The sequence below is a fragment of the Dama dama genome, chromosome 14 (genome assembly GCF_033118175.1).
Source record: "Dama dama isolate Ldn47 chromosome 14, ASM3311817v1, whole genome shotgun sequence".
Lineage (NCBI taxonomy): Eukaryota > Metazoa > Chordata > Mammalia > Artiodactyla > Cervidae > Dama > Dama dama.
Genome location: NC_083694.1, coordinates 3,905,865 through 3,977,206, shown reverse-complemented (window position 1 = coordinate 3,977,206; position 71,342 = coordinate 3,905,865). Strand labels below are relative to the sequence as shown.

At 52.4% G+C, this 71,342-nt stretch overlaps 1 protein-coding gene across 1 annotated transcript; it reads right to left on the bottom strand.

Annotated features, from left to right (window-relative positions):
• Positions 1 to 21,778: 21,778 nt before the first annotated feature.
• Positions 21,779 to 68,955, bottom strand: MAPKAPK2 (MAPK activated protein kinase 2). The gene is made up of 11 exons (XM_061161165.1): positions 68,811 to 68,955; positions 67,443 to 68,086; positions 26,967 to 27,106; positions 26,713 to 26,777; positions 26,376 to 26,455; positions 25,786 to 25,912; positions 25,090 to 25,165; positions 24,605 to 24,729; positions 24,044 to 24,129; positions 23,864 to 23,944; positions 21,779 to 23,334 (listed from the first exon to the last, which is right to left on the bottom strand). Exons 1-11 carry the CDS (start codon positions 68,953 to 68,955, stop codon positions 23,191 to 23,193), a joined length of 1,713 nt encoding a protein of 570 aa, XP_061017148.1. The 3' UTR covers positions 21,779 to 23,190.
• Positions 68,956 to 71,342: the final 2,387 nt, after the last annotated feature.

Sequence of the window (71,342 nt, the reverse complement as noted above, 5' to 3'; positions counted from 1 at the left end):
TTGCTGCACACAAGAAAATAATACAAAACTGTAAATCAACTACACTTCACTTAAGAAAAAATACACATATTATAGTTAGACTAGCCTGGTTTCAAATCCCTACTCTGCACCTACCGTTGACTTGTGTGAATTGGCTAATCTCAATTCCTTATCTGAAGGTAGGGGAAATAGCCCTTGATTTGCATACTGAGATGTGCACCACATGAAACACTGTGCTCCGGGTCTGGCACAGTACCAGGCCCACAGTAAGGACTGTGAGCTGCCTTAAAAACCATGGGGTTGAGCCCACAACTCATTGCTCCAATGAGAATCACAGGACCGCAGCAACACGTCAACCACAGGCCCTGACAAGGCCGCAGCTCAGGCCAGCCAGGTCATCTCTCCACCAAACCTAAAGAACTCAGCATCGTACCTAGGAAGAAAATGTGGCAGCTGCCAGTGGCTGCCATTCTCCTCTTCTCTCATGAGAAAGAACCCTGATTTCATTCCGCTGTCAGGCTTCCCTGTAATTCAGGGGAGCTGGGCCCCTCCCATTGTAACTTCATTCCCCCTGTCCAGTGACTGATTTAGACAGAAGGACTACTGAGAAGTGAGTTTCTTACTCTCCAGAGCAAAAAAAGCTAGACCTTTTTATCCCTCTGGTTGTTGTCCACATTTCCTGAGACCAAGAGGGAACTCAGCCTGAGAAGATAAATCAACGAGCAGAAAATAGCACACAGAACAATGGAAAGAATTAGGACCTGGGTGACTTTGTAAAACCCACGAATTAACCAATCAATCAATTAACCAATCAAATTCTGAGAATTTTCAATATGTGAGATAATAATTTTCCTTTTGACTAACTGTTATTTGAGTTTGCGGTTACAGCCAAAATCTGCGTGAAAAATATGCGTGACCTCTCGGGCTATTAGCAGTCCAGTCTCCTCCATCTCGAGGCTCCCCGTATCCCTTCCTCTTTCTGAGTGGCTGAGTCACCTCTGACTCATCCACTGAACCCCCAGCATTTGAGGGAGTTCAGGACAGGGAAGGAGTTCATTCCCTTTCACCACAAGACAGGAATCCTCCCTTTCAGCCAAGTCTTAGGCCGGCCCATGTCCCACCTTCTGATTGCCTTCATCTAAAGAAACCAGAGCTCTGCAGGGCTAAGTCCACAGCCTGATGCCAGCAACGAAGTGTGTGAGGAGCCCCAGCTGCACTATCTTGCCTACATCTGCATGATCTTCCCCGCATCTGCATTTCTCACAGAGCTCTACCATCTCACCCCGTATCTTATGAGGTGGAACCACTTTACAGCTCTTTCCCTTCTCAGGGCCTTTTCAGATGATTTCTCTTCTACCACAATGGAAGACAGCATTCTTATCTCCTCTCATTGACCACAGCTCTGTGTCACACATTTAGACAATCGATGATAATCTGAAAGGCTTCATCTTCTAATTATTTCCTAAGCTTGACATTGTTTCTGAAACCTGACTGTGAAACTGTCTTAATGGGTTTTTTTAGTTTTTTAATTTAAGCATAACTTCTTTGCAATGAGGTGTCCGTTTCTGCTGAACACCACCACGAATCAGCTCCGTGCATACGTATATTCCCTCCTTCCTGAACGTCCCTCCCGCCCACCGCCGCCCACCCTCCCGGGTCGTCACAGAGCCATGATCTGAGCTCTCATTGCCGTTACAGCACCTTCCCACCAGCTGTCTTCCCACAGTAACGTGTTTATGTCAGTGCTGCTCTCAGCTCACCCCACTCTCTCCTTCCCCACTGTGTCCAACGGTGAGCCTTTGAGTGCGGGATCTTGGCAGTCCTATATCCCCAACAGTGTCAAGCTCGGAAAAAGCATTAAATAAATGCTTGAGCTGAATGAAAGAGAAAGCTTTCTCTATAGTCATTAAATCACAAACATTTTGAGTTACACCTTCAGAGGCTCTCTTGTTCAGCTGCCCAACTGCCAGCCACAACCATCCTAACAGACGGACCTCAGGCTCACACGTCAATGTTTGCGATAAAGCAGAACTTACCACTTTCTGTGCCACATACTCCATTTCTGGAGCACCTCCACTATTGGAAAGCTATTTGAATGTTATTATCAGGACCAAGTTTGCTTCCCTGTAGCTTGCCTTCAATTGTTTCATTTACATTTTCTGGGATAAAATAGAATAAATGTATTTCATCTCCACACAGATTAGCCCTTCAAATACGGAAGGCAGCTGTTCTACCTATTCTAGTCTTAATCTGTTCACGCTAACTACCCATAGGTTCTTTAAATTTTTCTGTAAAAGGTATAGTTTCCTTTCCCAGGGACAGAGGAGCCTGATGGACTGTCGTCTGTTGGGTCACACCGGGTCGGAAACGACTGAAGCGGCTTAGTACATAGTTTCCAGGATCTTTTCCATTCCCACACTTTTTTTTTTTTTTCTTGTATGCACTCATTAAGAGAGTCATTTCTCTCTCATGCCTCATTTACTCACTTCACGAGTGTTGACTGATCTCCTCCTGCGTGCCAAGAGTATAGCCGAGGATCGGAGGTGGAACCTGCAATCCCAGGAGGAGAACCGAATGGACAATGACAGTGAGGAAACACGTTATGTGTGCCGGGTCACTGCGTTGCACAACGTCCGGGCAGCATTCACACACAACACAACACACATTTCACCCTTCGGAGTTGTGCAATGTGGTAGACCAGTCATTGATGGGACCAAGCCATGGATCAGGAAGGGCCTCTGCACAAGAAGAACGTTTAAACTGAGCCCTGAAATGTATCAGTTAATTAGGCAAAGAGAGAAAGGAACAATGTGCATGCTAACAGAAAGCAGGTACAAAGACGTGGACGGTAAAGCAAAGGAGGGGGAGGGGGAGGAGGCAACAGAGAGGAGTGAGTCTGGAGACGTAAGCAGTGATCAGGCCACACTGTTTCTATGTGACCACGGTAGGGAGGTTGACTCATATCCTAAAGAAGTTGGGAGTCTATTGAAGGGTTTTAAGCAGGGAAATAACATGATTGTATTTGCATTCTGGCTGCTGTGTGGAAAGCAAATTAGCTGAGAATAAGATCAGAGTCTGGGAGACCAATTCAAAACCTGTTACAGTTATCCAAAACAAAAGCAAAAAAAAATCAGTGACTTGAACCAAGGTAATAGCAGTGAAATAAAAAGGAAATTACAGAGACATACTTGTGCAATAGTTCAGATGTAGCATCAATTAGACTTGATGTCTGGTTGGATGTGGGCAAAGAATAACAGGGGGAGATCAAGGATCTCACCAGAGACAAAAGGTGATGCCGCAGACTGAGGCTGGAAACGCTGGAGGAGGCCCAGGCTTTAAAGAAGGAGAAGCTGCGAAGCCCAGGTTGGGATGTATTCAGGTGAGGTACTTTATGATATCTAGATGGAGACATCTAATTTGATTTCAGGAGACACTGGCACAGATTTTGGAGTCAACACGGAAACTGTGGGAGGTCAGCTCACTCATAAAAAGTACATAGCGTGAGAATCTAAGAGTTGTTTAATGGGTGGACTGAGGAAGAGGTATCAGAAATGGGGACCAAGGAGGAACAGAAACATGCACATTACCTTATGTAAAATTAGACAGCCAGTGGAAATCTGCCGTGCGACACAGGGAGCTCAGATCCGATGCTACGTGACAACCTCGAGCGGCGGGATGGGGTGGCAGGTGGGAATGAGGTTCAAGAGGGAGGGGACATATGCGTCCCGATGGCTGATTCACATTGATATGTGGCAGAAACCAACACAGTCAGTTCAGTTCAGTCGCTCAGTCGTGTCCAACTCTTTGCGACCCCATGAATCTCAGCATGCCAGGCCTCCCTGTCTATCACCAACTCCCAGAGTTCACCCAAACTTCTGTCCATTGAGTCGGTGATGCCATCCAACCATCTCATCCTCTGTCGTCCCCTTCTCCTCCTGCCCTCAATCTTTTCCCGCATCAGGGTCTTTTCTAATGAGTCTGTTCTTCCATCAGGTGGCCAGAGTATTGGAGTTTCAGCTTCAGTCCTTCTGTGTCCAAAGGACATCAGTCCTTCCAATGAACACCCAGGACTGATTTCCTTTAGGATGGACTGGTTGGATCTCCTTGCAGTTCAAGGGACTCTCAAGAGTCTTCTCCAACACCATAGTTCAAAAGCATCAATTCTTTGGTGCTCAGCTTTCTTTATAGTCCAACTCTCACAACCATACATGACTACTAGAAAAACCATAGCCTAGACTAGATGGACCTGACAAAGTAATGTCTCTGCTTTTTCATATGCTGTCTAGGTTGGTCATAACTTTCCTTCCAAGGAGTAAGCATCTTTTAATTTCATGGCTGCAGTCACCATCTGCAGTGATTTTGGAGTCCCAAAAATAAAGTCAGCCACTGTTTCCACTGTTTCCCCATCTATTTGCCATGAAGTGATGGGAGACCATGATCTTAGTTTTCTGAATGTTAAGCTTTAAGCCAACTTTTTCACTCTCCTCTTTCACTTTCATCAAGAGGCTCTTTAGTTCTTCACTTTCTGCCATAAGGGTGGTGTCATCTGAATATCTCAGGTTGTTGATATTTCTCCCAGCAATCTTGATCCCAGCTTGTGCTTCCTCCAGCCCAGCGTTTCTCATGATGTACTCTGCATAGAAGTTAAATAAGCAGGGTGACAATGAGTTTCAATGAGTATAGCCCTTGATGACTCCTTAATTTTGGACTTCTAGCCTCCAGAATTGTGATAGGATACATTCTGTTGTTTTAAGACACCCAGCTTGTGGCCACTTTTTACAGAAGCCCTAGGGACTAATACCCTGGAGTCAGTTAAAAATCCCATCTTTTACATTTGAACTATGACCAAGTCACTTCATCCTCATTCTGTGTTGTACACAGAAGATTTTTACATTAAATCCATGGTGTGTGCTCATCCGTGTCTCCTCTACTCTCAAATATTTGGGACAATTGACCTAGCTTTTGATAAATGTGGCTTCTCTATCTTTTCCCAAGTTGATATAACATTAAGCATGGTGTGTCAAGGCCACAGCACGTCAGATATCAGTCAAGGTCCTTCTGCCAGCTAGAAATAAGAGACAGCTGGAACTCATCCAGAAACGGACCATGTCAGACTTTCTCAGATGCCTTGATGAAATCCACGAGGTCAAGTCTGCATCCTGGAAGTCCATATCTACGGGTCCAGTGACCTTGTGAAACAAGGAGCTTGTTTAGAGCAGAAAGACCTCGAATCTGCCCCGTCCACACTAGACGGCTGCCGTGTAACAGCGTCTGCTCGTTTTGGTGAGTGAGCCTGAATTTCTCTGACCCACAGTCTTGCCCCGGCCTGCATATCAGAGATACTTTTTCTCCTCGGCATGGGTTTGGGGCTCCTCTAAAATCTGACTCTGCACTCACATCTGCAGACTCTTTTGGTCTCAGATGTCTCCCGGAGCCGCATCACAACACAAACGGCATCACAGCCTTACAGGTGAAACCTCGGTGAAACTGACTGAGTCCCGGTGACGGCTGCTTTCTCCTCTGCTTGCTCACACACCACCGTTTCATAACCCGGGGCTCCTCTCCCCTCGGAGGGTGGAGGCAGGCAGTGGGGACAGCGCTTCCACACAGAATCTGGGAGTGGGAGACAGAGAGAGGAAAGATGCTGACGTATCAAGAAAAACACATCACAGAGCTGAAATTTGCTCAGTAGGAGAGGGGATGAATGTAAGTCCATGTTTTCTTCGAGAAACCACCGTTTTGGGTGAAATCTTGAATTGGAGGAGGGAGGGGAGGGAAGTTCCTGACCTGCAGCTTTCTTGGGCTGTGGAGACTGCCTGAGTGGACTGCTAACTGGAGGGTTGATTCTGCTGCTCTGGATTCTTTCTTTCCTTGCCTTCTCCTACTGCTTTATAACACATGATAACCTCCTCCCTCCCTTCTTATTTCCATGGGGAAATACTATGAATGAGTAAAGTCATATTAATACGAATAAATAATTCATCATTTCCGAATCACAGCATCTTTATTCCTAAGTCCTGGATCAAATGGCTTTACTATCCACAATCTCTTTGCTAGATAAGGAGTCAGCACCTTCTCTCAAGCCAGAAAGGAAGACATCCAGTGATTCCCCCCACCCCCCAGTTTCCCAGAAGCTTCTTACGATGTGAGGATTAATTTGACAGACGTGACTAGAACGAGAGTCACCTCTGTCATTGCCTGTGGTAGTTACGGTAATACTAGCTTGCTGTGACAGGTAAACCCTGCGGTCTCAGTAACCTAACACGATAGAAATGTATTTGTCACTCCCGGAAAGGACGTGTGTGGAGGGGTCAGCACCAAGAGGGTTGCGGAGAGATACAGACAAGAATCCTGCTTCACACGTCATCCGTGGTGATGGAGGTTCTGTGCCAGAGTCACCCCGCAGAGACGGGGTGGACCCCAAACACACCTACATGTGGCTCACACTGATAATCACACACACACACACACACACACACACACACACAGTTCAAGAGGATATGGAAAGGTTTACTGCTCACATAACACGGCTCTCTGTGGGGAACAGGGCAGCCTCTCAGACTTCCTCATTGCTGGGCAACAGGCCCAGGAATGGTTTGGGAGACAGCAGGGGCTGGGGGCTGGTGATATTTAGGTGAGGGGACTTGCTAAGGGCTCTGAGGCTCGGGCTGACCCACATGGTTTGCGCCTCCTTTGGCTAATGCCAAAGGCCGGGGCAAGTTTCCTGGAGACGGAAGAGGCGAGGGGAGGGCTAAGCTCCAAGGATGTCCCAGTCAAACATCAAAAACAAGTCAGACTCTTCATTCACTTAGATTCAGCAACACACAGCTTTCATAGTTGCTTTGAGTGTCGACACCAAGGCCAGAAGTGAAGGTAGAAAGGAAAACGGAAGATTGATGGGAGGTTTTTAACAGGTAAAGCAGGGAATGCGGGTATTTCCTTTCTGCCCACTTTGCACCGATTAGAACTCAGTCGCTGAGGAAAATGCAGTCGCGAGTTGGGCAGCTGTGGAAGGGGTAGGAACCCGTGGCTCGGGTCAGCCTTCCCTGCCATGGCGGATTGCAAGCAGCAAGCAATCTAGGCTTTGTGGGGCCCAAAGCCTGAGTAATGTAGAAGCTGTCTTTAAGAAAAAATAAAGGGAACAGGTCCCAAATTAGAAAAGGGCCTGTGCCAGTCAGGGCTCTGAACTGAAGCTCCGTTGGCTTCCCTGTAAAGGTCTCACAGGACGATTGTAAGTCGGCCACCTCTTGCTCCTTTTCAGGGTCACCGAGGAAGAACCAAGAGGAAAGGGGCGTGGGTTCTGACACGGCTACAGAAACTCCTTCCTGGGGCGTGGGGGTAAACTCCGATGTTGGTGACAAGCTATAAAGTTCACAGAACTCCAGCCCAGATCCTGTGAAAACAAAGGCAGATGTGCTGTAAGAACTGGCAGAAATATTGCTACACATTTTCTGTTGGTGAAACATAAAATGTTACCTCTTTGAGACCATATCCCTAAAGGAATGACTTTCCTTTGCTTTTGCTCTGTACATAGCTATTCAGTGACTTAGGGCAGGGACACTTTTTAAGTAACAGGTTTAAAGCCTGAAGTGTGAACAGTATTATTTGATGTTGCACGATTTTAGAAACTTTGGGAAGCAGCAATATCCCTCTGCAGGCCTCCAACCCTGAGATTCTCTGATTCAAGGATGTTCTTAGAATGTCCATCACCCAACCTGCTCTCTGATGTACCAGAGAGGGAAGCAGCTGGCTTTTTTTCTTTTTTGCTTCCCAGGCTAAAGAATCTGTCTGCCAATGCAGAAGATGTGAGTTCGATCCCTGGATTGGGATGATTCCCTGGAGAAGGAAATGGCAACCCACTCCAGTATTCTTTCCTGGAGAATCCATGGGCCCATGGACAGAGAACCCTGGCAGGCTACAGTCCATGAGGTCGCAAAGAGTCGGACACAACTGAGCCCTAACCTAGGAGAATAAGGATGTACTCAATTCTTTTCCTTTTAATTTCCAAAACAAACTTCAAGTCTCCCATGTGTGGACACTGAGCTGGATGACCCATGAATACCAGCAGGAACAGGCTTAATCTCTTGGGACCTCTCCCGGGACCTCAGGGCATGGTGAGTGGAAGAGATGCTCTAACATAGGAGTTCCTAAACTGGCAGGAGAATGGGGAAAAGTCACATCTTATCTTTTCACTAACCTCTAGTCAAGATGTTACCTCTTGTTTTTATTAAGAGGATAGGAAACAAATACAGACCACTGTAGCATTAACAGTGCCTATGACCTTGTTGCTGACAGAAATCACAGATATTCTGTGTCCCATTATGGCTGGCTGTTTTAGATATCTCAACACTCATCACCACTTAGAAATGTCAACAATTTGTTGGCCCACCGCTAGATCTTGTTAATTAATGCATTAGTAAAGAAGCACATTTATTATGTAACACCACTGCCATTTCCACATTTTGATAGCTGTATATTAATAAAAGTGGGCTTTCCAGGTGGTGCTGGTGGTAAAGAACCTGCCTGCCAATGCAGGAGATGTAAAAGACTCGGGTTTGATCCCTGGGTTGGGAAAATCCCCTGGGGGAGGGCATGGCAACACACTCTGGTACTCTTGTGTGGAGAATCTCAGGGACAGAGGAGCCTGGCGGGCTACAGTCCATGGGGTTGCAGAAGAGTCAGACACAACTTAGTGACTAAACAACAATGGGATCCCATAAGAATTGTGATGCTCCACCCTCTTATAGACAACAGCAAGGCTTTAAATGTCTGGGCTTCAGCGTGACCCAGTCCTGCTGTGGCCCAGAGCTTCTGGGGATGTACTTACTGTCCCACTTTTCTTTTTTCCTTGATTTTTATTTATTTCTATTCAGCTCTATTATACCATAGTGAATACGGTTTTGGAAGCTTCTATTTGGAAAAAAGTGATATAAAAATAGAACACTAAATTGTTGTTGTTTAGTTGCTCAGTCATGTCTGACTATTTGCGACCGCATGGACTGCAGCACGCCAGGCCTCCCTGTCCTTCACCATCTCCCGGAGTTTGCTCAAACTTATGTCCATTTGAGTCGGTGATGCCATCCAACCATCTCATCCTCTGTTGTCCCCTTCTCCTGCCTTCAATCTTTCCCAGCATCAGGGTCTTTTCCAATGAGTCAGCTCTTCGCCTCAGGTGACCAAAGCACTGGAGCTTCAGCTCCAGCATCAGTCCTTCCAATGAACACCCAGGACTGATCTCCCTTAGGATGGACTGGTTAGATCTCCTTGCAGTCCAAGGGACTCTCAAGAGTCTTCTCCAACAACTCAGTTCAAAAGCATCAATTCTTCAGTGTTCAGCCTTTGCTATGGTCCAACTCTCACATCCATACATGACTACTGGAAAAACCATAGCTTTGACTATACAGACCTTTATTGGCAAGGTAATGTCTCTGCTTTTTAATATGCTGTCTAGGTTGGTCATAGCTTTTCTTCCAAGAAGCAATCATCTTTTAACTTCATGGCTGCAGTCACCATCTGAAGTGATTTTGATGGAGAAGGAAATGGCAACCCACTCCAGTAGTCTTGCCTGGAAAAGCCCATGAACAGAGGAGCCTGGCGGGCTGCAGTCCATGGGGTTACATGACTGAGCATGTGTGCATGAGGGTGGAGGGAGATGGGTTGGTAGCAATAAACTGGTAGAACTAAAAAAAAAAAAAAAAAAAAAAAAAATGAAGTGATTTTAGAAACCAAGAAAATAAAGTCTGTCACTATTTCCATTGTTTCCCCATCTATTTGCCATGAAGTGATGGGACCGGATGCCACGATCTTAGTTTTCTGAATGTTGAGCTTTAAGCCAACTTTTTCACTCTCCTCTTTCACTTTCATCAAGAGGCTCTTTAGTTCCTCTTCACTTTCTGCCATAAGGGTGGTGTCATCTGCATATCTGAGGTTATTGATATTTCTTCCAGCAATCTTGATTTCAGTTTCTGCTTCATCCAGCCTGGCATTTCGCATGATATAATCTGCATAGACGTTAAACAAGCAGGGTGACAATCTCCAGCCTTGACATACTGCTTTCCCAATTTGGAACCAGTTTGTTGTTTCATGTCTGGTTCTAACGCTTGCTTCTTGACCTGCATACAGATTTCTCAAAAGGCAGGTAAGGTGGTCTGGAACTCCCATCGTTGAAGAATTTTCCACAGTTTGTTGTGATCCACACAGTCAAAGGCTTTAGTGTAGTCAATGAAGCAGAAGGTGATGTTTTTCTGGAACTCTCTTGCTTTTTCTATGATCCAATGGATGTTGGCAATTTGATCCCTGATTCAAAATACTAAATACAAATAAATAATAGAGTGAAATGACCAAAAACTTGTCTAAATAATGTAGCTGCTGAAATCTAGACAGATGCTAGGTTATTAAAAGGAATTTTCAGGGCTCCCCTGGTGTTTAGATTGTAAAGAATCTGCCTGCAATTCAGGAGACCCGGGTTCGATCCCTGGGTCAGGAGGATCCCTTGGAGAAGGGAATGACAACCCACTCCAGTGTTCTTGCCTGGAGAATCCCATAGACAGAGGGCCTGGCAAGCTACAGTCCATGGGGTCTCAGAAAGTCAGATGCAATGAGCAACTAACACTTTCACTTTCAAAAATGGGCAATTTCAAGACATAGATCAAGTATTAAAAGAAAGCCTTTAAAAAATGGAATTCTCAGGACATCTTTTAAGCCTCAGCAGCATCATCGGCTCACACGGTATTTACATCAGCTTCCCGACAGGAATCAGGGACGGTGACTCCAGGACTTCGCCCCACTCCAGGGGCACATTTTCCCACGTGCCCCTTGTAGGCCACACAGGTCTGTGGCTGCTCTGTGGCAGCCCCTGGCAGGCCTGCGGGGAGGTCAGGCTAAGGAGTGCGCTCGGGGGGCATGGTTACTGCGGTTGCTGCCGCAGGACCCACTGAGGGCGGAACAGGAGGAAACGGGCGAAGCGTCAGCGGCGTGGGGTACGGGGGTCTGCCAGGGAGCAGGCTGCCCTCCGGGGATGGAGGCGCCGGCTCGGCCGGCAGGAGGGCGGGCAGGGTCGGGTGCCCACCGCCCCTTCCGCGGGGAGGCTCCCGCGGCCGCACGTGCCGCGGTCTCTGCCACACCCTTTGGCGCTGAGTCATAGGCACCCCCTCGAAACTGTCAGGGAGGCAGGGCCTCTCTGCCTTGTGCTCGATACCAGGACTTCCCAGGTTCCCGCCAACAATCACCGAACAGGGCCAGGCGCGGGGGAGGCATCGTGAATAAGGCAGACGCAACGCCTGCCCTCGTGGAGCTCACCTTCCAGTCATTATAAGTAAGTGATGCAGCTTGCATGAAGGTGATCAGATCTATGGGGGAGGGCAGTGTCTAAGTGGGGTGATTGTTTTGCATGCACATCATACTTCAATAATAACGATGTTTAAAAATAAAGTCACGGAAAGGAACCTAGCACCCAGAGAGAGGGGTGGGGGGCGGGGAGGAAGCGGCTGTTTGAAGAAGAGCGATCAGGGTAGACGTCATTGAAAAAGTGACACAGGAACAGAACGTAAAGGAAACACATCGCAGACATCTGAAGGAGGAGCGTTCCACCCTGGGGGCCTGGGGGAGGAGGGGGAGCCTGGGGGGGGGGGGCGGGGGGAGCCTGGGGGGGCCGGGGGGTGCGGCACCTTCCAGTGCTCTGGGCCATGAGTGCTGCGGTCCTCCAGGATGAGCAACATGAGCCTCTCTGAGCCTCAGCTGACATCACTGCCTGCTCTTGGCCTTTGGGCAGACATTCCAAGAAAGCAGCAAACCCCTGCAGATCACGTCAGGGTCCTGAACTACAAAGCGTTCTTTTCCAGGTACTCAATCAAGTTGAGCCTCCACTTACAAATCCATGAAATGGGGATGATAATACCACTATCTCACAGGGCTGTTGGAGGTCAAAATCCCCAAGAGCAGAGAAGTCACAAAGGGGGATGGGATCTCTGAGCTGGGCTGGGTGTGTTCTTTCATTCAGGGTGTGACAGGAACTTGGCCCAGCATTTACAGCGGTTAGCTATTTAATTCTCACAAAACAGCATGACAAAGATGCGCTTTCCATCACTGTTTCACTGATGGGAAAGGGAGGCTTCTCACAGAGGCTGAAAGCTTTGAGCTGGTAAGCGGGAGAGCCGGAACGTGACCCGGGGCTGTGGGAGTCCCGGTTGTGGTCCACGCCACACCGCAACCCCCCTGCCGCTCAATCCCTCAAGCCACACTGTATTTGCTGGCGTGAGCACAAAGAACCGGGTTCTGAAACCCAACCTAGACACGGCTTCTCTCACACTTCCTTTCCATCAGCCCCAGTCTCAGTGGCCTCCTCTGCTGGGATATAACCCGGTGGTTCTCACCCTCGAAGTCAGGGGCCTGATTAATTTTGTCAGATGTGGGAGGGGAGGGAAGGAGACGCGTTCTTAGAACTGGGGCTGAGGCTGGGGCTGGCGGGCTCCACTTTCAGCTCATGCTAGATACCACGGGCATGAGGGTTTTGAGAGAAACCCCGTGACTCACCCTCACCTCTCACGGGCCCTGTTTCACTCAAAGGTACACCATCTTCCCATCAGCCTCCCTCGGCCCCCAGCTCTGCCTGGCTGCCAACACCCTCCCCCCGAAACCCCCCGCCCCGCCGGCTACTCAGGCTGCCCCCCCTGCAAGTCACATCCTCGTGTGGGCAGGGGTCCTCTCTGCAGGGCTGGAGAGCCGCAGAGTCCGTGGGTCTGAACATCCCCGCTGCAGACCCTGCAGTCGCCTTGCTCAACCAAAGCCACACAGCGTTCATCATCTTTCCCCAGGCAGAGGGCGACAGGGGCCAGCCCAGGACACCACAGAGACAGCTGCCACCACTGTGAAAGGGCGCGGGGTGGCAGGGGGAGAGCGCGGGAGATGGGGAGAGCAGTAGGGAGGGGGAGGCAGGCACGTTTCCAGACCCCCAGCCCCAAACTCTCCTTTTGAGTTAAGTCGACCTGCTCGCACTGATACAGTAATAAGATGACCTCCTATGATGCTTGGTAGCAAGTGCTGTGTGCCAGGCATTATGCTTGAGATTTTACATTATTTTTGTAGTTTTCACTTCTCACAACAACCGAATGAGGTCAGTGGTATTATTGTGTCAGTCTGAGTCCTCCGAGAAGCAGACAACAAAAAGGGCTTAAACATGCAAGCGGTTTACTGAGGGGAAATGCCTTTACAAGAGAAAATAGGGTGGGACCCAGGCCAGGCAGAGAGAGCCTCAGACCCCTCCTGATGCCATCGAGGAGCGAGGGGGAAATGGTTGGGCACAGGTGTCCTGGAGGTTCCACAGAGTCGCCAGGGAGCCTCCAGTCAAAGCCACTGGAGCTCGGGCTCCCCCAGAAACCCAGGTGCCTCAGCATCCCTGCTGGGCCCAGCCACTGGCGGGGGAGGATGGCCTCTGGGCAGAGCCAGCAGGGGCTTCAGACCAAGCGGCTGGGGCCCGTGGATGGTCAGGCTGGGAAAAGAGGCCTGTGAGGCACAGTCTCACAATTAATAATTGTTATAAATATAGATATCTAATTAATAGTTGTAGGGCGCCACAATTATTATCCCCATTGTTGGTAAATTGAGGCCCAGAGAGGTCAAGTTACCTGTCCATAGTTGGAATCAAATTGAGCACAACTACAGAGACTTCTGTGCAGTGTGCATCTGAGCTATTGACCACCGCGTCACATGCCAGATCTCAGACTCAGTAATCAGCAGAGGGCTGAGCATACAAACTGCATCCCAAAAAGGGTTTTCAGGGGAAATGAGGCTGAGCTCCTGAATAGTAAGGAAAACATCCTTTCATATCTCCTGAGTCCTCCATAATACCGGGTATCCTGAGTTAGAGCCATCTCTGCCGTCATAAGCCTTTCTTCCCCCAATCTCCCTAGTCGGAGGGACCCTCCCTCCTCGGTAACCCCACATGGGGCTCTTGCAGCGCACGCCAGTCTTTCTTGTATCAAAGTCACTGGCACACTATCATCTACTTGGTGTTCCCACCAGGGGCACTTGCTTAGCCTCCGGAGTGGGTCAGGTAACCTGTCTGAACACCAGTAGGTTGAACTAAGGCTGAACCTCAGAATTGTCTTTGAGCCATTCTGCCTACACATCCAAAACCTATGCAAATAATCGTAATTGAGTGAGCAGAGCTGCTGATGCAGGACGAGGTTTTAGGAATCCCCTTGCCCCTTCCAGATTTGATTTTTCCAGTCGCCCACAATGCAAGGTGGTATGCATCTGTTTTTTGGAGAAGTGCTTCGAACACTCTCTTATCAGCTGACTTACTCTAGCCCCAGATTGCTCCACTGCTGACAGCTAATTCTTTCATGGACTTCTCTTTCAGAAAGCAATGTGCCAAGTGCATTCATTCATAAATTGATACTGTCTGTTTGGCAGTGCTACCAAAACCTAAAGTGTGAATACCCACTGATGTAACTATTCCACTTCTAGGAATCTAGCCTATGGAACCTCTTACCATGTGCATGTAGATATTGTACAAGATGTTTGCATCATTAATACTAACAGTTTTTTTTAAAATAAGTTTTTTTTTAATCCATCAATAGCAGATAAATTATGGTACATCCAACATTATGGAATAATCTCAGCTGTTAAAAATGAATATAATTGTTCTGAGTTCAGTCACAGGCACCCACTAAGAGATGCTAAATTTAAAAAGCAAGTTGCATGATTAACGGGTATGAAAAAGTTCTGGAGATGGGTTGCATAACAATGTGAATATACTTAACATTATTGAACTCTACACTTAAAGATGGTGGAGGCAGTAAATTTTATGTTATGTGTAGTGTATTGTACCACAATTTTTTTTTTTTTTGGCGGCACTATGCGGCTTGTGGGATCTTAGTTCCCTGACCAAGGATCAAACTCGGGCCCCGCAGTGAAAGTGCTGAATCCTCACCACTGGACCACCAGGGAATTCCCTCACCGCAATTTTTTTTAAAAGGCAAATTGCTGAACAATATGCCTAGTGATTCCATTTTTAATTGCTATAGGCTTCATAGAAGTTTCTCACCTGTGTTTCTAAGCATATATATATGTAGACAAATAGACAAATCAAAATAAAATCAAGCCGTGGAAAGTAGCTACTTCAGGACTTCCCTGGTGGTCCCGTAGTTAAGACTCGGCGCTTCTACTGTGGTTCTATCCCTGGTCGGGGAAACTTTACACACTATGTGGTGCAGCCAAAAAAAAGGTAGAAAAAATAATTATTTCTGAAGAGGGAGTTGGCATAGTTAGGTGAGACTATAAAGAGAAAACTTTCACATTTCACTCTGTATGTGCATGTAATTACATGTGTATATAATTTCTTTGGGCTTCCCAGGTGGTGCTAGTGATAAAGAACCCTCCTGCCAATGCAGGAGCTGTAAGAGATGTGGGTTCAATCTCGCTGGGTCAGGAAGTTCCCCTGGAGGAGGAAATGACAACCCACTCCAGTATTCTTGCCTGGAGAATGCCATGGACAGAGGAGCCTGGCAGGCTACAGTCCACACAGTTGCAAAGAGTTGGACACGACTAAAGCGACTTAGCACACATAATTTATTTGAATGACTGGACTTATATTAATTGTTCTTTAGATGCACTCATCTAGCCAGCAAGGATCACACACCTGCACTGGGTGAGCTGCCATCCTCAGAACCTGGAATAAGAGGAAGAAACTGGATTCCTCGTCTTCCTCTTCCTTGCAGACTCAGAAAATGGCCTGCCCTCGTCCGGCTGGCTGTGGCTGGGTGGGTGGAGTGAGAGGTCGTGTTAGAATCTCACTATGAGGACCGTTTCCGTAAAAGAGGTTTCTGATCGGAAGAAGAGACAGCTGAGTGCCAGAAAACGCTCGGCCGCTCTGGGTCTTACTACAGAAACCAGACCTCCTGCAGCACAGGCTCCAGTCACAACTAACCAAGGTCTGGTCTCAGAGTCAGATGAGATTGTGATTTCTTTGAAAAGTAAGCCTCTGCCTGGCGAATTCAGAACCACAGGCCTCCAAATCAGAGGCTAAGGGCTGGGAGAACTCAGCTCTTTCTGAACCTTAAGGCCTCACGGCCTCAGGAGGCTCTAACTATTTGAGGAACAAGAGACTAGCAGCTGCCGAAACTGAGGAAGGACCAGGATCACGTTTCACATGGTCCCAGACACCAGGGGCCTGAGCCAGCAACTTGGCCTGCGCTTGGGCCAGAGCCACCCAGTCTGATGGCTCATTTGCATGGCCTTCGCAGTACTTTGCATCTCAGGGCCCGGGAACACTCCTCCCCTAGGATCAGAGAGGTCAAGACACACAGGACCTGGGGGACAGAAACTAAACTGGGGTGGGGGAGGACTCATGAAGGAAGGGGGAAAGCCAGTCCCAGTATTTCACTTGCAAATCCTGGCAGGGGTGCTGGATAGGGTAGGAAACTTCACTGTCCCTTAGAGCAAGAAAGTTATGCAAATGAATGCATTTGCATGGCAGCCTGCCCCCTAAAAATGACTTATCACATGCAGGTTCCCTGTTCTCAGGAGCAGTCACTCCCCGCAGAGTCCCACCTGAGATCCTGCGGGAAGAACAGACAAGACTTCCTGATTACTGGCTCTGACTTCCCTTCAGAGCAATCATTATTCCCTCCAAGAGGTGGATGGACATAAGGTAGACCCAGGCTTGAGATGCTGGTGTGTGCAAAATAAGAAGTATGGAAGCTTAGGTACATTAAACTGTGTATTTGTTACAAGGAAGCTCCTAAGGGCTTCAGGTTTAACATATCTGAAGCCCATGATGTAGGGACCATGGTAAACAGGGATCAGAAAGACCTGCAAAGAACTCTAGATTTTCAGGGACACTCAGAGAGGCTTCCCAGGTGGCACTCGTGGGTAAAGACCCACCTGCCAGTGGGTCATAAGTGGGAAGACACAAGAGACATGTGTTCGATCCCTGGGTCAGAAAGATTCCCTGGAGAAGGAAATGGCTACCCACTCCAGTATTCTTGCCTGGAGAATCCCATGGACTGAGGAGCCTGGTGGGCTACAACCCACAGGGTTGCACAGAGCCGGACGCAACTGAAGTGACTTCGCATGCAGCAGAGGGGAAAGAGCAGCGAAGCCCTTGAAAACCATTCACCCCAATTCTCCAGGGCCCCCCAATCTCCTGTAACATTACCCTTTTCCATAATGATGTGTAGAATGCACAACTAAAAATGACCTAAGTTTAAGGTATAACCATGTAAGGATTATTGAAAAATTAAGGAACTTAAGAACAGGTGAGGTAGACTTCCCTGGTGGTCCAAGCTTTCACTGTGGGGCGGGGGGCACAAGTTCAATCCCTGGGAACTAAGATCCCGTGGAACTAAGATCCCGCACGAGGAACGGTGCAGCCAAACAAGAAAAGATAAGGGCCTGGGTGGGGGTGAAGAGGGGGAAGGGCGTGGGGCAAGGTGGGGGATTAAGAGACACCAACTACGAAGTGTAAAATAAATCAGCGATATACTGTGCTGATAGAATAGAGCCGGAATTAGTCGGAACAGAGCCAACATTACATAACTTAGATGGAGCATAACATTTAACACACACTGCACATCACTGTACTATACGCCTGAAACATGGTACTGTAAACCACCTACATCACAATTGCTTAAAAAATATGTGGGGAAATCCCTGTCAGGCTATGTTTCCAAATTTGAGTTTGGGGGAAACAAATATGGTGAAGGAGGGGAATCCAAGTTGAAGGGGCTGAAACAAGAAAGCAGACAGAACACACGGAGGACGCCCCACTGTCGGGGCTAAGTCAGGTCTTCTGGGGCCACAGGTCCAGCTGAAGTGATGAGCAGACCAAAAGCCAGAGGGGTGAGCCCAGACTCAGGGAGAGGAAGAGCGGACTCTGACGATCAGGAGCCGAAACCCGACGGGAACACCTCCACCGCGCCAGTGAAACCCGCCAGCTCCAGCGCTCCCGAGTCTGCAAGCGAGGCGCTCCCCCCTCCACCATGGCCAGGACCCTGACCCTCCCTGACCGGCGCATGTTCACCCTCCCCTCCTCCAGGCCGAGCCAGGCTGGACGCACCACCCCCCCCCCCAGGTCAGCTGTGTCTCCCCAGGGCCCCAAGCACTGGGAGAGCCATGGGGCAGGGGACGGCTGCAAGACAAGGCTGCATCAGAATGTGGCCTTGCTGCTCCTGGAGGGAGTCTTCTCAGAGACTGGCTCCGAGCCTCTGAAGGGCAGCCCGGCCGGGGAGGGGTCACCCCTGCAGCTGGTCAGCACTCCCCCACTCTTGAAGTCCGGGCTTGGCCACACTGCGTGCTCACGTGTCTAGGTCGGGGAGGACCAACACTGTTCCCCACCCCCAGCAAGGCACACAGGGAGAACTTCACCCAACAGAGGCTGAGGGTCCAGGCTCTTCCTTCTGACCTCACCCATCCCGCCAGCCTCAAAACCTCAAGGGCCCGCAGAGACCACTTGGGCTTGGGCTGCACCCCCTCACTGGGGCAGTCTTGACTGAACCGATTCAGACCACAAAGTTTGTGTGTCCGGGACTCCAGACGCAGAGAAAGGAAAGACAAGGTCTCTGAGGGTCACACGCAGATTTTGTATCTCAAGGACTAGCAATCGGGCAGACACTGGGTCTTACACTTGGTTTTTGCACTAAAGCATAGTGCAGGCAGGAAGCGCCTGGGCATTCATTTGGTGGCTTAGCATGAAGACAAAGTCACTGAGAAGGCCCCGCTGGAGCCTGGGGCCCCTTCCAAAGAACGACTACTCCCAACGCGGCCAGGCTCCCTCTGGGGGGTGGGGGGTGGGGGGTGGGCGCTGCATGTGGTCTTCCAGAGACAGAGCCTGGGAGGGGCTGTGCCCACAGGGCTGAGGGCACAGCGCGCCGTGTGTGCGCACGCTCGGTCATGTCCGACTCTTGGCGACCCTATGGGCTGCAGTCTGCCGGGGTCCTCGGTCCATGGGATTCTCCAGGCGAGAATACTGGAGTGGGTGGCCGTTTCTTCCTCCAAGGTATCTTCTTGCCCCAGGGATCGAACCTGTGTCTCCAGCATTACAGGCGGACTCTTGACCTCTGAGTCACTAGGGAAGTCTGAGGGTTACAGAAGCCGCCCACCTAGGCTGCCTCCCGCCGCCTAGAGAAGGCCCAGCAGGTTTGCGGACATTCAGCTGGCTGGGGAGACAGCCACTTTCCCCGACCTCACCAGCTCCACCCTCGTCCCTTGAATAGCTATTTCCTCCACACCCTGAGCAGCCCGGGACCTGCTCAGCCCACCAGCTCTACCCACCCGTCGCTCACAGACCTCCGCGTTTCCTGTCTCCAACCCCTCAGAGGAAAACCCCACATTTTCTGTTATTGTTTACCAACCCAGCGGCCTCAAGCCGAGCAGGAACGTGGTCTCAGCCTAGACCACAGTCTCCGCTTCAAACCTGGGCTTTCCCAAGCCCTTCCGGCAGGGCAGCCCACCAGAGGGCGGAACACAGACCTGAGGAGAGCTGCCCGGCCGGATGAGACGTCCAAGTCCACCGTCTCATGGCACTCAATGCCCCCAAGGCTGAGGAGAGCCTCTGCCATTCCCCAGAAATGGAAACGTGCCCGGTGGAGAGGAAGCCCGCTGTCTCCCTGCCTGACCCCTCTCCCCTTATCTTTGGTGGGGTTTTGTTTTTTTTAAGAAGCTCTAAACTTGGAAGCAGGAGATCCAAATCAGATCGACCTCTGCTTAGTCATGAGGCCTTGGGAGAGTCATTTCACTCCTCTGAGGCTGAGTTTTCTTCTTCATTTTACTTCTCTGAGGTCAGCTGGAGGCTAGACCAACTCCCCCGGAGGCCTTTTATGATGGTGAAGAGACCCAGAGGATCGCCCAGCGCAGCATCAGGGCCTCCTAGGTGCCCAAGAGTGTCCACAGGCCTTCCCCACCTCTCACACCACTTGAGGGTGTTTGACGATAATATCATATGTTGCTTCCTCCAACTCTGCCAGCCAGCATCTGCCTTTAGGTACAAAAGTTTCCCTACCACCCCATCTGGGAGTTTAGCAGAAGGAGGTAACGTGCTTCCCAGAGGCAGAGATTCGCAGGGTGATGCCAGCGTGGACCGTCAGGGGCTTGGAGAGGGTAGAGAGGTGTGGTAAGGCCATTCTCATCAAGCCAGGCCCCTCCTGCCCTTCACCCTAGCCACCCTCCCCACATGTCAGGTCCAGTCTGTGAACCCGGCTGACCCGGGCGGAGGAGGAAGCAGAACGTGGGGCTAACATGGGGCAGGTGGACGAGGAGGTGACATGACACGGGCCTCGGGGATGGGGCAGCGGCCCCACGACGCTCACAGCCAACCCCGGGGCCTGGGAACATGCCGCCTCATGGCAAAGGGGCTCTGCTGGTGGGACTGAGGCAAAGGGCCACTGCAGTGTCTGCGGAGGCCTCCTCTGACCACACAGGTCCTTCAAAACAGAGGCTCCTTCCTGGCGAGGTCAGAGCAATGGGACGTGGCTGGCTTTGAAGACGGAGGGAGAGGGCCTCAAGCCAAGAAATGGAGCCGTCTCTGGAAGCTGCAAAGGCTTCAGAGAGAAACGCAGCCCAGCCAGCCCCGTGTCGATCTCAGACCGGGGGACCATCGGACTCCTGACCTCAGAAGTCTAACAATTAAACGTGTGGTATTAGAGTGGCAGCAGGAAACTAGCATGGCCTCCAAAGAGAGCAGCACAGTGGGAAACGTCCCCCTGCACCCCAACTCCCGCCCCATCAGCCCTTAGCCTCTCTTTCCCTGGGTTCTTATCACCTCTGATACCCACTTTAAGTGCAGACAACATGACTGGAGATCTCTGACAGGAAAACTTCCTGCTGGCTCATTTGAGCAGTGGTTCTAGACATGGGCTGAGTTTCAAGGCAGGCGCCAACCACACTCAGGATTTCTGAGAGGTAGTTTGCGGGGGCCTTGTCTCTGCCACCAGGCTGGGCAGGTGATGACTGGGGGTGAGCAGGTCTCTCCTCCAGGCAGGAGGAGGTCTTGGGACAAGAACACCCCAGGCCTTGGATCCTGAGTTCCAGTCCAAACCCACTAGCAGGGGGACCCCCAGCGCATCCCTTCACTGTCTTTGCTTTTCTCACTCATAAAATAGGGATAGCCGTCCTGCCCTGACCCTCTCCCTGACAGCTCTGAGGATCACGTGAGAAAATGCAGGGAAACTCGGCAACAGCTCCTTTTCCACCTGACTGGGCGGGAGAGCAGTGAGGTCAGTAAGTCAATTTCTTCCTTAGGCGCTAAGATGAGTCAATTCACCGTGCGATCTCAAATACCCCGGGCCTCGGCCTTCGCATCTGCCGACTGAATGGTCACGGGAGCGCTGAGGCCTCTTGCAGCTGATGGTTTGTTTTCTGCCTGGCCCCCGGCACCCCCTACTGGAGCTTTCAGGAACTACGTCCACCTGCTCCTCCACACTCCCTGAGGATTTGGGCCAATTCAGCACCACCACCTTCACAGTCCCCGAGCCAGCCCTGACCCTGACCCCGACCCCCACCCCGACCCCCGGATGACGGTGTCAGCGTCTGGGGTGGCTAAGCAGGTCTAAGACCGGGCTGGAAGCGGCCGGGCTCCTGACTCAGTAACTGGCAAAGCGTGCGAGTTCTCCCGCCCAGGCCAGAGACATCCCCCAGGCCCCCGACAGGGCGGGCGCTGGCTCCCTCGGGCCGCAGGCTCGCCTCTCCGCCACAGAATACGCCGACTCTGCCCTCCCCACACACGGAACCCCTCAGCACACGTAGGAAGACGAGAGGTGGGGGGCGTCAAGGGGCTGAACCTCAGGAAGGAAGAGAGAAAGCCTTTCAACTATTAAATCTGTTTAGTAAAGACAATTTTGCTCATACAAAACGACAAGAGTTTACAACAGTCTGAGAGCTGGGCGCCGTCAGAGGCGGGCAGGCGCTGCGGGCATCGGCGCGCTGCCCTCGCACCCCGAGAAGGCCCCGGGTACCCCAGCCCCGCCCGAGGGAGATGAGAGCTGGAGCATCACTGCCCCCTGCCCCGGGGCCCTCCCCACAGCGCTCCGGTTAACACGGGGCCTCCCCACCCCACACTGGCCTGGACACGTCGCTGAGTTGTTTGGGGCGGGGGGCGGGGGAGCGGCTGGTGGGAGAGGGGCAGAGTCGGGACATCTTTGGTGCGAAGCCTCCCCCACCCGCCCGCTGGGCCACGGACACTTGCAGAGGCCACTGGGCTGCCGCCCTCGCCCCGAGGGGGCTGCGGACCGACGCCCCGGAGCCCGGGAGGCACTCGAAACGCAAGCTCACCAACGTGGGCTGAGGGCGGGCCTGCTGCAAAACGGCTGCAGACGTGAGAGCACACACCAGCAGGTTGAGGACGGCAGGAAGGGGGCGCAGAGGGGTAGCTAGGTGCCTCGGCGGAGGCCTAGGACCGGCACAAACCGGCGGAAGGTTCCGAGCAGGGCTCCCGTTTTCCTGCCGCTGCGCCAGTGGTCGGCGCGCCCTCGCCTGCGCCCGGACCCGCCCACACAGGCGGCGGGGGCGGCCTGGCGCAGGGCCCGGACAGGCTCCCAGGCACTTGGGCAGGCCCAGCGCGGGCAGGGTGGGCCCGGGGGCGGGGGGAGATGGTCCCGAGCACATCAGGGGCCCATCGCGCACAGGCACTGATCCGGGCGCGCGCACACGCACACACGTACACACACACTCACTCCTATCCGCCTGGCACACCGGGGACATCCGAGGGCTCAGCAGAGCCTCCGGGCCCGGCCCCCACAGTCTGCAGCTCCTGGCAGGCCTCAGCCAGTGGGGACCTGGGGCCGTAGTGGGGAAGTCAGGGTACCAGCGGGGCCACGCAGGGACGCCCCTCGGGAGGGTTCCACGGACACCCTAGGACATACCCCAAACCCTTGCAGTCTCCGGACAGGACGGGGACTGGGGGACACGGGCGGGAGTGAGGGCAAGAACGATAAAAGAAGGTTCGTAAAAATTCTAAGTCAAATTACTGATAAAATTGCCAAATGAGCACAGGGTCGAGAGCATGGTGCTCCCTCTCCCCGGGGCGCGGCCTCCCTGGCACCCCCTCTCAAGCAGGTGGCCAGAACCGAAGGCAGAGCGCTGCCTCTGAAGAGGTCCGGACCCCACGCGGCCGAGGAGAAGAGGAAGCGGGAGGAGGCGCGGCTCTGGGTCTCTGTTTAAAAAATCCATCCGGGTTGAGAGTTATTGCTTGTCCTCCAGTGGAGCAGCAGGCCTGGCTCAGTGCGCGAGGGCCGCTGCCTCCAGGGCCCGCGCTTTCTTCCGCCTCTTCAGAAGCAGAGGGTTGGACGCGTCTTCAATCTTTTTTATCTTGATCTGCTCGTAGTCAACCCGCATCGTGGCCAAGGCACTGGTCATCTCCTCCTGGGGGTGGCGACCGGGAGAGAGGTCAGAGACCACAGACAGCGCGGGGCGGGGATGGGGTGACGTGCGGGAGCGGAGACTGAGGGCAAGCCGGCTGTGAGCCCAGAGCCGGCTCAGGAGAGCCCCTCTAGAGCCCAGAGCCCCCCAGCAAGCCTGGGGGGGCAAAACAGCGCCAAGTAGGAGCCGGGAGACCTGGACTCACGTCTGCTCCAGCCAGTCATTAGCCAGGCGACCGTGAACAGGGCACCCCCCCACCCCAGGCCTCAGTGTCTCATCTGCAAAGTGAGGAGACTGCAGACGGCCTTTCAGGCCCTTTCACAGGCAGAGTGTAACAACTGACAGGAAACAGCCACAGCCAACTTCAGACCAACGCAGAAGCCTCTGCCCACAGCCCGATCGGGGAAGCGGCTCAGAGTAGCCATCCCTGTGGTACCAGACGACCTGGGGCGAGAGGATGCAGGGCCAGCCGCCTCCGTGAGCACCGCCGAGCCCACCCCTCCCCCCACCCGCCGGCCAGGCGTCCCCTCACCTTGACGTCCTCCCACCTCTCCTTGTCCTCCTTCAGGACCCGGCTGGTGTGCAGTGGGGTTTGAGGGACCTTCGTCGATTGCTGGGGGCAGAGAAAAGGGTCCGAGTGAAGACCTGGGGCGGGGTGGGGTCCGCAGGGACCGGCCCGTGGACCCAGGTGCCTCTAGCCTGCCAGGCTCACCATGATCCAGGGGTGGTTCATGAACTCGGTGATGGTCATCCTCTGGGTGGGCTCGGTCTTCAGCAGGTTCCGGATGAGCATCTTCACTGCAAGAGGAAAGCGGGGTGCCCACAGGGGACAGAGACAGCTCAGGGGCCACCCTCCCCTCTTGCTCCTTCCCGTTTTCAGGGAGAAGCCAGACTCAAAGGGGGCGTGGACACAGACCACCCAAGATGCTGGCCCCGAGACCATGACAGACAGTGCCACCAAGCCCTGGCCCTGCTGGGCGCTTCACACAGGCAGGTGTGGGCTGGGTGAAGACCCACAGCCACGTCACTTATGGGAGATCATCTCTACACACATACACAGAGACACACAAACACACACACACTGGGTGAAGACCCACAGCCACATCACTGAAGGGAGATCATCCCTACACACACACACACAGACATACGCAGACACACACACACAGGCAGGACATACCCAGCAGGTGCGGGCTCGGTGAAGACCCATAGCCACGTCCCTGATGGGAGATCACACAGACACACACACACACACACACACACACGGGCTCTTTACCTTCCTCTGATACTTCTGACCATTCTGGATTGGGGAATTCATACTGGCCCATTCGGATGCGACTCTTCATGCCGGGAGAGATGGCAAGGCCGTGGTTGGAATAGAAGGGGGGGTACCCACATAGCCTGAGCCGAGAGGAAGTGGGAAGAGAGGAACAGAGCTGATATTATTTAGGATCCTGCACCAGGACTTCTTGCGATGTTCACAGAGAAACCGGGACTCCCTGATTCAGGTACAAAGCCAGGGACAGGGCCCAGGAATCCAACATGCCAAGTATCTAAACCACACATTTTCCTGCCCCTTCGCTAATTTGTAGCACTGTGCTGTCAGAGTCCACGCGACACTGAGAGGGGACACGCAGGACCTCCAGGGCACCCCCCATCCAGAAGGGGATGCTAACCGCGGCCTCCTCCTCTCACCCCAGAGGGAGAGGCTTCCGTCCACGCCTGCCCAGCCCGCGTCCCCAGGCCCCTCCCCACACTCACAGGATGTACATGATGACACCCAAGGACCACATGTCACAGGACTTGTCGTACTTCTCTGGGCCCAGTACCTCTGGAGCTGGAAACAAAGACGAGGGCAGTGGGCCTGGTCCTCAGAACACCAGGATCCACCCAGGCCCTCTCTGGGTGGTGTCCCCACCCGACCCTTCAGCCCCTCACTACGGGACCGCAGCTAGGCCCGGAACGGGGACAGTGGGTAGCCCAGGCCCAGGGTTGGGTAAAGGAGACCCAAAGACGCTCCTCCTGGGGGAGCCCAAGGGCCAGAATCTCAAGATAAAGCAAGTCTTGAACTGCAAGAGCCTTTCAGACTGCCTTTTGGTTTGACAAACACGTTTTGAGAGTTTCCTCGGTGCAGTCGGCTGGGGGTCCCGGACCAGAGGCACATCCCAGATCCCCCTGGGGGTCTGATGGGAACAAGAGCTCTTCCCAGTCAAAGTGCACACGTGCACAAAATTCCACCCGTAACCTCATGCACATAACCTCCTATACCACTTCAGGCCCAGCTGAGATCTGCTAAGCCTACTTCAGGTCAGGTCACCTCAGAACCGGGCTACATAGGGCCGGGAGACACAACTCTCCTGGGCCCTGGGGCCCTGACACCGGCAAGAGGAGGCTCTGGGAGAAGCTCCGGGCAAAGACAGGCTCTCCTAGGGCTCTGGAGGGTTTCTCCGGACTTACCCACGTAGTATGGCGTGTAACAAGGAGTGGTCAGAGAGTTGTGACTGGTGGTTTCCTTGGCAAAGCCAAAATCAGTGAGCTTGAGAATGGCGTTGGGCCTTTTGGAGGTGTATAAGAGGTTCTCAGGCTAGAGAGAGACAAGGAGCATCTCTGCTGAACTGGTGAGTGGCTGTCAGAAACCCGCAGGGAAACGACTCCTCCCTTCCTTCCCGCCCTCCTTCAGCAACCGTCCGGCCGGCCCCCCCCTGTCCCATCAGCACACCATCGGGACCCCCAGCCCCCGCCTCCTGAGGGCTCACAGTGGGCATGGGAGTGAGACACTGATGCAGAGACAGGGTGAGCACCACAGGGACACAGACCAGAGGAGGGGCTGTGGGGGTGACTGAGGAGCACGGCCTCAGAAGGCTTCCCAGCCGAGAGGGGGGTTTGCCCAGAGAGGGCACGGCCTGCGGGGCAGAGAGTGGCTCTCTGCCCACCCTCCCCCAGGAGCCAGGCCGCGGGAACACAGGATGACCCTGGGGACCCTGACCCCCACGGCCTCCAGGCCCACTGGGTTGGGGGCTGGGGGCTGCAGTATAAATAGCTGGTACCTTGACATCCCGATGGGCAATGTTGATCGAGTGCAAATACTGGATGGCCTCGCCGATGCTCTTCATGATCTCCGAGGCCTCTGCAGAGGAGACCGGAGCGGGGAGACAGCCAAGTCACAAGATGTGTCCTTAGGTTTGAAAAGCCCACACCAGAGCCCCCCGGGGAAGCCTAAGGCCCCCGACGCCCCCACCCGCCCCAGAAGGCGAGGCGCAGGAGCAGGCAGAGCCCAGCAGCAGGCGGGGAGGCAGGCCTGAGCACCTCCCCAGAGCAGGCCCCTGGAGCCCTGGAGCCCTGCTGCCCCGCCTCCCGGCCGGGCCCGCAACAGACCCTTTCTACCTCGTTCCGTGAAGGCCTGGTCTCCTCGGTCCTGGATTCGACTGAACAGTTCTCCGCCGTCCAAACTGAAACAAGGCCACAGTGAGACGGGGGCCGTGACATCGCACTAGCGCGCTCGCCACTGCCCCCTAAGAGGAACTAGGCGCTTGCGTTTTGAGTTTCAGCGCCCCCACCCGGCGGTCCTCAGGAGGAAAGGGGCGCAGGCGCCGAGCAGGGTCAGGCTGGGCCGGGAACCAGAGGGGAAGGCTGCTCACCACTCCATGACGATCAGCAGGCACTTCCGCCCCGCGTACAAGTTCTCGTAGACGTCCACGATGCGCACGATGTGCGGGCACTGCGAGGCGCGCCAGTGCAGCTCCACCTCGCGGCGGGCCTTGGGGCAGTCCTGCAGCATCTGCAAGCCAGACCTCCTGAGGGTGCGCGGGGGCTGCCCCGCCTGGACCCCTCCCACCCCCCGGCCCGGCCCGTGTGCCCGCCAGCCCCCACCGGCAGCTATCCACCCCCCCCCACCCCCAACCGCCCCAGCCCTTCCGCCCCCGCCCCGGTCCACACGCCCCACCCCCCACCCCGGCCCATCCGTCGCCCCCCTCCCCCCGCCCCGGCCCTTCCGCCCCCATTCCACGCTCCCCCCGTCCCCCCGGCCCAGCACCAGCCCTCTTGTCACGGCCCCGCACCCCCTCCCAAGCCTGACTTGGGGCTCTGCAGCTCTCTTATCTACTCTAAAAGAAACGACAGGATGACCCCTTGTGAGGTCTCCACAGCCGACCAGAGACCACCCTTGACCATGCAGGGAAAGACGATTGGGCCTCTCCCCAGCTGAGGGCCTGAAGTCTACTCCAAAATGCGGGCAGGGCTGAGAACTCAGAGGCAGAGGATACAGGACGCCTGGGTAGGAAGACAGACTGAGGAAAATCCAGACAACCGTGGAAAGGGGCCTAGAGAGGGGAGCCTGCAGATCTGTTAGGGAAGGGAGTTCTAAGATCCCTAAAGCCAGCACACCAAATCCACAGCCATATCCTCTCAATAGCAGACAGCCTCGGGAGCCAGCCGGTGTGATCTAACTCCTGGTTCTTAACAGATCCCCGACCTGGAGCAAGTCACTTACGTGAGCCCCATTCCTGTCCCCTCCTTCTTTCAGGGAAGGTATTAAAGGAGCCCGGCTCCCTGACCTGCCTCAAAGGCCGAGACTTGACTAGTCTAAGCCGGTCTCATTAATCCCAAGCCCTTCAATAAGACCCGACACTGGTCAGGTGGCACTGCAGAAGACCGGCGTTCAGAGGGCACCACGTCCCCGCGCGTGGCTCCTGGCGCCAGGGCAGCCGCCCAAGGGGCCCCTCGAGGTGGGCGTGATACAGCGGAGCACTACGGCCCCTGCTGGGAAGCGCACAAGTCTGGGTGAGGATCAGATGGCCAGGAAGGAGCCAGATTACACAGGAAGGGAAGAGCAAACCAGGTACTTCCAACAATAAAACTAACAGTTATGCTGTGGTCTATGACATGCTGCGCTCTGCCTAACTGTGCAACAGCTGCCCATTTTACAGGCTCAGAGAAGCCTGTGTCCCAGGCTCATTTCCTGGGGAAAGCCAGGGTTGGAATCCAGGCCACGTGGATTCCGAAGCCTAAACCTTTCCCACGATACCATGCAACCTTTAGAGGAGGGGTGGAAGCCAAGACTTGTTAGTCTCAGATCACCAAATGCAAACTGGTTTCACAGACCCAACCCCCGACAGGTGCCCAGATAACTCGCTCTCCTAGGGAGCAGTCACCGTGGGGTCACAGTGCCACCTGGTGGCAGTCTAGGCACACCACAGATCCTGAGTTTTGCTCCCTTCAACTTCATTCATTCAGAAAGGTTATTTTCGCCTCCCACACACTATGAAAAGCAGGAAGAGACGCTGGCCAATCTCACTTGCAAGTATTTCAATTCAATTCATTTATAGAGCTCCTACTACGGACCACACATTGTGCTAGATGTCAAAACCAAAAAGAAGAGTCAGTCTGAAAGAGACGGCTGGATGGCATCACTGGACATGAGTCTGACCAACTTCCAGGAGATGGTGAAGGACAGGGAAGCCTGATGGGCTGCAGTTCACAGGGTCGCAAAGAGTCAGACACAACTGAGCGACTGAACACCACCTGAAAGAACTCAAACTGGGGGAGGGGGCCTGCGGGGAGGTCCCCATGTAGAAAATGCTGATGACCCAGTGAGATAACCTGCTGTGAGACTGCTAGGTTCAAAGAGTTCAAGAGAAAAGTTCTCGCAACAGCCTAAAAAGAAAGGCCTCTATCGCCCTCTACAGGCACACAGTGCTGAAGCCCAAGCTGTCACATTCACTCGGAGGCAACAGGTCAAGGATCTGCAGATAGGAGAGACTTGGGCCTGGGTCCGAAATCTGTCAATTTCCGGTTGCACAGCCTTGGAGAGACCATCACCTTTTGAGCCTGCTCCACAGCTACAAGTCAGGGGTTAGAATATCTGCCTCCCTCCTTCACAGAGCCACTGCAAGCTTCTAATGACCTCTGAGCACGCTCTGTTATCAGAAAGGCGCTCACCTCTGCAGAACATCAGCATAACTGCCACAGCACAGGGGCCCTCTCCGTCACCTCTGAGTGAGGCTGGAACACCCCGATATAACCGACAAACCCGGATGTTACAAGTCACCAGCAAGACCGGAGGCTGGGTTTGTGTCTGCAGCCCCGTGACCACCGCCTAGAAACCAGCTCTGCTCAAACTTTCCACAGCTGCACTAAGTGAGCACACTGCTGCTGCTAAGTCACTTGTCATGTCCAACTCTGTGCGACCCCATGGACGGCAGCCCAACAGGCTCCTCCATCCACTTTCCAGGCAAGAACACTGGAGTGGGTTGCCATTTCCTTCTCCAAGTGAGCACCCACCGAGGCCCAAACCCACGTGCACACCCCTCAGCCCCTCCTGAACTCAGAGCACACACCGCAGGTTCTGCCTAGCTCTCTACCCACATCTGCGTGTGCGGCCAGGTAGCCTGGGTTCACATTCCGTCTTCAGATGTGCACACAATTCATCCCTTATCTGGCAGAGGACCTGGACTGACGCAGACAACAAACCCGGCTCTGTGAATCACACAATCTGCACCCCAGTTCTGCACTTCTCAGCCGGTCAAAACAAGAGAACTGGACAGAGCAGTGCTTTCAAATTCTAAGAGAAACAGCGTAAGAATCCCCATGAACACCAGTAACTGACAGCCAGGGATGTATCAGACATCCTTGAATGGATATAAATATCAGCCCACAGTGAAAGCAAGACCTGCGACCCGGTCAGGCTTCCAGGCTGGCTGATGTCACGGGGCAGAGCCGTGAAGAGCCAAAGAGGCCGTGTGGACAGCTGTGGGGTAGGAGGCCGCGGAGAGGCAGGCAGGAATGTGCTAATCTGGAGGACTGGGCTAAGTAAAGACCCACAGGGGAGGTGCTGAGCTCTGGCCCCAGGAGCGTCGCGGAGAGAAAACAGGATTCTGGCGCACCGCCAGGGGCCACCAGCAGAGGAACGCAACAGGCTCGACCAGGAGCCAAGAGAGTCACACGGGAAGGCTTCCACCCTCGGCCTGGACAAGGACAGGAGAGGCCAAAGTCCCAGGACCGCAGCCCCGAGGGCCCAGAGCTGAGGGAAGGAAGGGTCTTCCCACCAAAAAGCCAGAGGCCCCGAGACAAGGAATGCCTGAGGGGATTCCAAAGTATTTTAACCCCTGCTAAGCCTGCAGTGGATACTGTGACTTGCTTCAGCCCCCTAGAGTTTGCCTCTGAAATCCCCTTCCCCAGTGAAGAAGGTTAACTGTCACATGTGCTAAACTGCAATGCAACAGGCAAGGCCACCTGCCTATAGGTGTGCCAGGAGCCAGGGGCCAGCCCAGCACCCGCCGCCTGGCAGGAGCCTCTCCCGAATACCGGCCCGTTACCACTCAATCCGGCGAGTCCCCTTCTGGGTGTCTGTCAGGAAAACCACAATTCAAAAGACACATGCATCCCAGTGTTCAGAGCGGCACTACTTACAACAGCCAAGATGGGGAAGATGTGGTACATAAATACAATGGAATATTACTCAGCCATGAAAAGGATGAAAGAATGCCATTTGTAGCAACATGGATGGACAGAGAGATTATCACACTAAGTGAAGCAAAGACAGATATCATATGATCATTTATATGTAGAATCTAAAAAAAAATGATACAAATGAACTTATTTACAAAAGAGAAAAAGACTCACAGACAGAAAACAAATTTATGATTACCAATGGGAAAAGGGGAAGGGGAGGGATAAATTAGGAATTTGGGGTCAGCAGATATACACTGCTATATATAAAGTAGATAATCAACAAGAACCCCCTGCATAGCACAGGGAACTCTACTCAATATTCTGTGATAAACAACGTGAGAGAAGAATCCACGAAGGAGTGAATACGCACACACAGAGCTGAATCCCTCTGCTTACACCTGACACTAACACCACACTGTAAACCAACTATGCTCCAACTCAAAAAGCTTTAATCCAAAACAAAACTGTTCCATGCCTCTGTCTTTGCTGGACTCTGGAGGCAAAAAGGACAGTCTGCCTTATATCCCCCACCAAATAAATCTTCCACCGTGGGACCGCATGACAATGCAGGGTGGTCAGCATTCTAAGCCTGGATGAGCCAGAGAAGCAGAAAGCAGCAGAGGCCGGGGCCTGAGCGCGGCTCACCAGCAAGGCCGAGCAGAGGAAGACAGCAAGGACGAGCCGGGGTGCCTTCGGACACTCCCGCACAGGCTCCACCAGCCACCAAGCGCGCGAAGCGTGCCTCAGGTTCCTTATCTACTAGCTCAGTTCAGTCGCTCAGTCGTGTCTGACTCTTTTCGACCCCATGAGCTGCAGCAGACCAGGCCTCGCTGTCCATCAGCAACTCCTGGAGCCTACCCAAACTCATGTCCGTCAAGTCAGTGATGCCATCCAGCCGTCTCATCCTCTGTCATCCCCCTTCTCCTCCCGCCCCCAATTCCTCCCAGCATCAGGGTCTTTTCCAATGAGTCAGCTCTTCGCATCAGGTGGCCAAAGTATTGGAGTTTCAGCTTCAGCATTAGTCCTTCCAATGAACACCCAGGACAGATCTCCTTTAGGATGGACTGGTTGGATTCTCCTTGCAGTCCAAGGGACTCTCAAGAGTCTTCTCCAACACCACAGTTCAAAAGCATCAACTCTTTGGTGCTCAGCTTTCTTTATAGTCCAACTCTCACATCTTCATGACCACTGGAAAAACCATAGCCTTGACCAGACGGACCTTTGTCAGCAAAGTAATGTCTCTGCTTTTTAACATGCTGTCCAGGCTTATCTACTAAATAGGATAATAACAGTACCCACCTATACTAAGTGAATTAACAGGTGTACATTACGTGAATTATTGTACCAAGATTGGTGCTTGGCAGAGGAAGCACTGCATAGTGCCGCTGTTATTGCTCTGCCCCAAACCTCTCCACGAGTCCCCCTGGGACGGGCAGCGGGGACCCCGCCCACATGCGTCTCATTTAAGGTGCTATTTACAGCTCCAGGCGCTGGGTAGAGTGGCACCCAGAACACCAGAGAGAAGTGGGCTTTGGCATGTTAGCCCCGGGTCGCCCTCTTCCTTCCCACCACCTAGACAGCTGGGGGCAGCGTGCACATGTCCAGAGAGAAGGAAGCCGTCCATCCTCCCCACGGCTGATTTGAGTGCCCAGAGAGAGGGATGAAAAAGCTTGACTCAGGCACAGAATGCGGTGCCCACATGTGGGGCACCCTGGTGAGTAAGACCTTCTCTGCCCTCCCAGCAGAAGGGCAGCACCTCTGCCGTGGGCAGGCTCACCCACACGGAAGGAGGCTACCTGGGCGCTCAGCAGGCTAGAAGAAAAGAGGAGGACTTGGGGAGGAAGACTGCTGCCATGGGCCGAGTCCCAGCAAGCGCCTGAGCACAGAGCTGGCAGCAAGCAAGCAGCAGCCTCGGAGGAGCTGGGAAAGGGGAGCCCCCCGAGTCAGCAGGAGCCCACACACCCGCCCCACAAGGACGCATCCTGTTCTCTGAGTGAGAGAACACGCGAGCAGAGAGACTAAGCTCCAGGTCACAGTCTCTGAGCTGGCTGTTCGCAGCAGTGCTGGATTCTGAGCCCCATTCTCAATGCGCCCAGAGGCCCTTTCCCACCACCCTGAGGAAGGGCAAGCAAAACATCTGCCCAAGAGTATCCATGATACCAACAGCCACCATCAGGGGCTGAAAACTACACAAGCCTGAAAGTGCAAAGCAACTCTTTAACCCTGAAATCCCAGAATTCAAGAATTTTACCCTATGGCACTAATCATAGGAGCTTTAACACTATATATATTCTTAAGAGTTGCTTACTTTAACCAGAAATGAGTAACAAACTGAATGCCCAGCAACACGCAACAGAGATGCTTTTTCAAGAGTTTATCTACATGATCTTCAATCATTAAAATAATGTTTCAGAAGAATATTTAAGGGGAAATGGATTTCTAAGTGTTTTAGTCACCTTGACACTACCAACAGTAGCACTTTATTTTTTCTTTTGCAGCACAAATCTCCATCTGAAGTTTCCTTAAGTCTGATAGTCAGTGAAAAAAGCAACGACGAGGTGGGTGAACCTACAGCCTGTTATACAGAGTGAAGTTAAGTCAGAAAAAGAACAACAAATATCGCCTAGTAAACCATATATATGAAATCCAGAAAAACAGTTCATATATATATGAACCCTGCAGGACAGGAACGGAGTCGCAGATGTGAGAGCGGACCTGTGGCCGCGGCGGGAAGGGGAGGGCGGGACGGGTGGAGGCTCACGGCCGCGTGCAGACAGAGCCGGTGGGGGTCTGCAGCACAGGGCACTCAGCCTGGGCTCCGCGTGAGGACAGAGCCGGTGGGGTCTGCAGCACAGGGCGCCCAGCCTGGGCCCCCGAAGTGAGCTGGGGGGGGGGGCGCTCAGAGGGAGGGGCACCTGTGCGCTTACAGCTGACTCAGCGTGCTGTACACAGAAATCAACACAACACTGTAGGGCGGTGCTCCTCCAACTAAAAGCCTTAAAATGATCCTTTAAAAAAACTCTTATGTGCAGTCCTATATGTATATTTATAAGTATAGTCCTATATGTATATTTGCATATGTATACATATGTATATTTATTTATATTTGTATGTATACATACCCAAAGGTATAAATTAGCATGCATATGCATGTATATACACACATATACATGGAAAGGCAGTCACACTCAGTAACATGTTAGTAACGATGTATCTGAAAGATATGACAAGAGGTGCCTTAATTTTCTTTACTGTATCTTTATTCTCTAAGTGACTCATAATTAGCATGCATACTTTTTAAGGAGCCAGAGAAGCTGAGTTCTCTGCATTTGACTTGGAGGCTGTCCCTCAAACCCCTGGGCCCGGTGGCCGGGGAACAGCGGCTGTGGGCGCCCAGGCGGCTCTGCCAGGGGCTGCACTCTGGAGGCGTGAGCCAGCCAGTGGCCCGTGCCCGGCGGGCCCCCGCGGAGAGCAGACAGCAGGCCTGCAGTGCGAGCCACCCGGCCACGCTCCACCCGCTCCAGCGCACCCCACCCCCTCGCCTCCCCAGTGCCCCGGCTGGGAGCGGGGCATCCGTGTGCGGCTGAAAGATCACGGGACCACTCCTCTCATTCAGCCTGAAACCGGGGGAACAGCCCCCACAGCCCTGGACGGCGAACAAGGAGGCCTGCGGAGCCACAAGGCTGCACGCTGTCCCGGTACCACGTGCGATCTCCCTGAAGAGCGGGGTCCCCCCGGGGTCCCCCTCCCTGGGTCTGCGGCCATCACGGGGGTGGGAGACACACGGCCCTCGCATCCCCTGACCGCCTCTCCCGCAGCGGTCGTCACCGGGTGCACGTGGAACGCCCGGCACGCGTCACGTGCTGGCATGGAAGCTGCTGGACACAACGGAGAACACGACAGCGCGAGCCTGCACCCCACGGGGCTTACACCTAGTGCAGGAAGCACGCGACGAACAAATGTTTTATTTTTTTTAAATTACACATCATGATTTGTGCTATAAAGGACATAAGTCACATGCTGTCACAGAAGCAGCAGTGCTGCTGACCAGGAACCTCTTTTCCCCAGATTTCAGAGAGACAAAAGGCTGCAGAGGTGTCTCTAGTCTCTTCACTCAGCTCAGCTCAGGACAGGAGACAGCAGACATGGACAAGTCTTGGGTGAAATGATGGTTTTCCCGCTACATCCACAGAGGCAGAAAGAGTAGGATCCCCGTCTAGAACCTCTGAACAGCTCAGAGAGGAGCAACTGATGGACCTCCCCTAGGAACTGATCGAAACAGAAATCGAACAGCACATTTTTTTTCAATCTTTGAAGGCGAGAAAGTCACTGAAATAAAAGGCACATGGAAGGACATCATCAGGGTCCTGCATGTTGGCACACATATTCCCAAACATTTGGTTGGGAGGTAAAAGCGATTTTCTATATTGTTTACTGATTTTCATTAATGTGATAGGGGAAAATCCCAACCCAAAGCAAAGCTAAAACTTACCGCGGGGAACCCAGGACCCAAAGCCTTCACAGCCCCGAGCCACTCTGCCCGGGAGGGCGTGACCTTCCCTGCGGTTCAGCCTCAGCCTCGCTCTCGCCTTCCTGGGCAGACAGAAGGGACCAGCCTCCAACCAAAAGGCAAGAGGCTTACAAGTTATGCTTATAAATGACACATTTTTTAAAATATTTGCAACACGTGCTAGCCAAAGGTTAACTCTGGCAAATCAATTGTAAAAGATTAACAATCCAACGTAAAACTGGCCAAAGAATAGACAGCTCAAAAGAAGAGAAAATCAAACAAAAGAAGATTGCTGCAACTCATTAAAAGAGAAATGTTTATAAAACATAACAATAATTTCACCAGAATGGCAAATTTTCTTTTTTTAATGTTTGACCAATAACAAAACAAAAGAAGGAATTCTCTGGCAATCCAGTGGTTAGGACTCTGAGCTTCCACTGCGGAGGGCGTAGGATCCATGACTAGTCAGGGAACTAAGACCCTACAAGCCATCCAACCAAAAAAACAAACTCCTGAGCGTGTGCAAAGATTCTTGAGGAAAAGGCACTCTCTCATACACACAACAGGGATATAAACCAGTATATTTTTGGCTATGTCTATCAAAATCATAATGTTCAAACCTTAGGCCCAGTAACTACTTAGCTAGGAAATCATTCAACAAATATGTTCCCAAAGCATCTTAATGGCAAAAAAATTGGTCATAACCTAAACGTCTACCACTAAGGAACTGATCAGAGAGGTGGCACACAGGACCGAGGCGGGCACGCCTGCTGCAGGGAGGGGACTGGGCGTTAATGAGCCGGAAAGCAGAGGAGACGGGAGGATCCTGTGTTTTCATTTATGTTCTATTTTTTTTGATGGAGCTGAATTCACATTGCTTAGGTGACTTTTAACGTATGTTCACAAACACAAGCAGCGACCACATCGAAAGGTCCATCGGTGGCGGGCAGAGGAGCCGTCCTGAGCAGGGTGGATGCCGGGCCCGCCGCCGATGGTCCCGCAAGCCATAAGCATACATGGTGGTGCCACAGGCAACACTTTCTTTTTTGCGGTTTTTAAATTTCCAAAGATAAAAAAAGTACTAAACAGAATGTAAAATATACCACGGTGGGTGGTTGTTTTGATTAATGCAGAGGGAGACGAGATACAGACTCGTGGATGTTTAACACCTTTCTGGAGGCTAAATTACCTCCCCCAAAAACATCCACAGTGCTGCCAAAAGGGACAGGTTATTAGAGAGAAGCTTATATTTTTCCATCTTCCCCCCTTTCATTTTATATTTTTCTGTATTGTTTGGATCTCTATCATCCGCATGTAGTTCCTCTTAAAAATTAAGTCTAGGCACTCTCAACAAGCGCAGTATGCTTTGGTCCTACATTTGACCACCAGCCTGAGTCCCCCAGAAGCAAGTCCACCCTCTTGTTAGAGCAGAGGAGCGGAGATGGGGAGCCCTCGTGGACCACAGCCGGCGGGGGGAGCCCTGCTGGTACGCAGAGTACGAGGGTACGCAGAGGGGAGCTCAGGTGATGAGACCTGCCGTCCTCTTGGAGAGCACATAACCCGAATATGGCTCTCCCGGTGGCTCGGCGGTGAAGAATCCGCCTGCCAGTACAGGAGACGTGGGTTCAATCCCTGCAAGAGGAAATGGCAACCCACTGCAGTATTCTTGCCTGGACAAGCCCATGAACAGAGGAGCCTGGTGGGCTACAGTCCATAGGGTCGCAAAGAGTCGAACCTGACTTAGCGACTAGAGAACAACAACAATAACCCAAATATGATAAAGAGCAGGCCGAGGCCCCAGACCACCACTGCTGACCACTTCTGACTCATCTGGAAAAAAGCCCTGCACGCAGCATGGACGTCAACCACGAGGGAGTCTTGGGAAGGAACGGAAAAGCCTCGGGACACAGAGAGTTCTGTTTCTTCCAGCAGACAGAAAGAGAAAGAAGAATCTTCACGTGCACCGCACTGACCAGGAATCAGGAGTACTCTATATACAGAAAATACACTGTATTTAAGCCTCCTCACAGGCCTCTGCTGCTGCTGCTGCTAAGTCGCTTCAGTCGTGTCTGACTCTGTGTGACCCCACAGATGGCAGCCCACCAGGCTCCCCCATCCCTGGGATTCTCCAGGCAAGAACACTGGAGTGGGTTGCCATCTCCTTCTCCAATGCATGAAAGTGAAAAGTGAAAGGGAAGTCGCTCAGTCGTGTCCGACTCTTAGCGACCCCATGGGCTGCAGCCTACCAGGCTCCTCCGCCCATGGGATTTTCCAGGCAAGAGGACTGGAGTGGGGTGCCATTGCCTTCTCCGCACAGGCCTCTGGAAACAGTCAATTGCTGATTACATTTACAGGTGTGACGACCAGGCAGGTAAGGCAACTTGCCCCAGGTCACACAGCCAGTGAGGACAGCCAGAATTCAACCCCATTCAGAGCCTAAGCCCCAGGTCCCAGTTTTCCTGACACTTGAGGCTTAAACAAACAAACCCTGGGCTGCGGACACTGGCGCCTGTTCCCGTCTCCTTCCTCCCAAAGGCCTCCCCTCCTGGCTCGTCTGGGGTTGGCGCCGGTCACCTCTGCGTCCCCCAGGCCCAGCACAGAGCTCAATGCCGAGGAGCTACAACACTCACTCACCAACCAAACAGGGATCGCGGGTCCAGACGGCGCACAGGCTGAGGCTTCCTGCACGAGGCACAGCATGCTTCCCCGGACACAGGTGGATGGGGCAGGGAGGCAACACACGGGACCATTCAAGCCTGCTGTAAGCTAAAGTCCGAGTGGCGGGGAGAGAAACGCCCTGTTCTTTGTAGTATGTAGGTATGGTTTTACGAAATCCAGAGATGGGCAAACCATCAAGAGAAAATAAGACAAGAGGAGGTCGTGAACACCACTTCTGGTCCACACATGGCCCCCATCCGTCTGACCCTACGCAGCTTAGAAAGCAAATATAAACCTTGAGTTGGAAGCGATAAATGCCGCTCATCTTCATCGTGCTAGTTCAGCGGAATGAGATTCAAGGAATGTGTGCCCTAACCAACAGATCTAGGGGGACGTGGAGGGAGTTGAGAGAGAAAGTAGAAGGGTCTTGTCAGACAGCTGGGTGAAGGCAGAACGAAAAAGAACAAGAAGTGGGCACTGTGGTAACATGTGGGGCACGATGCGGTAAGAAATGTGAACTGCTCTTTCCTACACAGCTGACGAAAATGGACAGATGCAAGACAGAGCTCCAACCACCCACCATGAGTACCTGGACATCTGAGAGAGAGATGAAGTCCTTTTCTGCCAAGAGCAGGGTTCCCTGACACATTCCTATCTTACCTCATTAGGAGTTCACCTCTCACACAGCTGAAGATGCAAGAAGGGAACTGTTACCCTGAACTCGATTCTAACCAGAAAGCAAAGGCTACTAAATTACATTAAAAAAAAAAAAAAAAAAAAACCTCAATTAGCAAAAACAATAACAAGAACAAGAATACCACATTGGGGGATAACCTCATCAGTCTGGAGTTCAAAGGAGGGAACAAAAATCCTGGAGACAAAAACAATTGTTTAGTCTAGACTTCCTGAAAAATCAATGTTTAGAAGTTGAGACAAAGGAACAGTATAAGCAGAGATCCCAAAAGGGAATGCAGTTGGAAAGACGAGTCCTGGTCTCCAACAAGTGGATTCTGAGCATCTAAGGCATGATAATCCCCAGCTGCCAAAGGCAAGGTCACAGCACAGGGGGCTGAGGAGGTGTCCAAAGACACAAGCAACTGCCCGAACCCAGGACAGTCCCAACGAGAGTGGGATGAGCTCAAAGAACAGATGAGCAGAGCTGATGAAAATGCAAGAGCTACTTGAAATAAGTCTTAAACCTACAGACAAAGCTGGAAGAACCAGGGAGGAAGTGAGCCCTTCGTGGGGAGGGACAGAGGCTCTCATCTACCCAGATGATAGCGGCTGTGCCCTCTCTTTTCTGCCAAGGAGAAAGCTCTTCAAACTGGACCATATTTAAGGCAAACCTCAAATCCAAGCTCGCCCAAGAACCAACTTATAAGCACCCAAAGATGACTGAGCTAAAAGACACGTCCCAGTCTCAGAAGAATCACCCCCTGTGATCAGGAGCCTGCAGGCGTGATGCCCAAACCACCAGTGGCAATCACCGAGCGGCCGTGGGGAAAATGCGCAGTGCCCGGCTTTTTGGCAGCTGGCATTCCCCCAGTGCCCGCCCTGCTCCAGGCACCAGGGGGGGTCAAGGAGTTCAGTCTAGTGAAGGAAACAGAGTCAAGGAGAAAGAAACAATATACACACGGAATTGCTAATAAGAAGGACCACGTGACTGCACATCTGTCTCTGGCAAAGATCTAGAGCAGGTGGTGAACTGGGCCGTCACAACCCGGGCTAGCTCCCTGAGACGTCACGGCACACTCATCACGTTACCTTTCCCAGCAGGCTCCCTAAGTTACAGGCCAAACAAACAACAGATACCAATGCATGGGCTCTGGGCTTCTACAAAGGACGTAGACAAAGCCTCCTTCCAGACCTCTGGGGTGGTAAAGAAAGAGGCGGTGAGATGACAGAGTACTTTGAGTTTATTTGTGGTTGTTATCAATGACCAACACTAACGTGTTATTTAATGGATCTAGGACAGGCTAAGTGGTGTCGTTCGGTCGCTAAGTTGTGTCCGACTCTGCGACCCCATGGATATAGCCCTCCAGGCTCCTCTGGAGTGTGTTGCCATTTCCTCCTCCAGGGGATCTTCCTGACCCAGGGATCGAACCCGTCCTTCCCGCATTAGCAGGCAGATTCTTTACTGCTGAGCCACTGGGGACAAGCTGAACATGCACCAAACTGAACTTGGCCCTCACTCTGACTTGTTGCTTGGTCTCGGTAAATGACAATGCCTTCACATGTAGCCAGGCTCCCCGATATAAATCTTGACTCAGTCATCTGCAGCGTCTCTCCACCCGCCCCCAGCAGAGCCAATCCACCTTTGTCTACGCAAAGATCTCCCCAATCTTCTCTTTTCCAGTCTGCCTGCCACCTGCTTGGGCCCCTCTGCCCTTCCATGCTCTCTAACTAGCTTCTAGACTCAGTCTGCTCTCCAACACATCCCACATCAACCTCTAAGAGGCAAACCTGAGAAGACACATGCTCTTCCTTAAACGTCACCACTGGCTAAGAGGGTAAAACCCCAGTTCCTTAGCTTGGTCCTTCCTAGCTCCTGCCCATAACACCTCTGCCCTCATCCTACATAAGCTACGCTGAACCCCACTGTCCTCAAACATGCCACACCTTGTCAGGATGCCACGTCTTCGCATCCTTCCAGCACCAGTGCAAAGTCACCTCCTCTGTGAAGCCTCGCTAGTGACTTCCAGGCACAGTCAGCACCTCTTTTCTCTCTGCTCCCACAAGATTCTTGTTAAATTCCTACTTCAACACACACACTGGTGCTATTTACAAGACTGGCCCTCCTTCTGCTATACAGACCAGGTGGCTTTTGGAGACTAGGACCATGTCTTGTTCACTTTTTGATTCCTAATCCTGGGCCTAATGCATGGATTCATGGACGTACTCGATAAATACTTGCTTGTTGACAACCCAGAGAACACCTCCAGTGACAAACCACAGAATGCCATCCTTGGCTTTGCCTACAATTTTACCAATATGCTGGCTAAAGACACAGGAGACAGGAAGTTCATCAAACTTGCAGGTGACTCAAATATTGGGCACATGCTAGGTAACAGATTGTTTTAAAGGTCACAGTAAGTGAAAATACGGGCCAAAGTAACTCCCTGAAAATGTCATATGTAGGGGCTCAAAAAACGTCTACTAAAATAACAGCATGTGATGAGAGACCTTTCTGAAGTCAGATCCACAGAACTCCATGAGTGAGAGTGAAGGCTCTGAAGGCGGGCTGCCTGTATGAGTCTCAGTTCTTTCACCAACTAACCGTGAGATTCTGGGAGTTTCCTAACTTACACCTCCAGTTTCTTTCATCGCAATGCAGAGATAATAACAGTCCCTACTTCACAGGGCAATTCATTAAACTCTACTATTGTTTCTTGATGACGCTGCTGTTACTGTTAAAAGTTACTTCTAAGAGAAACTATAAAGCATCGGTGTTAAAAGCAAGGGCCTTACAATTAGACTGCCCTAAATTCAAGCCAGCTCGAAGTTCAGTATTAATAGCTGCCTGACCTTAGGCCGTTATCTCACTTCCTTTTTTTTTTTTAATGAGCTCCCTGACCAAGGATAGAACCCAGGTCCCCAGCAATGAAGTGCAGAGTCCTAACCACTGGACTGTCAGGGAATTCCCTTACTTTCTAATCTCCAATGTTTCCATCCATTAAATGGGGCTAACGGTAGTTATCTGTCAGAGAGATTCACTTTAGCATTACAGTTAATTCTTGAACAACACGGGTTTAAACTGCACAGGCCCACTTACATGCGGGGTTTTATTAATAAATACATACTACAGGACAACAGCATCCCCAGTTGGCGGACTCCAAGGATACAGAACTGCAGGTGCAGAGGACCGACTGCAAAGTTATACGTGGATTTTTAACTGCACAGGGGTCAGTGCCCCGAACCCTCACACTGTTCAAGAGTCAAGTGTATTAGTGTATGTTTCAAGTAGGTTAAAAAAAATGATATAAACTAAATGCCCACTAATAGAAACTGGTCAAATAAATTATGGTATACCCATAATGGTACATTAAATAATAGGCGATTATAAAACAAGAGGTAGATCTTGGACTTCCCTGGTGGCCCAGTGGTTAAGAATCTGCCTTGCAATGCAGAGGATGTGGGTTCAATCCCTGGTTGGGGAAGTAAGATCCTACATGCCCCAGGGCAAGGAAGTCCATGTACTATGAGGAGCAACAAAAGAGCCCATGTGCTGCAAGCAAGACCCTACACAGCCAAATAAATAAATCTTTAAAAAAAAATAAATAAAATAAAATAAAACAAGAGGTAGATCTAGATAAACTGAGATCAAAATTTCTCCAAAAAAAATATTCTTCCATGAAAAAAGGCAAGCTGCAGATTGATACATACAGTCTGGTCCCAGTCTTGCAAAATGTTTTAAAAAAGAAAAGGCAGATGTGTGTGTGTTATGTGTGTGTTTACCCACTTTCTTGTAAATATAGACAGCCTTTGCTTAGTAGTATGTGTGTGTGTGTGTACACTCAAGTCATGTCCAACTCTTTGCAACCCCATGGACTGCAGCCTGCCAGACTACTCTATGGAATTTTCCAGGCAAGAATACTGAAATGGGTTGACATGCCCTCCTCCAGGGGATCTTACAGACCCAGGGATTCGACCTGCATCTCTTGTGTCTCCTGAACTGGCAGGCGGATTCTTTAGCACTAGGGCCACCTGGGAAGTAACATGGAACCATACAAATGACCATACAAAATAATCTTAATCATCAGTGGGAAAAACTGATTGTTCCATGACCTTTAGAAATTTTTGTCAAAACATTAAAAACTCTTTTACTGTCAGTTATAAATGAATAAAGAAGAAACTAGTATAAAACTAATATTGATTTAGCACACTGTAACTAAAAAATAGAGACACTGAGAATGAGTGTTTTGTTTCTTTGTAAAAACTCATGCAGAACAGGCTGAACAGGGCTTGCCTTCTCAAGGTTTAACACACAAGACAGAGCAAACATCTTTTCCAAGCCTTTACAAATTGCCACACTGTTTGTAAATTTGAATCAGTTTCCAACATTTTATCCTTTGGGCTTTTAATGTTGCAAAATACCTCCAAGAGTCCCTTCCATGTGAAACTTTTTCCCAGTGTCACTTCCTCTGGCACTTCGTCCTCTGCGTCACAATTGCTGGGTCAGGGAATTGGCCTTCACTTAACTCCTCCGGCTGCACACGCAGAGTCTCAAACAGTGGCAATGTCAACATTTCTGCAGTCAGCTGTTTATTCTATAATTCCACTTACGTTCAGTTATGGAATTTCACTTTCAGCATTACCATTTTTCATTTCTTTGCTGAAATTTCATCAATGTTGGGTAATTTCCTCTCTTGATTATCCATTTTTGTAAAACATCACATGAGTTTATTGCTAGGAGACAAGGAAGCAACACAACAGCTGCACACTCGCCCATGTGAACTCAACAACAGACGGGCAGTGAACTCCACCAACAGACGCAAAGAAGGGCTATGACTGGTCAGTGAGCCTAACACACATCTGCTAGGTACACAGGGATCTGTGAACTGAAGAGCTAGCAGCAAAGCTTGTACTCTATACAATTACTCAGAGCTCACAGGTCACAACAACTCGGGCTGGAACTGTGCTGTTTTGGGACTGTTGCTATTTAACTAAGCGGTAGTAAATGAAATTCATGTATACTGGAACTGTGAAAAGCAAGGACTGCCTGCACAACGAATGAACATAATAGGGAAGTATACATGTAAAGAGTAACAGTGGTTACCTTTCAGGAAGAGCTCCATTATTTAAATTTTTTTCAATTACTAAGTTCTACACTGTGGGAATGGTTCTCAGCCTGACATGACTTTCCCCAAGAGACATCTGAAAACTTCTGGAGACATTTCTGATTGCTGCAGCTTGTAACGGCAGGGAGGGCTGCATCTGGGATCTGGCAGGCAGAGCACCAGGATGCTAATTCCTAAGCAGCACCAGACAACTTCCACAACAGGCTTATCTGGTCCAAAAAGTCAGCAGTACCCAAGCTGACAAATGCTGTTTTAAACCAGTTTTTATTAAGTTCATTTTAATAGCATCTGTCTCATAAAGTGGTGGCAAAGATAAAATGAGAAGATGGCAAGCAGAAGATACACGAGATGCTGTTACTATAAAAGGTTCTAAGTGACTTCAAGCTGCAGGAGTACCTTAACATCACCTTAGATTTGTGGTATTTATTATTTTACAAATATCTGATCCAATGCCATGATGTGGTCATGATGCAGCTGCCAAGAGCGAGCATCACCTTCAGCTCCCTGGCAGATAAAGTACCTAGATCAAGACAGGCATCCAGACCCAGCCACACTCGGCACTTCTCACATCACACGGATCCACTGTCATGTCTAAGCAAAAGGAAACTATTAAACTTCCAAAAAATAATGACCAGGGCATAAAAGGTCTGAGAACAAAGTCACAGGACAAATGGATCAATAAACTGAGACAATTATTCTGAGCAGTTGAGAGACTGGATGTGATAACAGTCCCAAAATTCTGTAGGGCTGTCACAGAGAAGAGGGCTATGTGACTCCCCATGGCAGAAATTACAAGGAGCCGTCCCCCAACAGCAGGGGCTCGTAAGGTGGTAAGCTCCTTACCCCGGAAACACTCAGGCAGAGGCTCTCAGGGGAATCGACAATGTAGATGAGCAACAAGGGGCTGTCTGATACTCACTATCTTGACTACAGAACACAGGGCATCATTTCAAGAACAAGAAGTAACTGCTTCCTTTGACCCAGCAATCCCACTCCTAGGTACTGACCCAAGAGAAATGAAGACATTATGTCCACAAAAAGGCTTGTGCAGGAACATTCACAGCCAAAACCTGGAAACCCTCCAAAGGAGGACGGGTAAGCAAGCCGTATCACATCCACACAATGGAAAACTACTCCGTATGAAAAGGAATAAGCTACCAATACAGGTAACCAGGTGGATGAACTTTACATGAGAGGTCATCGTGATTAATTTTCTTTTACAGGACATTGTGGAACAGGCAAAACAAATCCCTAGTGCAAAAAAACACCAGAATTGTGATGGCCTGGGAAGGAGCATGAGGGAACTTACAGGGTAATAAAAATGTTTGTTCTCTATCTTGAAGGAGGTTTGGATTACATGGATGAAAGTCATCAAATGATACACTTAAAACCTGAGCACTTCACTGCTATATAAATTTTAGCACAAAATAATTAGTTAAATGCATGAACAAATACTGAACTCCAGTGCTCATACATGCTAAAATGTTTAAGGGAAAAGGGTACTAATGTCTGCCACTTCCTATAAAATGCTTTCCAAAATAAGACAGGCTGATAAACGAGTAGAGAGACAGACGAAAGGAAAGACAGAGAAAGCGAGTAGAGTCCAATGTTAAGGGTAGAATCTAGGTCGCTGGGTACATGGGTGCTCACTGCACAATTCTCTCAAGTTCACCGCCTATTCAAGTGTTTCCTAATGGAGGGAAAATACAGGAAGCAACAGCCAGTAAGAAGCATGGGGGAAAGAAGAGTGGCCAGGAGGTCATGGCAGGACAGCAGCAAGGGGAAGGACAGGGATTGCTTCAGTCAACACAGGGGCCTCTCAAGGGCAGAACTGCAAAAGGCCCGGCCAACCTGGGGGCAGGACGTCTTAGCCAAGATGGAGCGTATGTAAGCGTGCTCAGACATTCGCTGGCGTTAAGTTCTTGTTCCCATGGGACCGGCTCCATCGCTCTCTGACCCTAGCCCTGCCCCTCTCTGGCTGCAGTCCTTTCCCCTGGACAGTGAAGGAAGCAGTTCTGACAGTCAACCATTCACCCCATCTGTGCAAACCATGTTTCCAGACAGGAGCCAAGGAGGGCAGAGATGCAGTTACAGGTGCAGCGAGCGCCAGCCAGTTTCCTACAGCACAGAGATGGCTATCAAACCAGCATGTCCTTAAAAAAGGGACTGGTGCAACTAACTAGCTCTGTCTGCATGTGAGTTATCCACTTTGTAGATTATCCACGGCCAACACTCAACCAATACAGGAACCACTGTACCCTGCCCACAACACACACAGGTTTCTGGGACACAGAATATTAGGGAAATTCAAGAGAATTAAGAAGATGGATTTGCTGGAGCAAAAAAAAAAATTCACAGATATTTTGAAAAGTCAAATTCCAACAATTTGAAAATTACCTACTTGACTATCCCTGTTGCGCTACCTGCAACAGCACAGACCATGTAAACCGACAGTACACAAGACTGGCAGATTTTCTGTGGTGTGATTTACCCACTGTGGCTCTCCACCCGAGGACACATGTCCTGGGGCTGGCCGAGAGAAAGGCGACGCCGGAAAGCCGGGCGGCCTGGTCCTCCTGGTCCTCGGCCCAGCCCTGCGGTCACCTTGCTGGGAACCTGAACTCGAGGCGCCTGCGCTCAGCCTCCTCCTCTAGAATATGCCTAGACTACCTGAGACCAAGGTTTCTTCTGATGCTAAATTCTTCAACATGATTCTCTCTTCTAAGTTAGGAAACACAACCTGAAAATGCGTTTAATTTTTATATATTCCATAGCCCTTTAAAGTTATAAACCACGTGCAGCGACATGATCTTCATTTCAAATGCATGGAAACTCGGGTGCAGAAAAAACTAGGGTGCAGAGAGCTGAGCACATCCATCAGGGTCCACAGCCGGCTGCTGACCGAGTGAGGGCTAAGAGCCAGGGCGCCCTGAGGAGACCACTCACATTCCCAGAAAAGTACAGGAGAGCCCGGGAACCTCTCAGGAGTTTCAGTTCCCATAACCTGTCCCTTCTTTCCCTGCCTGACCTATCTGGTTTCTCTGGAAACCAGAGAAGCTAGAGCTTCTGGCCTCAGATCTTCAAGGGGAGAGGTGTACGTTCCATGCTTCTCAAACCAAGGTTACCTCACAAACCAAAAACAACTTCGGGCAGGACTTCCTTCCTGCCATTCTCCTGAGGTGGGGCGTGAGGGCAGGCCGCTCAGAGGTCAAGACTCTCCTGGGAGACAGAGTGCCTGCAGGTGGGGAAACCCCACTCCTCTCCTGGAATACCTGGTCGGTCTCCTGGGGGAATCTGGAATCCTCATTAGGCCGGACAACAGGACACCCCGTCAAGGTCCAGAAGTGCCCCAGCTACAAGGAGGGCCATGCAGGAGATGCAGACCCAACAAGGCCAGCGTGGGAGAGAGGACATGGGGGCACGGGGCCACCTGCCCCCAACCCCTGCCTACTCCACCAGGCCAGAATCAGGCGGCGATGGGACAGGGGACGATGGGGCGGGGGTGGGCAATGGGGCAGGGGACGACGGGAGAGGGGACAAGAGAGGGGACGACAGGAGAGGGGATGGCGGGACAGGGGGCGACGGGACAGGTGAAGGGGAACCAGAGAGAGAGACCACAGGGTGGGGCTCAGACCCCGCCCTGCCTTCTAGCCTTGAGGGGGTCAACAGCTCTGTCCCTCAGTGCCACGACCTGGAAAGAGCACAGCTGAAGGTTCTTCTAAATAAGGAAAGCTCCACCCCGGGGTCAGAAAGAATTTCCATAATGACCGATTTGCCTACAAGTGGCCTGAGAGCATTCCCAGCAGCGGTGGTGATGCATTCCAGCTGACAAGAGGGGGAGGGAGGAGTCACCCCTTCTCCCCGCCTGCCCAGCTCTCTGTGGCCCTTATGCACACCCACCTCGAGTAAGCTCAGAGCTTCCTGGCAAGGGCTCCCTTCCTAGGGGCCACCAGTCCTGGGGGTTCAGAGTTACTGGTCCCTCTGGGGACACTGGAGCCTGGGAATCTGCAAACACAGCCCCGGCTGGCGGCAGCACTAATGATCCCGGCTTCCTGGGGCTGGGGGGGCAGCTGCCCTTCCCCTCCTCCACTCACACAGCCGGGGGCTGGGCTGCCCCTCCCCACCTGAGCGGCGAGGAAAGGCAGGGAGACGCCAGGGAAGCTGGGAGATGAGGGACAGGCACACTAGCTCCTGAGGACAGACTACCTCCCTTCCATCTGGGAAGGTCAAAAGAGGAGACGCGACACAAAAATACAAATACACAAACAGGGAGGAAGTCCGGGGCCTGCCTTCGGGACACAGAGCTCTACCTACATTGGCAGTGCACCATCTCCAGGAGCGTCACCCGACTCCCACCAACATTTCCTTTGTCCCTCAGCCGCTAGCCTCCTCGTAAACAACCATGACCCCCTAGCAAGCTGCCCCGGGAGGGCGCAGAGGCACGCAGCAGGCTCTGGTGTGGAGTGAGGCTCTTCTGCAAGAAGAGCCCGGCGGGTCCACCGAGGCCCAGGAGCCGCCGCCAAGGGGACCGACCTTCACATCCGCCTCCGGTCACCAATGGTCTGAAAACAACTCTAGCTGGGACTCCTGAATTTTAAAATTCCACAGACTTTAGGAAGTCCACTTCCCAATTCTGAATCCGTACTTAAAGCCAAAATGCCTTCACATCTCAGTTCCCCCAAGTGACAGAGGTTGCCTAGTGCCTTTCCACCCTGGCCGTGAGGAGGGGAGAAAACACAGTCCATCTGCCTCTCCCACGGCCCCCTCAAGGTGCAGAGACCCCATCAGACCAGGAGGGTGCGCAGAGATGAGGGTGCCTCTCCCACGGCCCCCTCAAGGTGCAGAGACCCCATGAAACCAGGAGGGCGCGCAGAGGTAAGGGTGCCTCTCCCACGGCCGCCTCAGGGTGCAGAGACCCCATCAGACCAGGAGGCCATGCAGAGATAAGGGAGCTAACTCTTGCGCCCCTGCACTTCAGACCTGGCAAGCAGCCACCTCTGAATCACCAGGCCCTTTCCCCAAGGGCGAGGAGCTCTCAGCAGCCTGCGGCTTGAGCAGGGGTGACCGCCCACTGCTTGCTCCCCACCCCCCAACGCTGCACACTGCCGCTTCCCAGGCATGACAGATGTAACTGCTATTCACTGTGTTCAAGACAGGACAAAAGCCTTCTCCAGAAGCAGAAAGCCAGCAGGAATGCAGACAGGCCAACATCAATGGAAGCCACCTGCCAGGGGGCCCTTCTCTGCCACACCCCCGGCATGCACATAGACAATTTCTTAAGCCTCTCAAATGTGTGTTAACATACAGTCAGGTGAATTTTTCTCTGAATCACTGGACAGTTCTCCCGGAGCAGGGAGACCTCACCGCCGTTTCTCAAATAGTATTCTGCAGGATGTTAGTAAGTGACAGGTATCAAGAAAAAGGGGCCCAACATACGTCAGAAGCACCAGCTTATACAAAGCAGAACAGTCTTCTACTACAGGACTTCTCAGCACCTTTAGAACATTAATGTGTGCTGAAGACTGTCTTCCAGCTTCACTTGATCACAGGTATCTCAGGACCGGCATCCACCACCACAACCCAGGCTGTCTGGTGTCTGGGGAAATGGGCATCTCAAGGCTGGCATCCACCACCACAACCCAAGATGTCTGGTGTCTCGAGAAACGGGCGTCTCAGGACCGGCGTCCACCACCACAACCCAGGCTGTCTGGTGTCTGGGGAGACGGGCATCTCAGGACTGCGTCCACCACCACAATCCAAGATGGCTGGTGTCTGGGGAGACGGGCGACTCTGCTCCATGCTCAGTCCCCTCGTGCAGCGCTTCTACTACGTGAAATACGAGAAACATTCTGCTACGTGCCTCCTTCTCAGTAAGCTGCCAGTGAGCAGATGAAGAGATCCACGAGCGTGCTATGGGACCTTCACAGTTTGCTTCAACCAGTGACGAAGCTTCCGCAAAGACCACTAAAACTCCATCCAAAAGACTGAACCTCTGCATCCGCTCAAGCCAGCACTGGCTCCGAATCACCTGTGCTCATGCCACCAAGGAGCAGAGTTCAGTTGCGGATGAACTGGCTGGTTTTACTCCCTGACCAAATCTCTCCCTAGGCTTCCTCCGCTGTTTTGCAGTTGGCCATAAAAGTAACTGGGTGACTGCACTGGACGTACACACCGGTGGTGAGATGCCACCACCGCACGTATCGCACGTGCTCGGGGGAAACCTCAGCCGCTGGCACCACCGATCCCAATGGAGACAACGGGAAGGGACAGCGGGCTAACCGAGCTGGACCAGAAAGGCTCTCACCCAGCCTTCCTTCCATCATGGGGGAGACAGACACTCAGAAACGACAGGAACCGTCAACATCTCCCAGAAAGTTCTGTACTTTTATATTCAAACTATGTATTTCATGTTGTCTCTTGGATCTGGAAGTAGTCCCCCTACTAAAAAAAAAAGTTTTTCAGACAGATCCTTCCTTCGGCTGGGAAAATTAGAGGCTGTGTCTACAAGAAAAGCCCCTTCAGGAGCCCCTCTGGTACCCTGGTGCGGGCTTCCTGCTTCATTCACAGTAAGGCGCACCCTGGAGGGGCGCCTCCCGCTGACCTCCGCAGCTGAGCATCAGACGGTGCCCTCAGCCCCCCGCCCCGCACCCAGGAAACCTCTGCCTCTTACGGCCTCTGCCCTTGTTCTGAAGCCACAGACTATTCCCGCCGTGCACATTTCTCAGAACACCTTCAGCAGAGATGGAGATTGTGGTTCTTCTCTGGGCAACACGAAGAGGTTGGGGAACTCCGAGGACTCTGGTTCTGACCTAAGAAGGGGGGAGGCCCTATGTCAGCTCTCCCCTCCCAACCCTGGAAACATCAGAAGGAAAAATAAGCTAAGATCCCACGAGGTAACACTGAACAGTCTCCATTCATAACCAAATACAAACATGCATGTTTTATCACCTTAGAAAAAAGTTCAGTTTATTTCTACCCTATTTCCCCAAATTTCTCTTCTTGCCCACCCAGCAAAACTAGTTCAACCTCTCGACAGTGGGAGTGAAGGGCACACTGACAGTCCTCTCCCGTGAAGCACCCCCCAATCTCCCGGAGCAACCCCAGACCCCAGGCCCCCGTTCCTAGAGAACAGAAGCAGAAAAGCGCCTTCCCAGCTCCTGCCAGCCCCCCAACCTCCCTACCGGGCTTCCTGCCCCTGGATTCCTGCTCAAGGCCACAGAGAACTCCTTGGCTCCATTATTCCACTTATCTTCTCTAACTGGGCAGGCTTGTGTTTGGATGTAGCTCTTCTGAAGCTGACACTTTAATTCTTGATTTTAGCAATTTTATTGTTTAAATACCAGTTTTGCCTCTAAGGCAGCCAAGGCTCTGCTCAGCTTGTTAATTATCAGCTGCTAAGCAGTAGTTTCTTCACCGAAGCTGATGTGGTCTGAGGACACCAGTGGTAAAAACGCGGGCGTTAGAAAAGGGGCCCCAACTCCCCAGTGGCCGTCTCTTCAGAATCCAAATGAAGACACACAGGCGAGAGGCTCAGCCATCCCCTGGGTCTGACGCAGCTCAGCCAAGCGCCGAGCACGGTGCTTACCCTGGGGGCACCGAGCAGATGACACACACCTTGTCCTAAGGCACTCAGAGGCCAGGACACGCGAGTGACCATCACTCGAATCCAGAGCAGTAGCGAGTGTGAACTACCACTAACATAGGGCCCAAAGTGATTCTGCCTGGAACTGGGGGTGGGGGGGCAGGTGAAATCTCAGCTTCCAAGTAGAAAGACACTTCTACCAGGAGTGCAAGGGTGAAGAAGAGAAAGGCAGAGACGACCAGGAAGGAGACGAAACACGCTGCAGGATGGGATGGAGTCCTGTCCTGGGAGGGAGGGGGAGAGAGAGAGAGAGGGGAGAGAGAGAGAGGGGGGGGGTGGGGGGGGAGAGAGAGAGAGAGAGAGAGAGAGAGAGAGAGAGAGAGAGAGAGAGTGTGTGTGTGTGCGTGTGTACGGGTGTGCATGCGTGCATGTCCATGTGTGCACGTGTGTGTGCACACGCTCACACAGGTGTGTTGGGGGTAGGAGTAGGGGAAGAAAGGTTGCCTGAACACCATATTTAGGAGTTTAAGTGTCACACTAGAGGTCTCTAAACAGACGTAATTGTGGTCATACCTGGCTAGATGGCTGTCCCTGAAAGCCTCTGAAGAACACAGAACAGTGGCCTCAAAAAGCAGGTGTGAACCATACCAAGAAACATGGAGCAGGAGGGAGAGGGGGGATGACCAGCTCGATGGCCCTTGGGACCCTCCACCATCAGGGTCCCCCGGGATGCGCACCTCTCCACGATCTCTCAGCAAGGCCTGACGATCGGCAGGATCCTAGGAATGACATCGCGGCCTGCATCTCTCGGGGGCCCTCGGCAGGTTGGGCACTCGGAAACCCTGCCGTGCCGAGGGGGTGCCAGACACAGCCATGCACAGGTGTCTGCAGAAGGCCGGGTGGGGATGGGCTGACGCGTTCCGTGCGGCTCTGGAAAACGCCACTAGCGTCAAGGGATAATGCACCTTCAGGGCACCAAACTTTCATAAAACTTTTAAAAAAACATAAAACCAGAACGTTTTTAAGAGTAAGATTTTCTTCAAAAGAGGTAAGCTCCCCATCACTGGAGGAATTTAAGAAGAGGTTCAACAAGATGCCAAACAGAGGTATTGATCATAGACAAAAACACACATTCCTGAACACCACCCCACAATCTTGGACTCAGTAAAACACACAGAGCGGGGCCCAGGAATCTGTATTTTCAGATGTTACCCACACAGGTGACTTTGACAGTCGACTTGGTTGGGAGCCACTGAGCTAGACAGCCATTTGTGGGGAGGCAGTCCTAAACAAGACAAACAGCAGCTCCCTTTCTAAAGATCACCTTCTCTGTACTCTCTCCCCTGGACCCCAAAACGTCTCCTCATGTTCTTACATAAATTCCCTCCCAGCTCTGCTAAGTCTTTGCCGGGGTGCAGAACAATGACCTCAGGGTCTGGCACTGTAGAAGAGCATCCGCAATGATGCAACGCTCTCTGTCTGTGCTGCCCAACAAGGCAGCCACTAGCCCTGTGTGACTCTGGAGCACTTGACATGTGCCTGCTGCTGCGGTACGGAGAAACTAATTTTTAACTTTATTTAAGTATTTAAATTTAAACAGTCACATGTGGCTACTGCACCAGCACTACAACGAGCTGTGAAACAGGGCTTATGCATTCACTCTGAGATCCACACAAACAAGTCAGTTCTGACCGCTCCTTTCACCACCACCTCGTGGAGCTCAGCTCCAGCCCGAAGAGACCGACCTGTGACGGGGAGATGAAATTCAGAGAAAACAGCAGGAAAGGAGGAGCCCTGCGTCAGCTGCACCGCAGACAACAGGTACAAAGAACAAAAAGTCTGAACAACAATCCTCACCCTGCAGGGCTGTGCCCTTCTCTGCCCAAGAGAGCAATTAACACTAGCAGCCATCACCCCGTCCAAGACAGCGGGGCCTATCGGCCGTGCAAGCCCCCAGCACCCCCAGAGCAAGTGGACCTTGGTCTCAGGGATGACCTTGAACGTCCCGCAGCTGTCCGAAGCTCGAGTCTCAAAGCTGATCTGTACTGGAACTTTTTGGCTGTTCTAGAGTATAGATATCCTGTAGTGTATCTGCAGTATACCACAGGTATAGAGGATAGTATACCTGGAGTGTAGATATTGGGCATCTATACACATGCTCAGTTCAGTCCAGTCCAGTCGCTCAGTCGTGTCTGACTCAGTCACGTCCACCTCTTCGTGACCCCATGGACTGTGGAATTCTCCAGGCCAGAACACTGGAGCCCTTCCCTTCTCCAGGGGATCTTCCCAACCCAGGGATTGAGCCCAGGTCTCCCACTTTGCAGGCAGATTCTTTACCAGCTGAGCCACAAGGAAAGCCCAAGAATACTGGAGTGGGAAGCCTATCGGTTCTCCAGACGATCTTCCTGACCCAGGAACTGAAATGGGGTCTCCTGCATTGCAGGCAGATACTTTCCCATCTGAGCTATCAGGGAAGCCCCACAGAAATCCAAGGGAGAAAAAATAAACCTCACCAAAAAAAAGTTGCACTACTTTTTCAGACCTCAATAGTCTTCATCAGGAATATGTATCAACTGCATACTAAAAAAGACAACTGGATTCCTGCCCAAGTACAGCTGCTGCTGCTGTTTAATCACTAAGTTGAGTCCAGCTCCTTGTGACCCCATGGTTGTAGTCCGCCAGGCTCCTCTGTCCATAGGATTTCCCAGGCAAGAACACTGGAAAGGGTTGCCATTACCTTCTCCAGGGGATCTTCCAGACCCAGAGGTCAAACCTGAAACTTCGACATTGGCAGGCAGATTCTTTACAACCGACCCACCTGGAAAGCCCCACCTAGGCGCAGCACAAAGGCCAGATTCAACCTGACCAAGGACTCCAGCTTCACATGTGCGGTCTTTCAGCTTGCTTCTTGCTCCCACATTTGGGCCTCTTTCCCCAGCATCTGACTGGACATACACTCTATCAAAGGGGGTGGTTATCTGAGCCAAGAAACAGGTACCACCTCAACCTTCTGGGGCACCAAGTGAACACAGACCACAGCTGCAGTGAGAGAGGCCAGGTGGGCATCTGCAAACACCTGTCGTATTTAAATAATTCCCAGCATGTGGAGAGGACAATGGACATGACGCTCCCTCAAGGCTCCCGCAGACCAAGTTGCTGACTGTCTCCTCTTGGGAGAGGTACTTATTCTGCTTCAGGGATAGGGACCCTCAGAGAAGAGGGAGGCCGGCAGGGATGGAGGGAGGAGGCAGGATGGGAGAAAGACCACATACTAAAAAAACACTGTGGGGGAGGGGAGAACCATCCAGCAAAGGCTAGATCTTTTTCTGAAGTTTACTGGAAGGCTGTTTTTTTTTTTCCCCTTCTTGTTCTATAAAAAGAAAGAAAGAAAGGAAAAAAAAATGTTGCAACTTCCTTTGTCACAGCACATGCTCAGGAAGAAGCGACCGAGACCATTGCTTCACTTTCCCATCCGCACCAACGGCCTGTTCCATCCTGGGCCCGGACTTCCGCTCACCCAGCGCCTGAGAGGCAGGAGGCAAGGCGGCCAGACCAAGGGCACAGAGAGCCTCCCGGCACCCCGGTCCACCCGGAGGCCTCCGCAGGAAGGACGTGACTCCTCCGGGGAAGGGAGGAGCCCTGTGAGGGCCCAGAGGACCGCAGCCAGCTCTTATCACCCCATCCTCCCAGCTCCGTGGATGGCCGGCCAGCGTGATCCCAAGCACCTCCTGTTACAGAAACAGCCCAGGGGAGACCTCGGCCAGCGGAAGATGGGAGCCCCAGGGGAGTCCTGCCTGCAGCCTCGCACTCGCCCTCCTGCTGCCCTGCCGCCGGTGTGCACTGGTCCCTGGGACGGTCACAGGTGCGAGTCCGCACCAGGCACAGTGGACCACCCCCCCCACCCCCCGTCCTGGAGGAGCCCACCCGACTCTGTTTCCTTTGAGGCTCGGATCCTACCACTCTCCCCCCAGCCAGCTCCCTGAACCTCTTCTGTGTAAAACCTGGAATCGCACCACCTGGAGGCACTGCTTCTGTTGGAGAGCATCGAGAGGGAATACCTGTGAACGGGCACAGTACAGAGTGCGGGGTCAGGCTATCTGCACGCCTTTATACACATAGGCGTCCGCTCTTCCTCTAGACTCTAAGTTCCCAAAGGCGGGGCTCCTGTCTGATCACTGTAGCAGTTTTCACACAATAAGCATTCCATAAACATTTGATGAAGAAACAAAGCTGAATCAACTAAGTACTGAATCACAGTGGAGTCAGGGGAGAACTGTTAAGGCAGTACTGGAAGCTCTACGGAGCCAGGTCTGAAGGCCAGACGCACCCAGCATTAGTAGCCTCAGGGCTCCACACTTGTATTCCTTCTGTCTTCCTCTCCCCCAAATATTCCTAGGACTCACTCAAATGTCACTTTCGCAGTGAAGCCTTCTCTGAGCCCCTATTTGAAATTTCAACACCACACACGCATTCCCAGCATTCCAGGGTCTCCTCCCCTCCTTTAGTTTCTCCTTACTGCCATCTGACAAGCCGTGTCATTTATCTCACTGTATTCTGTCTGTCTCCCCATGCCAGAATGCAAGCTCCACACAAGCAGGATTTTGTCTCTTTTTTTCCCTTTGGTCTTTTTGGTACACTGAGGTATCCCTAGAGCCTGAAATAACACTTGGCACTTAGTAAGTGCTCAATAAATAACTGACTGAATGATTCTGAACATGTTTCCTCTTCTGTAAAACAGGGACTCCTACTTTGCAATATTAAGGATTAACCAGAATGTAAGTGAAACACTTAATACAATGCCTGATACATAATATCTGCTCCATAAAAGACTTGCTATTAATTTGGAAAACCTTCACAGTGTTGCTAAGTTTTGGACAGTGATCTGAAGGAGACAGAATACTGTTGTATGTATCACTCATTTTTCTGTTCTGATCTATCCTTAGCGGGATGGCAAAAGTCATCCTTGGCAGTGCTCATTTTCTTGAGTAGTGAGTTGCTTTGGATCTCAGAGGGCTTGAAGGTACCCTGGGGCAAATTCCACTTAGAAAGGAAGGGGTCCAGTTTAAGTTGCTAAAAAAGAATCAACCCTCCTTGTTCTAAACCCCTCTCTTCTCACATAGCAGAGGTATTAAAGGAGTCTAAACCCAAGAGGATGACCCAGAGTGGTGGCCCCTCCAGGCTAATCCTGCCATCTGGGCCTCCTAATGGCCACTCAGCAGGGAAGACAGGAGGCAGGCACAGAGAGAATTCACATTTACAAACATAAGCAGAACGGCTGAATGAATAAAACTATTACAGCCCAGGGAGGGATGAAGGAACACTGGCCTGCAGAACGTGAGGGCAGAGAGGGTGGCTCCCAACCCCTGGAGCCTGGGCTGACCACCTCTTTCCCAGCAGAGGGGCGTTAGCAGCAGTGACGAAGAGAGACCCCCAGTACAGGAGCGCCTGGATTTACGATGAAGAAGCTAAGTGAGGCCCCGACAGGCTTAAGAACTTGCTGAGACCCACATGGCCAGGTGGGTGCCGCAGAGGCCAGGCGGGCTCTTTTCTGCTTGCCTGGAACTCAGGGGTTCCCTGAGGTTCAAACCTCTAACCCCAGTCCCGGCAGCATGGTGCCCAATGCTGGTCCCCTTGCAACACACAGGGCGAGGCCAGGAGACAGGAGACCACCTCGGACTGCATCCAGGTGTCTCTGTGCATCTGGGGCTGACTCGAAGACGCCAGGAACTATGGGGGAGCTGGCAAGCTCCACACCTGTCCCTCTCTCAGCTAAAGGTCTCCAAAGAGCAGGAGGGTCATCTCCACAGCGCAACAGGAAACGGAGGAGCTCTGAAACAAGGAGGAGAGGCATCAATGGGAAACTGTGGCCAGGGCCCTTACAAGAAAGAGAACTCCGTTAGCAGAAACACCAGGCTCCAGCTTGAGTCAGCAGACCCCAGTGGGTGAGGGGAAGACGTCCCAGAAGGCTGTCTTGAATGGCCTGTTAGCAGACAGGAGGGAGAGCGGGGAGAGACCCTTAGGGAGACCCTCACTAGAGCCCCAACTCATTCTCAGAGTCCAGGCCAACCCTATCCCTCACCCAGTCACCCCCTGCAACCCTGAGGACCACCACTAGCACGTTACACCTGCATAGGCAGCATCTGCTATTCCTCAGTAATCACATCTCCGTGAGGCAGCTGGGCATAATGTACAAGGCCAAAACACTCTGAGACTTTTTTAATGATGGTGTACAGTCACTATGTAGAAATAAGAGAATACGAAGATAATGGAGATGTAGATCTTCAAGGAACTTACAATCCAACATCTGCACTTTGCACATGGAGAATTACACTTAAAACCGGAAAGAAAAGGTAAGAGCATCTTGGCAAGTGTGCCGGGGAGGAACGGGAAGACCTGCTTCTGGCCTGAGAGGGGTCAGAAAGGAAGGAGCAGCGCGTGCACGGGGCGGAAGAGGCAGACCCAGACAAGGGTTGGGGCGAGGCGGGGGCCAGGACGGCCAGGACCAGCAGGAGACAGACCCTGGGTAAAGGATCGGGGGCTGGAAAGCAGGGTCCCGTGAGCAAACAGGAGACATACGTCCCCGAGGCTGAAGCGCAGCATACATTCAGAAAAAAACAGACTGAGGTCAGATCTGAGAAGGATGTGGAAACCTCCTGAGCTCTCCAGTCAAAACGAATCCACCGTTTAAGCCGGGAATCGACACGATCAGAGCTGTGCTTCAGGCAAACTAATCCCCACGCACGCCAAGGAACCGAGGGGCCAAGACTTCATTTCACGGCCAGCCCTCTAACTACACCTCAAACTCATTTTTATTTTCCTTTTAAACATCTAAAGCAAGGAAACCAAACATGCCCATGACAGCAGCAGAGCTGAGCACAGGCGAAGGGCGCTCACGGTCCCTCCTCCTCCCTGAGAGCACCGGTGGCCAAGGGGGCGGCATTCAGAGGCGGGAGTCCTGAGGGCCCCGCTGGGGTCCAGCAGGAAGGATACGGTGCTGGGGAGCGGCAGCCAAGGGGAGGAACAAAACGATGCTTCTGTAAGCCTGAGAGGTGATGCCCTTCCTCAGAGCCGGGCGCCTGTGAGGAGCGAAGCACAGAAAAGATACAGATGGCCTCGCTCCTCACGGCCGGACTGCAGCAAGCTCCAGGGCACGGGAGCTCTTCCCCCGTCCACCTGCATTCCTCAGATGCTCTGAGTTCCATACACGTGGCTTTAAGTGCCCTGGACTCCCCGTCTTCCTCCCCCCCTCACCCTCCACCCTTTGAACTCTGCAGAAATCAGACAGGACAAGCAATCTACAGATTCTTCCCTCGGAAAGACCTCCCTCACCTAAGGCTCCTGGAAGCCTGCCTTTAAAATTCTTCCTCATCTTCCTCTAAGAATTACAGAAGCCATTCCTCTAAGAATTACAGAAGCCAGGCCCGGGGGCCCAGGATCGGGGGAGGAGAGGGAGGGCACGGCTCCCCCAAGGACAGGGACTCCTGTCAGAGTTAAAAATAAACCCTTAGCAATCTACACCCAGCTCCTCCCCTCCAGAGGCCAGTGGGCCTTGGCAGAGAAATCCCTCCCTGCGGAGCAAACCTGGCCCCAGAGGACAGCCAAGAGCAGGCGGTCACGGACAGGCTCGGGATTGGACTCCAGCTGCGGGCGGAGGGTCCCCAAGGCACCCCTTCTCCCAAATAAGCCCCCACACCAGAAAACAGACACAGAAGCCCCCTGTCCGATGGGGTCAGTACCGACACCCTCCAGGGATTCGGAAAAAGGAGAAAATGTTGAAGCCAGCTAAAGAGAACACTCTGCCCAGCATCTATCCTGTAACCAGGAACGTCAGCTACCTGAGCCCATGTTCTCACGTGGTTCTATGGTACCGGGGTAGCAGGACCACCTGGGGTACCAGGACCCACGGGCAGCAGCAGAAGAGGGGGCCTCGATGGGCCTCAAGAGACGCCGATCACCAAGACCCCTGCCCCCTAGTCAGGAGGGAAGAGAGACCCAGCTCTCGGTGACATCCTGCAGGTGGCCCAGGGGGAGGCCGGGGCGGCATGCCTGACTCAAGACAGAGGCTGTTCTTGGAAGCCAAGGGGATGAGGTCACACTGTGGATGCGGTAACCCGAAGCCCCGGGCTGCCAAGCCCTGCAGGGGCAGGTAGCTGCTCAGTGCCAGGGCGGCTGGGGTGAGGGCCTGGCAGCTGCCCTGGTCTCTGCACCCCCCCACCCAGGGAAGCCCCCTGAGACAGGGCTGGAGGAAGGCGGAGCTGGAGGCCGGCACACGGCGCCTCAGCCCCTGCCCCGGCTGACGAACCCGCCCCCTGGCCCCACAGAGCCTCCGGACACATATCTCAACACCTGGAGACCAGCATCCGCAGCTCACTCTCGGCACTCGGAGAAGACGGCCGGCCCGAGCCACGCACCAAGCTCGGGCTGGAAGGAGGGAGCAAATGGGGAGGGGGTACCAGTGAGTGTGAGAAACAGCTCGGCGGTGCGGCAGGCAGGAGGACCTGGGCCGGCGGCGGGCTGAGCTGTGATGGGAGACGGCAGCAGGGCAGGTTTATTTTTAGCGGCTGAGACAAGAGGGGCTGAGTGACAGTTCTGGGCCCCAGGCGGGACGCCAGGTGACAAACATCCAGTGCGGGCTGGGAGCCTCACGACAACATGAAGAATCAAAATGGCAGCAAAGCGGTCAACTCGATGACCTGCCTGGGTGGGTGGGTGGGGGGGATGTCGGGGGAAGCGGGGAGGAGCCCCCCAAGAACATGAGGGGGTAGGAGCTGGTGGGGGTGCATCAAGAGGTCCCCTCCCAGGTCCCCGTACCTGGGACTAGAGAGATTTTGCTTTTGTTTCACCTTCGAAAGAACCACCCCAGAAATAAGCCACCCAGAGATGTTCCCGTCATATTCTCTGAGACAGAAAAGGCTTCTGCCTTTGCTCACCGCTCGTCACCTCCCAGCAAGAGTGCTGGAAGGCCACTGACCACGGAGGGCCCTGCAAACATCCCTCAAGAGGAAGGTGCCCTTTCATATGACCCTTCTGGACAGCTCAGGTTCCGGGCGGAACACACACACAGCCTGGCTGGTCCTAGAAGGGAACATCACTTCCGATAAAGGGTGACCTTGGGGCCACGTCCCAGCCTCTCCTCCCTGCCAGATAGCACACAAAGGTGTTTACCAGGTCAGAGAAGAGAGACCCTCGAGAACTCTACACTGCCAGAGGCTGAGCACAACCGTAGCCCCCTTGACGCTGAGTCTTCCCTTCCTTCAGCCGAATCGCCTGGCCTGGCACCGAGGACCCTGGTCCAAACTTCAGGGCTGAAACCACTGCAGTAGCCCTGTGCGGGCCGGAAGAAGCGAAGAGAAAGCGCGTATCACCAGGCATCTCCCTCTCCGGTTGCCTCCTCAGCCCCTCACATTCCCACGGGTAAGAAGGGGTACCCAGGCGTACCTGGTATGTACCCTAACTTCCCATCAGCTCTGGGAGTCAGTTCCCAGTTCTCAGCTCGGAACAGCCCCAAACCCACACCATCCCTTCAGGTGAACTAGAAGGTGCCCATCTGGATGGACGCAGACACACATCACGGCAGAGCCTGCCAACTGCAGGGCAAGGCCGACCTCAGCGGCCGCGTCAGGCCCCACAGTGTCGGACGGGAAGGAGGTTCAGAGGGAGGGTTCCCGGCTCTACCCAGAGCCACACAGCACTGGTTCTTCCGATTTCTAAGGAAGGAGAGGATTCACAGCCCACGGAGTTACAAAGCCCATCCTCTCCGCTGAGGCTCTGGCTGGAACACAGACCAAGTCCCCACACGAGGGAAAGAACAGCTGGTCCATGATGGTTATTAATTAACTGGACGGGGCCTGCCCTGGAACCCAGCAGGGAGCCTGTCAAAAGGGCATCCAGGCTAGATGGTACTGCTGATGGTCAGACGTGGAGCACGGCCAGCTCTCCTGCCTCTTTCCTCCAGCACGGCCCGCCTACCCCGCACTGCTGTGCCCAGGAGCCACCGGTAGCCTGACCCTCCGACGTGTACCCTGAGGCCTGGGAAGCCTAACTAACCTATTCAACATCACGCAACTAGTTAGCAGGGCACCAACACTGGATCGATCTTTCTTTCTCTTTTCTTTCTAATCTAGCTCATAACCCATGGTAATAGGGTCATCCCTAGGTATTTGTATCCATACATATCTTAAAAACACAAAGTATCAGTATTTCCCAAAAGACTAGAAAAGATACAAAATCTGATTTTGGTTTCATATCTGGTACACATCAGGATGCTCGACGGCATGACGTTATCTCCTTACCAGCGTCCCCATTTCGAAGCCGCCTGATGAAGAGCCCAGTGACTGGTTAATGGAGACTGAGGTTGGCACTGCGAGGTCCACAGTCCCCACATTCCCTCCAGCAACCAAACAACACAGGAACCCAGACCCAGAGAAGGTCCCGGGGAACTGGGTCCCAAGACATCGCTCTGATGCTGACACCAGGTAAGATCTTGGATGTGTGGCTGAACCTTTCCAGAACGGCCCAGCCTCTTCCTCGGTGAGGTGGAAAAGGTCAAGAAAGAGGAACATGGAGTGTGGTGAGCTCTAAGCTATAAATTGTGGGTCCCTTCAAGACGGGTCCCTGAGCCTTTCATCATGACCAAGAGTAGCTGACGCCTCTTCAGACACGAAGAGCAGCTCTGCCCAGGTCACGGCAGCTACGAGAAAGGTGCAGCAGAGCGGAAAGAAGAGCCTCCACAGGACCCTGGAGAAGGCCTGAAGCAGAGGAGGAGCAGGCAGTAAAGTACGAATCCTGTGCCGCAGACATCAAACCACCAGGCGCGTCCTGCACCAGGGCACAGAAGGGCCACTTGGGAATCATGAAAGAATTCAGATGCAGAGGCTGACACCCTGACCTTCCTCCGGGCACAGAATCCACATATCCCCGGGCTCTGTGGGTGGGGAGGGGGACCTCCCCCAGCCCCAGGACATCCAGGGGTTTCATTCAACTCCAGGGATTTAGTCCGCCTCCAGAAGTCCTGGAGCTTGGCTCCTCCAGGCCTCTCCCAATAAAATCATCAACTGATGATGGCCCAACTCAGATTCCAAGCAACCAAAACACCTTAATCAGGAACACCAATACCCTCATCCCCTAAAAAGGAGCCCCTAAAGGCTTCCTTGGTGGCTCAGTGGTAAAGAATCCACCTGCTCATGCAGGAGACACAGGTTTGCTCCCTGGTCTGGGAAGACCCCACATGCCGGGGAGCAACTAAGCCGGGGCCGCAGCTGCTGAGTCTGTGTCCTAGAGCCCGTACTCAGCAGAAGAGGCCACGATGAGAGTCCACACAGGTCAACCAGAGCGCAGCCCCCCACCCACCAACGGAGGAGAGCCCGTGCTCAGCAAGAGAGAACCAGCTGAAAATAAAAAGTAAATAAGATCATAAAAATAAATAAATAAAAGCCACAACCATGATACAAACTGAAAAAAGAATCTGGTTGTATTCTAGTCCACCAGACATTAAATTGATTTTTTAAAAAGGCGGGGGGAGCCCCTTTATTTCCCAGACACCCATCAATATTTGGTCCTAAGGCTGCCCTTCTCCCCGCTTCTGTCAGCCGCTGACCCCACATCTTAGCTGGAGATTATTTTCAAGCTCTGTCAGAGCCCAGAACTCTTAAGTGAAAAAACCATGTGCTGGCCCAGCTCTGACCCTGTGTCAGTGGGTGTCAAGAGCCCTGCTGCAACAGGCAGAGCCCAAAGGCGCAGGGTCTCTGAACCCAGAAGCCAGACCTTCCCCCAAAAAAACCACAGGCCCCAACCTCAGAGATTTGCAACTTTTCTTTATAACATCCTGTTAGTTTACTTCATGCTCCTCAAACACTTTAACATCCGCTTTTAACACAAAGATCCCTTAGGCTCCACACTGAGCCCCCAACCCCGCATGCTCCTCACCAGCACGACCACCATCCCCTCCCGCAGGTAGCTGCGTGCACCCCTCAGGGGCCAGGCAACACACTGTCCTTGGCGCCTTCAGTCCTCACCAATGCCCTCTCCCAAGTTCCTCTAGTTCCAATCACACAGCTTAGCCCAGACCAGCAAAGCCCGTAGAATATTTTACCAGTTCAAAGACGTTCCTCTCCACTGTTCACTGCAGTAGCCATTAACCACATCTAGCTGCTGACACTTGACATGTGGCTAGCAGCTGGCTTTTAAATTTAACTTAGCTTAATTTATCAATTTTAACTAATTTTAATTGAAACAGCTCTGCATGGGCACTGGCTACCATACTGGACAGTACAGCCTTCAGATTACATTTGTTAATTGCATAATTTCACCTTCTCCAAAAAAGTTTCTGGACCTCCAAACTTTAAGGTCACTTGCAATCCTCCATACAACACAAAGCATATGGTAGGATGCTCAGAGAACTGTTAACTACCTGTAATGACAGTGGAAATAAAAGAGGCTGGCCGGTCAGTGAACCTTGCATCACCTTGTGATTGCATCCAGCAAACCCCCATCTGGAACACTGCCCCTCACTCAGCTACACTAACTCTGCTTGCTCCTTGACAGGCACACAGCGGAGGATGCTGCCTGCCGTGCGGGGATGAGGCAGCCCTGCTTTCTCTCTAACAGTGTCCAGACCAACCCGGAGAGGTTCTGATCCGCGGCCCTTGGTATCAGCAGACACCAAGGAAGCCTCATGGCAGCGACACGAGTCACCTGGGGAGGGAGGACTGGAGAAAGGGAAGGAGAAGGAACAGGACTTTGCTTCCTCTAATTCACACAATGGAAAGACAAACAGCGATAAGTGACAACAACATTCTACACTCTGTAAAGCAATAACATGCTTCGCCGAATCAGTCACACAGCAGAGGGGGACAACGGGTGCTGGCTTTAATTAAATTTGTTCAGCTAATACCTAGGAGTCACCATGACACAATGAAGCAGGAAGCAGCAGGGAACAGGACCAATTAATGCATGAGTGGGTTGAGACTAGGTGTCCCTACCAAAGAAATAGTGAACAGAACTCTCATGTTCTTACACACAAAAAAATAATAATAGTAAATAAGATTTCTAGCAAACACTTCCAAAAAGAGGAGGGGGTGGTTTAAAAAAAAAAAAAATTGTTACTCCAGATTTAAAACTTACTGAGCTGCTGAGCTGGTTTATAAGCTGCCCCTCCAACTTTGGGGATCACTGCTGGGAGGTGATAAATCCCCACCCAGCAACCCCTGACCCAACAGTCAAGGAGGGGCCTGCAGTGGGAGTAGTTCCTGTGGCTTGAGGGGCTCTGGAGCAGCAGCCAGTCCTAGGACCAAGCCCGCTGATGTCACTGCAGTTATCAAGTGGGAAGAGGTCAGACATCCCGGGTTCTGATCCTGATTCAGCCAAGGGCATGGCTGTCTCACCTCAAGAAAGCCTTTGCTCTGGGCCTTGGCTTTCTCATCTGCAAAACGAGAGAGAGAGATGAGTTGACCTCTACTGTCCTTCCAACTCTGAGTGAAGTATCAGTGTGACTCAGGCCTTAGCAAAAGCAGCCAGGAGAGACCATGAGCCATGGTCATCACACCGACCAAGAAGCATTTAAATGTTGCATCTCTCAGGTGGATGGAGAGAAACAGCAGGGTGGGTTGAGGATATTTTTAAAAGCACTGATTACATTTAATAGGACTAAGAGGTCACCAGACCACAGACAGAGGAGCAGGCCACCACGGCAGCTGCCACCTCTCATCAAGTCGCAGGGCTGTGAGATAGCAGTGACTAGAACCCCGTCAGAGGCCCTGCAGCTCTCTGCCCTAAACCCCAGGAATGGCCTCACGCTCTACATGGAGCAGAGGCCTCCTCCCTTTCTCTTCAAGCACCTTTCCGATGAGGCAATCCCCACATCTTCCTCCTTTGCTTCATAATCAAGACACTCCTGGTTTTGAAAATCACTTCACTACTCAGCACCTACGGTTAGGTTAGTCAAGATTCAAGATCTGGAAATCTCTTTGGCGTGTCTCTGGAACAGCTGTTTGAGGCAGGCGTCCCCCACAGCTGTAATTATGTCTTACCCAGCATTGGACATGGAGGCACTGTTGATGCCGCTGTCAGTCTCTGAATGCCTCATCCCTTCTTTCTTCCTCTGTTATTAAGTTTTTATACAAAGATGTGTGGGAAATCTACAATTTAACAGTTGAGTCAACTTGTGAGATCTGGGAGCAGGCTGCCTGTCAAAACACACTCTGACTTCAATCGTCACCTGCTTCTAACCTGAGAAGGGCAAACTAGGAGTGTTCTTTAAAATACTGCCGGATCTTCCCTTTCAAAATTATTTAAAGGGGAAAAAAATCCAAATCTCTCTCCTATTAATTACAATAGAAATCTGAATTGCCACCCAAAAGCATTTTAGGGGGTAGTTTTGTGTGTCTATCAAACAGAGTAAGAAGCAGAAGTTGAGAGCTTTTGTTCTGAGTCTTTATACCATATTCCAACTATCCAAGAAAATGAGCAGCCAGTGTCCCCGAACTGCTGGTGGGTGAAGGCAGATGGCGTCTCAGAGGGGCCAGAAAACTCTCCTGGAAAGAACATCTGTCACTTCCTCAATGGTACAGGTTAACTGTGGTCCACCAGTGTTCACTCGACTCCACTCCCCAAGGTCAGAGCAACGGTCAAACCACCACCCTCCCTCCCTTCCCCAGTTTTGAGTATGGAAAGAACAGTCTAAGGCACAAATATTAAAGGGTTCAGGATACTGATGCATTCCTTCTCCAAAAGTCCAAAGCAATAGCTTGTAGTAAAAAACCAAAGAAATCTGACAGTGTTGAGGCTAGCTGAAGTTCTCCTGGGAAAGGAAGAATGAAAGCTACAAGAAATCAGTTTTAGAGGCCTTAAAATCTGTAAATCAAACATGCTTGCCTTCTACAACCTCAAGTACCAGAGTTTTATTATATCTAATTATATATTCCAACAGTCCCACCCATGACACATATCTGAGTTGTGCATGAATAGCTGAAACACAGCTAGCCATAGGGGTTGAGGAGGAAGAGAAAATATAACACAGGAAGTATTTTTCTCCTCCTCCAATCATTAAAGACACCTCAAGGGAAACAGGCATTATGTGTCACCTTTAGAGATGTGGTTTGATCTGAAACCCCTCTTAGGGGAAAACCTTTTCAGTGACCCTAGACACTTGCTCACACTGCACTAGGGACTCATCAGACCTCCAAGTTCATTATTTTTAACTTCGAAGTAGATATTCCCACTGAAATCCCTCTTCTCCCCACACCAGGCTCCTTAAAAAAAAAAAAAAAAAAAAAAAAACAATAAAAAGAGGTTGGCTTTTCCCAGCTCCAGGAAAACGCTCCCTCCTACTGTCCACCAATCGTCCAAGTCCAAGACTCAAGTGGCCATCTCTGATTTGTGGAATCAGCCCGGATCCACGCCGTGGTTTTCCAGATCCTGTTTACAATGATCAATGGAACTATGGAAACAGCAGACACCGCGCTGGAGCCTGCTGGCCTCCCATCTGGAGCTTCGCGGGCACCGAAGGTAGGAGGGGGCCAGCTCCGGATCAAAACAATCCGTGCCCCCGCGCCCGGAATCTCCAGCCTTGCACCTCCCCGGCCGGCGCGCGCCCCGAGGCGGCACAGCCGCTCTCACAAGGCCCAGGGAAGTGAAATCACACATTCCGGCTCCCAAATAAGGAGCGAGGCTAAATAAACCTCTTAAGATCCGACTTCTCCAAACCAACCCACCAACCAGCTCAATGAGTAATGGGCCTTTTGTGCCCGCGGAAAGAAGAGAGAGGCGGGAGGAGAGGACCGGGAACCACAAGCCCCCCGAAAACCGCTTCCTGAGACGGGGAGACGAGCCCAAGTGGTCCCAGAAGCCAACCGGGGCGACTTGGACGGAGGGCGCTCAAACTCCAAACGCCCGAGTCCTCACCAGCCCCCGGGAGTCCCTGCAGGTGACCGGAAACCCGGCCCGCGCGGCCGCGACCCTCCCGCGGCGCCCGCAGCCCCCGGCGCCCGCGAGGCACACGCGGGACGAGCGGGGCGGGGAAGGCGGCCCGGCCAAGGCCACTGCTCGGCCGCCCGGACGCGGGTCCGGGGAGCGCGCCGGCGCCGCCCTGGAAGCCCCCCACCCGCCCCGCGCCACCTACTTTCAGGGCGAATTTCTCCTGCGTCCTCTTGCTGAAGATCTGCAGAACTTTGCCGTTGATGCCCAGCCCCAGGACCTGCGTGGTGACCTTGTAGTCGTCGATGATGGCGTTCTTCTTGATCTGCAGGCTCGACCTGACGTGGAACTGGGGGAACTGCGGCGGCGGCGGCTGCGCCGGGGCAGGGGGCGGCGGCGGGCCGGGGCACGGCGCGGGCGGCGGGCAGCACGGCGCGGCGGCCGCGGCGGCGGCGGCGGCGGGCGGGGGCGCGGCGCCCGCGCCGGACAGCATGGTGCCCGCGGGCGCGGGCGCGGCGGCCGGCCCCGCCTCCGGCTCCGGACGCGGGCCCCGCCGCCCCTCGCCCGGCCGCGAAGTTTGCTCCGGGCGGGAGCCGGCTTCCCCGCCCCGGCCCGGCTCCAGGCTCGGCGGGTTGCGCGGCTCCGTAGGTCCCCGCTGCGCGCCGCTGGCGCCGGCCGGCCCTGCTGCCTGCCTGCCTGCCTGCCGCCCTCCCCCCGGGGGCCGGGCGCTCGGCGGGACGCGGGGGACGGCGCGCGGGGCCCGGCCGGGGGGGAAGCGGCCGCGCGACAGAGTACCCAGCCCGGGGGCCGGCGGCCGCGTCACAGCCGCGTCTGCGTCCGGGGCCGGGCCTTAAAGGGGAGGGCCGAGGGGGCGGGGCCGGGGCTGTGGGGGCGTGAGGGCGGGGCTGGCCTTAAAGGGGAGGGCGGCGGCGTCCCGAGAGCCGAGGGCCGCCGGGAGCTGGGAACCCGGCGTGAGGACCGCCTCACCGAGAAGTCCTAGTTGTCCATTAGTGAGGACCGCCGCACCAAGAAACCCTCAGTTCAGTTCAGTTCAGTCGCACAGTCGTGTCCGACTCTTTGCGACCCTATGGAACGCAGCACGCAACGCCTCCCTGTCCATCACCAACTCCCGGAGTTTACCCAAACTCATGTCCATCGAGTCGGGGATGCCATCCAACCATCTCATCCAAAACTCTAGTTGTCCATTAGTGAGGGCCGCGCAAAGGGAAACGGGGGTGCATGAAAGTGCATTATCAGATAGAAAATCCACCTTCTCCAATTGTCTACCTCAAGACAGCAGCCGCTGCGGGTGTCTTTTCAAGGCGAGGCATGACTCGTGAGTATGAGCCGGAGTGAGACCGCCGGGGGTGAGCTGGAATTACAGAAGCCGTTCATCACCGGAATAGGGTGAGGCAAACACGGACTATTTTCTTAACTTGAACACTTTCCTCTGAGTTTTACATTTCTTTTCCCACAAGTTTGTTTTTCAGTAAAGATCTGTTACTGTATGAACACTGGTAATTACGCTTTTGAACTTTTTTTTTCCCCAGGTCAATTAGATAAAAGGGGATACAGAGCAGGAAGAGGACGGAGTTGAGACTGCCTGAATTCAGGCGGCCTTTTCCTTTGGCTGGTCGGTGCACCGCTCCCAGCGGCAAGAACAGGGTGTGGAGAGAATTCCCTGAGACAGTGTACCAAAAAGAGACGATGTACCTCATCTCCAACATGGAAAAGTTAGCCCCTGAACCTAGAGCCATAAGAAATGGGTGTTTTTAGACAGAAAAAGAGACACAGATGTATAGAACAGACTTTTTGACTCTATGGGAGAAGGCGAGGGTGGGATGATCTGAGAGAATAGCATCCAAACATGTTTATTATCAAGTGTGAAACAGATCGCCAGCCCAGGTTGGATGCATGAGACAAGTGCTCAGGGCTGGTGCACTGGGAAGACCCAAAGGGATGGGATGGGGAGGGAGGTGGGAGCGGGGATCGGGATGGGGAACACATGTAAATCCATGGCTGATTCATGTCAATGTATGGCAAAAACCACTACAATATTGTAAAGTAATTAGCCTCCAACTCAAAAAAAAAAAAAAAAAAAAATTGCACGGAAAAAGAAAAAAAAAAAAAAAAGAAATGGGTGTTTTTGAAGAAGCCAAATTCTGGTCCAGTTTAGCCTCATGTCTAAGGAAGACACCAAGGAAAGTGAAAGTCACTCACTCAGTCGTGTCCAACTCTTCGGGACCCCGTAGACTATACAGTCCATGGAATTCTCCAAGCCAGAATACTGGAGTGGGTAGCCTTTCCCTTCTCCAGGGGATCTTCCCAACCCAGGGATCCAACTTAGGTCTCTGGCATTGCAGGCAGATTCTTTACCAGCTGAGCCACCAGGGAAGCCCACCAAGGGTCTAGCTAGACCTAAACACGTGGCCCACATTAGGGGAGGAGGTTGGAGAGGCCCTAAATATACACTGACAGAGGGTCTCTGTACATATTCTGATGGAGGTTTGGGGATGATCATGAAATACATCCCTGCTGACCTCCTCCCCACTGACTGGTAAAACAGTTCAGAAATAAGATAAAGGAACCACACAGGTGAAGACAAAACCCTCAGCTTAATAACTGAGAGGGCTGAATTAGAGAGTGTGACTTGACCTAGGGCCACATGTGGCTCCTCACGTGTGCCCCCAACATTCTGGAGTCCCCTTGTCCAGGGCAACCCTGCTCAGGGAGAAGCAGAGGGGGAACATCCTAAGGACAGGTGCCCTGGGGCCTGAGCCTGGGCAGGGAAGGTGCGAAGGGTAGCTGGGACAGGAGCACAGTCCCCTCCAGGACTCACTGCAGGGTCAAGGAGAAGTGCAGTTCCCCTAACACCAATACCCGCTCTTTCTCAGCAGTTAATTTAGTGAACACCTTGACTTTGCACAAGATGCCATGCTCAGACCTGCAGTGGTGGATGGTGTTGAGCTGTGGGGAAGAAGACAGGTACAAGCAGACAGCATCAAGAGAGTAGCACTCACACAAGTCTTGGAGGGGAAGACGGAGGTATCCTCCTCTGTCTACGAGACTGGGAGCTTCCTCTCATGCTGGAGGGCAGACAGGTTAGACAGTTCCCCATTCCTCTAACTCCTCAAAGACGGGCACAGAGGTTGGAAGACACCTCACCCATTCTGCAGTATCGCTGTCCCCTCCCTGGGGCACACAAGAAAGATGCCCACAGACCGAGAGAAGGATGCAGGCATGGGGAGGTGGAAACACCAGCTTCTTGGTCTCATTTCAGCTGGGCTGGGGCTGTGCAGGGCTGGGAGTTGGTCTTTCTCCCTCTGCAGAGAGTCACTGGGGCCTTCCTACTGCCTGGCACTGAGTTTTCACCTGCTTCTCTCCACAAAGCTAGAAAGAGGATAAGCTCTTTATGCTCTTTCAGAGACAGAGGCACAGTGAAAAGAGAATAGAATTTAGAGACAAATGACCTAAATTCAAGTCTCTCCTCTTTGTATCTGGGAAAAAAAAGAGAGAGAAAAATAATACATTCGAGTATCAAGGTTGAGTGAGAATTAAATGAGATAGTGTTCATGAAAACTCCCCATAAACTAGAAATGATCGTGAAATAGTGAATCTTATCACAGCTGAAGCCTTGTTGACTTGCTCTTCTGCCCTGTGCCCACTACCTGGGGATCTGTCCCTGATACCAGAGCTGCCTTCCTATCTAGCTGGGACTCTAGGGAGATGCTGCAGCCCAGTGACCTAGGAATAACTAGACAACTGAAACCCCAGCTGGGGCTTCCTCCTGGAATTACAAAGACCAGTTAGGCATAAGGGGCACCCAAGGACTCAGCGCATAGAGATTACATAAAGCACACACACAGCATGCAGAAAGCACACACATGTATGAACGCAAACACATAAGTGCAATGTGCCTGGCATGTAGCGGAAACAGAAAAAATGTCTGATGGATGGAGAGTAACTCGGGAGAGAGATGGGCTAAGAGAAGAACCTTAGATGGGCAAGAGATGCAGTGCATTAAGTTCCAGTCCAGTCCTAACCAGTTGTGTAATCTCATGCAGGTCCATGCCTCTCAGTTCTGTCTTTCTCATCTATCAAGCAG

What these genes read in the sequence shown, in the direction of transcription:
- MAPKAPK2 (XM_061161165.1), bottom strand. Translation starts at nt 68,955, where the DNA reads ATGAGGTACATCGTCTCTTTTTGGTACACTGTCTCAGGGAATTCTCTC. An exon ending in CTGCTGATCGTCATGGAGTG is followed by an intron (nt 26,778 to 26,966) that starts GTGAGCAGCCTT and finishes GCCTTGTTTCAG; the next exon opens with TTTGGACGGCGGAGAACTGT. An exon ending in AGAGGTGGGAGGACGTCAAG is followed by an intron (nt 23,335 to 23,863) that starts GTGAGGGGACGC and finishes CGCCACCCCCAG; the next exon opens with GAGGAGATGACCAGTGCCTT.